This window comes from Centruroides sculpturatus, unplaced genomic scaffold (assembly GCF_000671375.1).
Source record: "Centruroides sculpturatus isolate CEXI.00-Female unplaced genomic scaffold, Cexi_2.0 scaffold139, whole genome shotgun sequence".
Taxonomy (NCBI): Eukaryota; Metazoa; Arthropoda; class Arachnida; order Scorpiones; family Buthidae; genus Centruroides; species Centruroides sculpturatus.
The window spans coordinates 928,674-1,000,762 of record NW_019384370.1 but is presented as its reverse complement, the minus strand read 5'-3'; the positions used below and the strand labels follow the sequence as shown (position 1 = coordinate 1,000,762).

The window sequence follows — 72,089 nt, the reverse complement described above, 5'->3', positions numbered from 1 at the left end:
AAAAAAAATTTTTATTATAACCAAATTTATTAAATTATACTATATTTATGAACAAATCAAATCATTTTTTCTATTTCCTATTTTTTCAATTATTAAATTTTATTCACTCATTAATTTTTTATAAAATGGAAATTGGAAATTGATAATTAAAATGAAAGTAATTTTAACAGACTATTATTATGGAAAGGAGTAATTGATGTAAACTTTTATTGCACATTATAAGCAAGAAAGAGAATAAAAATTTCTTTATTAAAATTTATTAAATCAATCTGAAATATTAAAAAGCTTATTAATATTTTGAAAAAATTTTAAAATAATAAAAGTGCTAGAACAGGAGTGGACAATCTTTTTAAATATGCATGACAAAATCACTAAATCTATGGTACAAAATTTTCTCATTAGACCAACCAAAATCTTTGGGAGCATATTTGGCATATTTTAAGTATTGAGAGAAACTTTTCAAATACAGTGGGTGATCAGTTAACAAACACAATCTGTTCCAAGACTGTGTTCGCTACCTGAATTGTTCATTAACTGATTATTGATTTACCATAAATTTTTATGGAAATTTGATTAATTTGTTCTGGAGACCACAAAAATAAATACAAGTAAAAAGTTATATACTTTCTTACTATGTTTATTTATATGTAATAATAAAAAAACATATATACACAGTCTTGCATTTTTATCAGTCATGTTTTTTTTTCCATTTGTGGGACCTTAAAGAATCTGCCCAATGTCAATTGCTTTTCTCTCTTCTTCAGGATTTTTCTTCAACTTCTTCTTTATCTGCACTAGCAGACTAATTATGAATTACCACATGTTTAATGCCAGATCTCCTTCTAAACTTTGCAAACCATCCAGTGGTAGCCTTGAATTCTATCTCCTCATGTGAGTTTGTTTCTTAAGTTCTTCAAAAATTTCTCTAGCTTTCTCTTGAATGATAGTCACACTAGTTACATTTCTTTTCATTTCCCTTTCTTGTATCCAAATTAAAAGCAATCTCTCCATTTTTCATGGATGGCACATCTTTGTTTCTCATATGTGATTTTCATTACTCCTTTAGTTACTTGAATCTTCTTGATTATATCTTTCTTACCTAAGATTGTGCCTACTGTAGACCTGTTCAAGTCATACTGCCTAGCCACAACAAACATCTTCTGCCCACTCTCTACCTTGGATATTATCTCTTGCTTGGTTTCTATGTGAGCAGAGTTCTTGACACTACTCCTTTTAGGCTCCATAATATTATCAATTTTTTTTTAAATAAAAAGTTCAGAAAATCACTCACAAAAATTCAGAGAACAGAAATCAACTAGTGCATAAAAGAATTATGTAAATGTGAGGTCTGAATGAAATTCGAAATTTTGGTGTTAAAACATTAACAAATATCCGATAGGACAGTTAAACTATCACCTTTCAAAAATAAAAATTGACAATTTAACAAGTGCCCGACAATCTCACAAAGACTATAAAAAATTATCTGTCAGAAAGATAAACAGAAAGGTAGAATTACAAGGGAGAGTTTTAAGTTCAAAGGAATACTATCTGATTAGTATCGGGTTGCACATCGATGTCTATGTGTTCCACACTCCGAAAAGTTTTGAACTGTCACCTGGAGAAAAGGGAAAACCAATTGGTATTAGTTTTTTTACGTCACTTCTTTTTGTGTTTGTTCTGTGATGAGTTCATTATCCAAACATAAAAATCTTTTGCGAAAGTGTTCATTGTTCACAATCCAAACTGTAGTCAATCACCCACTGTAGTCAAAAATCCATATAGATACACCCTATAAAAACCTGATAAATTCTTAACAAAACACAAAATATATATATATATATGGTGATGATAATGAATCACTTCATGTTTGGCTGCCTGGCAAATGATTCAATAATTGAATAGGATAAAACCTGTTTTGGAAATAAGATGTTTGTTTCATTTTCTTATTACTTATTACTACTATAATAGTTGATAGAGTTTATTTCTTTATTGCACTTTTTATTTAGTATTACTCTACTCAATAAAATTGTATTCTATAAGTAATAAGTTAAAATATTCAATTCAGTGAAGATATTGGAAATTTATTTAGAAGGTGAGCTCTTGATTGCATTGTAGAAAAAGTTGTTAACCAAGGGCCAAAAATTGTCCACCTCAGCTCTGGGGTAAATTGATTTAGAATAATCTTATAAAATAATGAAAATAAACATTTAAAGAAACAATTGCATATCAACTAAGTAAAAAATTACACTATTAATTAATAAAGTTTCTTAAAAATTAAATTCAAAATTTTGCACTCATAAAAAGTAATTTCAAAAATTTTATATGAAAAACTTTCATTTTATTAAAAATTATATACATGGTGGTCATTTATAATGTCAATTGAAAATATCTCCTAAAATATACAATAAATTGAAAATGTATCTTATACGAAAGTTTATTATTTTGGAGGAGCTTTTTGAACCACATAAAAACTAAACTACTACTTCCCCCTTGCAGATGGGGCAAAGGCTCTAACTTTCAATTTTCAAATGGGAAAACCTAATTTTTTTTTGCATTTTCGGATTCTTTATTAAAAAGTAATAGCATTTTATTCTAAACAATTTTTTCAATTAATGTTAATTTATTAGTATTTTTAGTATTTTTGAAAAATAAGACTTCCCTATAAAGAAGGGATGATAAAAATAAAAAGGTTTATTGAAAGATTAAAAAAAGATTATCATTTATTACTTTCTATCTGTCAAATGCAATACCATTTGCTACAGAATGATAAATGTTAATCTCTTCATCTTTTTTTTTATTTTTGTCACCTAAATTCTCATAGGCATATTTAATTGAGTCAGGAAGCATAAATATTGTCACTTTACTCCACTGTATCTTCAAAATGAAGTCATGGACCCCAATTTGACACATTCATGATAAAAAGTGGTAGGAATAGCTATGAGATGATATGAATGGACTTGTTAATAGAACGTTTGAAATCAATTCATTTATAGATCTATTTAAATCATTTCATTTTAAATACAGGAAACCGACAAAGGAACCAACAGGAAATTCTAATGGTGCTCTATTAGTTTCTACTGAGATGTAAAAACCAATTGGTTTCAATTGTTAAACCAATAATAATTGATATGTTTACTAGGGCACAAAGAAGATTAGAGAAGATAAGACAAAGTGTCCAAAGATGACCAGATGACAAACTCATCAATAAAATATTCAACTGAAAACCAAAACATAAAAGGTTCTTAAATGATCTAGAAAATACTATAAAGACACTTTAAAGAAGATGAATTCCTAGTCACAACAAATGAACAGCCTAATTCAGAATGGTCCAACTGACAACTTATGAGCCATATCTAACTTGGTCTTGGTAGACAATTAATCTGCATCATTGTTATTTAGTTAACTGCAGCATTTTCATTACCATGTGATGCTTCAATAAATATGCATAGTACTAAATACTCTCATTAAAATGTTGGCTAGCTTTTGTTATTTAATTAAGAATTCAAAATGTCTTATTTTCCATATACAGTAATACCTCGACTTACGCGAACCTGGAGTTATGCGATTTTCAAATCTCATCGATTCGTCTTTTGTTTGAGCGCCACACAACTCTTGATTACTCACTCCACCCACACTATTGTTCAGCTTACAAGTTCAGACATGTCTTGCAGAATCAACACATAGCTATAATTTATTTTGTGTTATTTATTTCTGTGTTTGTTATATCTACAGACTTGAAGACTCTATGTGGTAATTTCTTGTAACCGTGAACGAATCAAAAGACGAGATAAGATTAACCAGAACATTTATTAGCTTACATACATCCGACTTTGATTTTACACAAATTGTGAAATTATACCCCGACTCATGCAAATTCGACTTACGCGGTTATCGCTTGGTCCCACCTATCGCGTAAGTTCGGGGTATTACTATATTCATTAAAAAATTACTTCTCTGGCCTTGACAAGTATAGTTTGAATGAAAAAGTCAAACCACTCTAGTCTAATACATAAGAAAAGGAAGAAAGGAAGGAAAATTAAAAATGAAAAATTCAAATATATAATTTTTATTAATTAAACTGTAATTAACAATAGAGAATAATAAATAATCAAACTTACTTCATCATCTTCAATTTGAGTTCCTACATCAACACCAATTTTGGCAGGAACAAACAATGGTGTGGTAGGTCTCTCTAAAAAGACATCAGTCTGACATTCTACATCCCTTTCTTTAACCACTTTTTGCAGTTCTTCTAAGTACACTCCAGTCTGAATTGGAATATGAAGTCTCCCTTCTACAGGTGGTGGAGTTTGAACATCAAATTCATATAAATAATCAAGATTTTTCTGTTTTCTTGCAGCAATTGGAGTGAACTATAGTTTAAGAAATATATTTTATTGTTAATAAAAAGTATAAAAACTAAAATGTAATACTTACTTCTGATATTCGTGTTAAAGTTCGAGTATTTCCTCTTAACAGATGTCTGTCATAACGAATTCTTGGGTTATCAGAAACACTATCAAAGCTACTATGAAAACAAAAAATATTATAGTGAGAATAATTACAGACATAGCTATATTTTTACAGACTTCTCCAATTAAATTAATTTTGTTAATTTATTGAAAGAATGCAAGAAACCATGAAAGATAAAATCTTATTTATTTGGGTCTGTTTGGAAATGCTTACTGATCAAATCAGCTGGTTATAGCAGTGAATGACATCATTGATAGTTGATCAGCTGCCTCTAACTTCACTCATCAAGAGTGGTGAGTCACAACTGGTAAATCATTGGAAACTTTATAGGTGATGTTTTTGAATGAGACTCAATCTCAGCAGTTGTTGAATGTCTGAGAATGTCTGAGCAGAACCTTTTAGAGTATATTTTAGGGTTTAACTAATTAGAAATTTAATCAATTTGATAATACACACATAATAGTGTGAGGTACATTTGGATTCAATGGAATTTCCAGTCTAGCATTTATTTCTGAACATCAGACTTCAGAAAATTATCAAGACACTTTAGAATGACATCTCTTTCCTATAGCAGAAATGATAGGTGGTCCAAATTGGACATTTCAACAGGACAATGCTCCCATTCATTGAGTTCTGTAATACACCACTCATTGTTCAAATTCAACCAAAAAATGACTTCAGAATCAAAATGTAAATGTTATGAAATGGCCTGTAAGAAGTCCTGACCTAAACCCAATAGAAAACTTATGGAAAATCATGACAAGACAGGTGTATGCAGGTGGTCATCAGTTTTCCAACATTACAGAACTTAAATGTGCAATTGAGGATTCATGGTATAACTTGAAACCAGAATTGTTACAAACTCTTTGAATTCAATGCCAAATCATGGATGTGTGTATGATGTTATTAAAAATAATGGAAGCACAATTAGCTGTAAAAAGTTTTTTTTTATATAATTTTTGAAATTTACCTAAACTTTTGTTCAGCAAAATTTCTATTTTTGTAAGAATCTTAATAATTATTAAATTGTTAAATTTATCTTTTTAATGATGTTTAATGTGATGTATTGTGATCTCATTTCACTTATTAAATCAATCGAAAGTTATTTTAAAAGTTATTCAAGAAAAATCATTTTACCTAAACTTTTGGGACAGACTTTATATATTTTTTTAAATATATTTTAATCAATCTCCCATGACATACAAGTAAGAAACTAATATAATAATTTAAACACTTAGAATATTCAGCTTGTTAAGTTAACAAAAGGATAACTAACTTAAACTAATTTGAAAAATATCAAATACATCTGAAAAAGTCAAAATTCCAAAAGATTTCAGATGGATGCAGAAACAGATATGGGAATAAATTCTCTATATTTTAGGAAAAAAGGAAGGGAAATACAAGTTACAAAGACAAATTTATTTATATGTACAGCAAAAGAATTTCCTGACAAAAGTCTTACTTTGACAAATCTGAAATTCTGTGAAAACTTACTTTGTAGTCACCTGTCCAACAGAGAAAATCATTTCTTCTTACAGAGAGCATCTCAATAATAGTATACCAACAATACATAATATCTGTATTAGTTATAATGTTACTTGCTACTTAACTTGGTTAGAACAATTGTATGTTCTAATTTCTTCAAAGGCTATCCATAAAAAATTTTTGCTGCTTTGATGCCATATTGTTAAAAAGCACAAGTCATTGGGAACATTGATGAGATTAACAAAATATAAAAACAAATAATTGAAAAAAAAAACATTAAATTAAACAATCATTTGTCTTCATTTGAAATTTATATACATACTAAGGTTTACTAAATGTAATTTTAGACAAACACCTACTTAAACAATTCTTGAAATACTGTATTGCATTGAAAGTAACTAAAGTCCTATATTTCATTAAAGTCTAATTTATTTAATTGTTCCTTACATTTAAAAACAAAAAGAAATGTTAATTTGGAAGAGAGAATTCTGAAACAAGAAGAAACGAAATAAAAAGAAAAAGGGAAACAGGTGTGAATTGGTTGAAGAGAGGAACTTGTCAGAGGAAGAGAGGAATTGAGTGAGAACTGAAAGAGAAGATCTAGATAAAAAAGGACTGTAGAATTCCCTTATATTTTGCTTGATGGAAGCTAAGGGAAATTACTGAGTATTTGATTACACTGGAAGATTACCCACAAATACAAGTAAGAAACAAACTCAAAACCCTTTTGCTTGAGTGAAAGCCATTCTTTTACCTTTTATAACTTTCTTCTTTTTCTTTTTTTTTTTATATCCATTATTCTCTGACTTAAGTGATTAGTTTTAGTGCTTTTTATTTGTTTGTAATATTTATGATACTATAAAAAAAATTTATAAGTGATTTAGAAGTGACTGTATGAAAATTTGTTAACTTGTTTGTAGAATGATTGTACAAAGAATAATACTCTTTAATAATAATACTTAAAATAATACTCTTTTTTCTTAAAATTAAACTTGTAAAAAATATTTTGGCACTTTTCTGTTAATGGGACGTCAGTTTTAATCGTAATCCAATGCATAATGTCATTGTCTTATTGGCATAATGGAAAAATATGAGTAATAAAAGTCAAGTAGATTTAACAAAACACAAAATAATTAAAACTTGAATAAAATCATAAAGAGGGATTAAAATGAAATCAAAAGAAATTAAAACTTGTTAAATTCCTAATCTGCTTTGCATCTTTTTGTGTCTTTTTTTGCAATGTTTGGCATCATGTATACATTTCTATTAAAGTTTATTTCTGTTGAAATATACTTTGACATAAAATAGCCATTTCTTTACACAGTACTGGCGTCCCAATAACAGAAAAGTACCAATGTTTTTTTCTTAATGTTCTGTAATTATATCTTACTGTATATCATCAATCTCATTAGAAAAGAACTTACACTGTATATAAAAAAGTTTGTTATAAACTATTGTTTAAGCAAACATAACTATATTGTTGAATTTTGTAAAAGTAAAAATTTATAAATAATATTTAATAACAATTTCATAAATTGTTGTAAAGCTAAAAATTTCTAATGCTTTAATTTTGTTAAATTCTGTCAGTCAGTCTCTAGTTTTTGATCAGATCTATTATATTATACATTTATTATAAGTACATATTCTTTATCCTTATATACATTCTTTTATGCACATATTTTATATGAGTACATTAACTTTACTTAATATGTCATTTTCCTAAGCAAAGCCAGGTAGCTCTGCTGTAAATACATAAAAACTAGAATTACTAGAAAATTAGCATGCTTAAATGTTTATATTTAATGTATGTATATTAAATGTATGCATAATGCATTATGCATACATTTATATATAATATTTTATCTCTCCGTAAGTTTCACTTAATTTCAATGAGAGAAATATTTTAAAAAAACTATTACTACTATATATTTTTGAAATAAAATTTTAAAAATGTAATTATTTTAATTACCATAATTCAAAATAAAATAAAAGTTGAAATATGAAAACAATATGTGTAATGCAATATAAAAATATTCTGTTATGTATAAATTTTTTGATGTCTTTTAAAATCTATAAATTAATTTAATAACAATACTTCCTGCATCCTTGGCACCATTTTATTACCAATACTAAAATGCTTACTTCAGGAAGCTAAATCTTTAATTGAATAATAAAGGTTTTTGTCCTGTTCCAGGTCAATTTCAGCTTGAAACATTGTAACTTAATTTTAAAGAGCAACAATATCTGTAGTTATTTTCTGTGAATTGTAAGTTGAAGTTGTCCTGGCAATCAAGGACAAAAATGTTTATTATTATTCAATTAAAGATTTGGTTTCTTGAAGCAAGCATTTTAGTATTGATAATTAGTTTAATATTTTATTTTTTTTTAAATTTTTGATATGGAAAATAATATTTACAGAAAGAGTTTAATCTTTTCAAGAGTATCTTAATAGTCTATACTTTAATGCAAATATATATATATATATTTTTTTTACCTTCAATAAATATATATATTTTTTAAGCATCAGATTAAGACATTTCTTTGGATTTTTCATCCAACTAGCATTAGCTTTTTGAGTTTCAAAATATGTTAAGATACGTTATTGATTAGATTTGAGCATTAATTCAAGTAAGTGCTTGTGGTGTAGTGGTTATCACATCCGCCTGACACGCGGAAGGTTCTAGGTTCGATCCCTGGCAGGCACAGCATAACCCCGCGTTTCTTTATGCATCGCTCGAGAAGCGCTTTACAGCGAACACATTGAAACTGGTTTCTAATTGACTATCACTGCTCGTGACGTCATTTCGCTGCATAAAGAAACGCGGGGGAACTTTTAGACTAATGTCAGAAGAGCGTGAAAAAGCACCGACGCTATTTTTTACACGTGAAATTTCACGGAGAGAAATGTGGACAGACGAGCGTTATTTTTCACGGAGCGCGTTGGTAATGTTCCATTTCAGACGCGTGTATATGTCAACATGGATCTCACAGATTGAGATGTGATGTTTTTTATTATGTGCAGAAATATTTAAAAATTAAAACAATTTCTGTTTTTATAAAGTTCANCCACTGAAGAGGCTAAAATAGCGAAATATATATGGATAACATAATAAAGTAAGAAATAGTGAAAATAATTCTCTGGTTTTCTCTGTTTTTTTAAACTCTATCGAAGTCGGAATTAAAGAGTGAACGTCACTTGTGGTTCTTAGGAGTTTTTTTAAACGAAAAAATTTTTAGAATTTATTAATTTTAATATTTGTCTACACCGATCCCATTGTTTTATTATTTATTTAATGTACAGTACAATCCTACATCATCAAAGACTGACCCTCCCTCAGGAGCATCAAGAGGGCCAGGCTGTAGCTGTGCCGGAAAGGAGAATTTTACATGGGCCCCAATAAATAAATTATTTGAAAATTTATTTAGAATTTTTCTATAGATATATTACTTTTTAACAAAATAAAGAACAATAGTTATCATTAAGCATTTTATATTACAATATCACATAAAGAACAAATTGTGGGATGATGTCCAGGTTCCCGTGAATCCCAGGCCCAGGGATTTTTAATTCCAACACCCCTCTCCTCCCAGCAGCGGGGCAAGACCTAAATTTGATGTGGGCAAGGTACATTTCGCGAGGCCTTCTGGTAGTGCAAGAAGACAGATTTTATAAAATAAAAAGCAGTCAAAACTGTCAAATTTTTATTCCTAAAAATGAAAACTATATTCTTTAACTAACATTAAAGAAAAATTAAAAAGAAAAAAAATTAATTAAAGAAACAGAAATTTCCTGCTTTTAGCCTTACCAAACTCCTTAATAATTGTATCATAATTTAGCTTAGATGCTATATATGCTTCAATAGATAAAACTGCAAAAGCTGAAAGTCTTTCTTGACCCATTGTATTTCTTAAATAATTTTTTATTAGTTTTAATTTTGAAAAGCTCCTTTCAGCGTAGGCAGTACTTACCGATATTGTTAACAAAATTCAAACGGCAATGTAAATATTTGGGTAAATTTCTTTCAAGTTATTTTCTATTATGTATTGGAGCAGCTGTTTCACAATTTTAATGAAGTTAGGTAAATTTGGAATCATTGTTTGTAACTCTTCATATAATTCGTAAGGTTGGAAGTCACTGCTCTCACCTACTCACAGGACTGAGTGTAAATCTTGACGGTTTTTTTAATATTTGCTCTTTTGGAATATTTTTTAACTTTTGGAATATTTTTTAACTTGCTTAGATCATAGAGAAAACCAAAATTTTCAAAATGTTGATTTAAAGACAAATCTCGAATCCATATTGCTTATTATAGACTCAATTGTGGTGTTAAAAAAATCTGTTTCATACCTGCTTTTGGGAGACTGTATAGATTGATCACTGCTTTCATCATCGAACATCCTTTTCTTTTTGGCTATCTTTTCATTTTTAAAGTCTTTTGGCAGTTCATAACTGCTATTCTCAATAAATTGACGAGCGTCAGACAAGCATTTTTCGAATCCAGTTTGTCGATATTCTTTGATTTAGTCACAAAATGTATGCAAATGTTCAAGAGTAATGCTTAAATGGACTTGTACAGATTGCCATAATTTGCTTATGATATTAACACGTGATAATATCTCATACCACACATGTAATGATATGATAAATTCTAAGCCAAGCATTTCGTTTAAACGAAATGCTCAGTTTAGAATTTTCAGTTTAGAATCACAATCACTAATTGTGATTTGGTTTTAAATGAATGCGTGTCTGGTTGTTCCGCTTGATTTTTTAAGCTTTCGATGCATTCAACATCATCATCTAATTGCAATAATAAGGCCTTCACTGTCTCGATTCTACCTTCCCACCTTGTGTCTGATAAAGGCTTCATAGTAAGCTTTAATTTGCCTTTGATTTCTTCCCAATGTTTGCTGGAACTTGAAAATAGCAAATAAATTTTCTAAATAAAACCAAAAAATGTTTTTGCTGCCACAGAAGAATTGGCTGCGTCTACCGACAGCAGATTCCAGTTATGACAACCGCAAAGTGTAAAAAATGCCCTGGGATTAATATTTAATATTCGAGTTTTAACTCCACTATTTACGGGATACTTTACTGAGATACTTCGATTGATTTTCTAGCAGTTGAGAATCGTGAAAATAACGTAAACAAACACAATGGGAAATCCCCAGCTCTGGCTGACAAGGATTCCCAGCTATAGCAACACAACTCCAGCAAATGTTCCTAGACTAAATAAAAACAAATTTGGTATGTCAATATATTTATTGTTTTATGACGAGTAAAATTTTTTCGTTGCGTTCACGGCTTTTATGTAATGCATAAACCTTCAAAGCGTGAGGCCGTAGGCAGTGGCCCACGTTGCCCACGCCTTATGCCGCCTCTGCCTCCCCCCGTCATTAATTAATTAACAATTGCCAGGTATAGACGAATCTCCCTTCCCATAAATTGCTGGAATAGTATTAAATTTTAATACAAATTAAATGGTGGGGCAAATAGTTAAAAATATGAATTAAATAACATTGCATAACCGAACAGCAGTTTTTAAATAGGCCTGTGTGGTGATGAAGTAAGATAAACGAAGGTACACCACATTATATTAATTAATTAAACTAAAGCAAAACTCAGTTTTTGGGGGGTGTTAAAATACGATTTAAACTTTAATGTTCAGGTAAATAAATGATATTTTAACATTTAGTATCTTCAGGAACAACATAGACGAACTAGAGCACGCGAAACGGAACACATAATACAGAAACATCGTTTATGGAACCGTCCGAGCACGTGTAAAGTTTAACGGGTGGGGGGGGGAATTAGAAGCGCCCTCAAACACTATACAAGTAACTAACGGACAGTCCCGATTCTGCATAATAATGAATTTTATTTATAGAAAAAAAATAGGAAATAAAACAATAGAAAAATAGATAATTAGAATTAAAACTTACTTTTCAAAATTTTTTAAATTAAAATCAACGCTGTACGTTCGATTTAAATATTCCGTAACACGAATAACATAACATTTACCTAATATTTTCTTTTAAAATTAAAATCTTTTTTCGTCTTATATTAAATTTTCGAATAGATTTCACAAATTTTATCTTTAGCTTTTAATGTTATTCTTCTCGGTCGTCATAGCAACGTTTACAAAACCGTTACTATGACGACAGCGAATTGTTTGTAGAAAACATCGAATGGGTGGACTAGAGAAACCTTACGGCTTTTAATTACAAAACTTTATTTAAAGTAAGTAATAAGGGATTTTTAATATTATTTTTTTATATTCGTTTTTTCCAATAAAATTCAAATATATTTATTAATAGAATTCCATAGCAGTGTCATGCTATGATATAGAAGCGATGTCGGATCTATATAACGGCTAATAGGGCTTTAGTCCAGGGTTCTCGACTTTTAGGGATCCCTAAAACACAACGCAAAGTGTGTAATTGTTAAATAAGGGATAAAACATAGAAATGTAAAATAATACCAATGTAGAAATTTTTTTGTTAAAATTAAAAATTAATGGCCACTTCCAGCATATAATTTAAGTTTCTTATACCTACAGATCGTCTCATATATCTTCTCCAGGCAATGCGCGATACTCTGTTGAGGATCTGGAAGTTTTATAAAGTTTGAGAGATCTTTTTTGGTAATGCACGGTGACTTTGTCACAGATTCGTCAATCTGTTCCCTTCACTAAGTAAATATACTTGTCCCTGCTACTGCAGTTTTGCAACCTGGTTAAAAAGACTCAAGATTCAGTTTGTTTGTGGCAACGCGATCTGCCGAGGGAGGATGCCTTCCGGAAGTGTTTTCTAAGGGAAACTGGCATTACAAATGTGAAAAAACCGAAAAACTGCACGTGGCCAGATTGTTGGCGAGACGCGAATCCACGACCAACCACTTGTTCAATGGTTTTGTCCACTCGGCCAGGGGTGTCGTTTCCACTATAGAAGGTATGGAAGACTCCATACCTCACATTTCTACAGGTATAGAATTCCATACCTCAGAATGTTGAAAAATTTATTTATAATTTAATGCAAGGCAAGCATATGCACTTGCTCTCTGTATGAAAACAAATTTTTTCCTTGGATGTTGACCAATCGAACTCTTTTTTTTTTCTAACTTTTCTAATTTTTCTAACTCTAAGCAATGCATCATCATTTTGTGAAAGCAGGACCTTGCTTTCACAAAATTCCATACCTCAACTTTTAAAACTTTTAAAGAACCGACACCCATGCACTCGGCCACTGGTGGTTTCTCAAGAGTAGTACTTTATGCTTTTACTTAGCTTTCACTTAATGCTTGTAACAGTTAATAACGGTGAATAAAATATTGCTTTCTTGTATAAAATTTATTCCCTAAATATATTAAAGAAAGGGACCCGAAAAACTTTAAGCCAAGGTTCTCAGAAAGTTAGATCCGTCCTTGACTGGAAGGACAATCTCGTTGCTCGCATATTGTAGTTATCTCTTTGAAACGAATTATTAAAATGAATTTATTCTTACAAAATACTATCGTTTTATAAAACTGTTATTCAAGAAAAGCAAATCTCAGGAGAAAAAATTGCTTTCTAAATATAGCATTTCATTCAGTCGCAACAGAAAATTTATATAAGTTATAGAACCTGGAGTTGTAAAGGAGCTGATGTAAAATCGGGAATCTACTTTCTTTTTGAGAAATACAAAATTAAAATATACTGAAAAAAAAATATCAAAGATGCTAGAGAAATCTAAGATTCAGCTTTCAATAATTTTTTTTACAAGTATTAGTACATGATTTCATTCTATAAGATTTCAACAGGAAGAAATAGATGGCCTGGAAATAAGAAATATGGGAACTCGGGATCGAATGCGGATCAGCAATTTCCAGTAATTTCACGTGGGTTCTGAAATTGTTCCGGATATGTCAAGTCTCGTCCGTCACAAGTAGGCTGCCCCCATTGTGGTTCTGGCCGAATCCATGATAAATATGATTTAAAAGGTTCTCTTAGTGCTCACAGGACAGAAAGAATAAACGAAAATAAAATGAAGATTTTAATGGAGTACATTTCGATCTTAATTCAATAAAATCAAAATATATTGCTAATTATTGTATGATATTTGTGAAATTATTTAAAATAATTGTATGATTTTAAATAATTTTAGAGTTTTTGTTATCTGATAATATTAAGGGATACTAAGACTGATCGACTTAGGCCACTATTCTGTGGCGTCATCTGTTATCAGATTTTTTTAAAAAACTATATTATTAACTACTGTATTATAAAATGGCAAAATGCTTTATTTTCAGGGCAGGGTTGAGTTTTATAAAGGAAATTATAAATGCTAATGATGAGTAAAATCGTCATTAAGTCCGACCCTACTCGAGATATGACACACGACCCCTCTTTATCTCCCCACTCCGTCGACCTTTAACCCCTTATATACAAGCTACCATTCCAAATTTCATTTCTTACGCATTACCCCATCTTGAGATATTAAGCGAAATACGCGCCAATATACACATCTACGAAATTTTTCCTGTTTTTATACTTTTTGGGTTCAGGAGCTCTAGAAACGTGGAGATTGCAAAAAATTCGGAGGGTGATTCATAAAATTTTGATTCATTTTAGAAATAAGCAACTTAAAATATTATTTTTTAGCTTTAAATTGCAGTTTTAAGAAAGTTATTTAATAAATGGGAACATGCGTTTCTGATCTCTTACAAGTTAGTCAGAAACAAAATGGCGGATTATTATGCTGGAGTAGTTCTAGTTTCGTAAACCAGATGGCGTCGTAATCTTCACAACAGAACTTAATTAATTACGTTGATTGGTAGATATTTTATAATGGTGCTTTGAAATTTATAAAATAATTAGTTAATTTGCATTATATAAATTATATCAATGCAGTTTTAGACTTTGAGGTATTTTAATTAATACTAATGTTATTCATTTTTAATTTAGTAAAACTTGAAGGAAATGAAGATACATGTCAAAAATGGAGATGACAGTCAGTTTCTTTATGAAACTGTGACTGATGCTGAAACAAGTTTGATACTAAGTGATATTGTTGCTATCTACAATGGAAGATTAAAAGTTGGAAGGATTGCTGGAGGTATGTTTTGTATCAATAAATACCTATATGAAGTAGTATCAGTACTGTTAGAGTGGAAAACCACTTTATTTTACAAAACTATAGAATATAATAATACAATAAAACAATAAATTTAGTCCACTTCAAGCAACTGGAACATCAATGTAATGGTCAAGAAATGATACCTAACAATTGCTCCTGATTTTAATTTAAAAGTTGTGTAATTAATTTCTTAATTTAGCATTTCTTAATTTGTTAATTTGCAGTCCTGGAGATGAGTAAGGGTGTCATTTTCATCATTCGCTTCTCCTTGAGGTATCTGTTTTGTTTCCTTCATCTTCAGATTTGGTGATGCTCATTTCTATTATCTGTTTCCACCTCCTGCAATATTCCAATGTTTGTTGTTGTTATTTCCTTGTGGATAATAAGATTTGATCATTCATACATGGACTGGTTTTGCATTATTCTGGTCTTTTGTATTTTCCATTGGATAACAGACTATTTTGATAGAACACATGATGTGGAATGTGCAAAATATAAGGTCTCCCAGGTGAATTTTGTATCTAAGTGATTTGCATAAAAATGTTGCTTACTTTGCTTTTTTGATGTTAATGACATCAAACCTACTTTATTTTTACAAAGCTACAGAATATATAGTAAACTAGTTAATACAATAAAACAATAAAATTGACTGGTTTCAAGTAATTAGGTCAATGTCAATTTAGCAGACAAGAAATACTATTGAGAGATATTCATGGCTCCGGTTTACCCCATCACATGTTTATGATGACCGTTTATTTTCTGAGAGATTGGTTAAATCTATCAAGTCAGGATTCATGACACCACTTAGTCAATTACACGAACTAAGACATCTTTTATAAGAAATTTCCTTCAATCAAATTGTTTAAAATAAGCCCTCCACATTTCCAATGCATAATGAAAGTTGGACAGTTCTGCAGATAGAGTGTGAAAAATCCCATGTTAAGCTATCATCTTTGAAAGAACTATCTTATCTTTCTCCAACTAAACAGGAAGTTCCTTTTTCAACTTCATACAACTTTTACAAAACAAATAAAATTCTATCAATTAATTAGAACAAAATCTTGTTATATAATTTAACAAATTAAATTATTAACCCTGGATTCTCCCACTATTTAACAGTACTAATTATATATACAGTATTTGATTCAATAAAGCAGTGTTTTACATTTATTCAGTTTTGAAATAGTTAATTTTTAGTTTATTTTCATGAAATTTGAGATTATTGATCTTAAAATTCTTGATAAATTAAATAAATTGTGTATAAGAAGGTGTTTTACCCAACTGGTTGGCAATTTTGGCTAAGAAAGAGAGTGTGGTCATCATCCCTACAGTAATACCATAATCTGCCATTGACTTTATGTTAGTGAGAAACAGACCATAAAAACAGGTTGAAGAGATTGATGCATATGGGCTATAAGCTGTATTTTTACAGATGTTACATCTACAATTTCTTTATGTAAAAAAAAAAAGGGGGAAGCATTTGGCTAACAACATATTATATATACAGTGAATAGGGTTAAACTGTTTAAAAGAAGGGATTCTTTTGAACTGCTTAGACACATTCTCTGTAATTATAGCCCTGGTGGTAATTTAAAAAACTTTTTAAGTTGTAAGTAAACAGTATAAGTTTGATCATTTGGGATATTCTGTTTCTATTCTTTCTTATAGACCAGGGGTGGCCAACCTTTTGCATACCATGCGCCAATTTTTTGACAGACGAGTTCAAATGCGCCATATAACTCGAACACTTTTTATACAGTCTTACGTTCAATGTTAGGGGTTGATAAATAGAGATAAGAATAAATCTGCTTCGCTTAGGAAAGAAAAGGGAATAACTTAATCATGCAGTTGAATTAATTAATTTATGACAGTTTATTGAAACACCAATTTACAATAGTCAACAATGATCTCCTATACGAGAGGGTGATTGCTTCATGAAGGTGCTATTGCTGCCAGAGTCTCGTTTGGTGAAGATTACTCTGCACCACAATTATTGGCACTGAGAACGAGATCAGCTTGGAATAACTTTAATCACAATAAATGTTTTTGGCCATTTACACACCTGTAAACTGATCGGAAATAAAGATCGCAAGACTCAAAATACATGCATACATTGTAATTTACTATGTGGAGAATACTCATTTTATCTGCAAAATAGACTGTAACGAATTGTGCAACAAATGAACTTGCCAAGACAGACTATAAAAAATTTATTTTTCTATATAATATTCTTAATCGCAAAAAAGCCAAATCTGGCAATTTTGCTCAGAACTAACTGAAGCGCCACTTGTAATCGTCCAATGTGCCACGTTTGGCGCATGCGCCACATTTTGGCTACCCCTGTTATAGACTATAAAACTACAACTGCCATATAACATTAGACTCAGCAGTATCTCAGTACTCAAACTGTTCTGAACTGGAACAATTCAGTATTTGAGCTCAAGATTTGGAAAAATCGCTCAGTACTCGACTGAACAATTGTGACATACTAGAACAAATTATTCATTAATAACATATTTTTATTTTGTCATTCATAGAAAATTATGATAAAAATAAAAAAATGAAGATGTTGCTGATATTTCTGATCAAGATCAACAAAAAAGTTCAGATGACAATGATACATTGTAAAAAGAAAATGCTTTGTTTAACTAAAATTAATATCAACAATGCTTTTAATTGTGCTTGTTACTTAATTATTGATTGAAAATAAAGTATTGATTGCTTTAATAAACATATTTCTCTTAGTAACGAAAAAGAGTAGTTTACTTTTGTTAACTTCTGTAACCTAACCATATATTTTGCATTAGTCCTTTGTTTCACATTGCATGTATTTGCATAACATGACACTTTTTCAGAACATATGCACCATGTTATACAAGGGATACCTTTATTTAATTTTCCACATCTAACAACTGGGTTTTTTCATTTCTGAATGATATCTTCTTAATTTTAATAAGTCCCCACCAATGTCTGAGTGGATAACACCACTGAACACTGGTAGTTGGTTGTGGGTTTGTGCATCACCAGTGAGCTGCCATGTGGAGTTTTCTTCATGTTAGTAACAGCTAAATAGGGACTAATTTCCCATAAAAGTCCTCCTGGGAGGCATCCTTCTTGGCAGATCACCTATGTGTTGCATTGCTATAACTAAATAAACCAAACTAATTCTAATAATTTTTCTATAAACTTGCTATTTATGAGGACATAGACTTCCTATGTAGTTAACAGGTATTCTGATAATGTTCTTAAAATGGATTTTACCACATACATTTTTGAAATTTATGTTTAATAATACTGGATATAATAATTACTGTGATGGTACTTTATAAACCTGGGAAAAGTGAGTATAAAAGGCATATTTAATTGAATTTTTGTTCAACTTTTTAAAATTAATTTAAAATTTCATTTATTTTTACACCTAAAAATATGCTTTCTATCTTTTGTAAAATCAAAAATGAATTGAACTAATTATGAATAAGAAAAGTAAGATTTCTTTATAATTTCCTTTAGAAGATCTTAATAATTAATATTTGATTTTTCAGAAATAGAAGAATTATCTAAACATGGAATATTTCTGCCACCAAATATGCAGGGATTGACAGAAGAACAAATTGAAGAATTAAAACTTAAAGATGAATGGGGTGAAAAATGTATTCCTAGTGGTGGCTTTATTGAAAACAAAGATCCTATAGGAAGAAGAAATGGAAAAGGTTGTAATTTATAATTTTTTAGGACTATTGCTTCTTGTCCTTACTTTCATTATTCTAAAAAACGTTTATTATTTTCTGTAATAAACAATAAAAATTTTAGATATTTTACAAATTGTAGACATGTATCCTAAAAATTGCAAAAATTTCAATAGCCTTTTTGTTAATTTTGACTAATTGCACATGTGCATGAGACAACATACATTCTTTCTAGAATGCTCTTGATACCATTTATTTAAAAGGTTATGTAAATAACATTCCATTATAAAAATGAAAGGATTAAATGAATTTGATTGAAGAAATGCAATTGGCAGATTTTATACTGAAAATTGCAAAAACAGAAAACTTTATACAGTTCTTATAATATCTTATAGCATTTCTCTGCAATGGAAGTTCCATGGCATACAGTGTATAGCATTATTTCAAGAGTAGAGCAAAGAAAATCTTCAGAACAAAGAAATGGTTAGAAAAGGAGGAAAATGACTGAAAAGAAGAGGAACCAATTGGAGAAAGATGCTTTGGGAAAAATTGGACAAATGCTTAGAAAATTGGGAAGAAAGTTCAAAATTTTATGTAGACATGTTTGCTGATTCTGAAGGAACATCAAGTGATTCTTAAGAAGTGAAAATCTGCTCCAAAGTGCACAATGAATAAACTTACTACTCAAAAAAAAAAAAAAAAACTCTTCTGCAGAAGGCACATGATGATGTCTCAAAGGTGTCAAATAATCTTGATGTGGTTAATATATTCCAATAAATAATCTGGCAGATTGTTTGGTAATACAAGTGAACTGGGTACTAGTGCTATAATTCTATATTTTTATATAAAATCAAAGATAAATCTTATAGTATGAAAAAATTTTACAGAATTTTTGTAATTAACTAATTCTAGAATCTTATATATGCTATCATGCCAAATTAGATTGTTGATGATATCAAAAGAAAAAAGATGCATAAAGTTTCTGAGCAGATAAACAGAATAGAATACAAAAAAGCAGAAAAAATTTCTATCAGAGTAAACATAAAGAAAACAGAAAAATTAAATAGTAATTAATTTATTTACTTAAACTTTTGTAAATCTCTGATAAAACTGTAAAACTGATATTAGTGATGATATTGGATTATAAAATGGAAGGAGACAAATGTGTACAGTACATGCTGATTATTTTCCAGAAAAATTATTTAGTTTAATAGTTTAATTTTATAAACAGTTTTATTATTTTCTTATTGTTTCTATAAATGACAAGAAATTATTAACTTGTGATAAATTCTGTCAAAATATTTTTAATTTTCTCTTGATATAGAGAAATACTTCAAGTAAAAAATATTATTCTTTCATATATACATACATACAGTTTTTATTTTATTTTTTAAAATTAGCTCCAAATGACAAAATGGCAGAAGTTTTAAATAAAACTGCTAGTGAAGCAAAAGCTAAAATTTCACGAGTAAGTATAAGATAATTTGTAATTTTTTATATTGTAATTATTTGTCTAAAGAACTATTTTTAAGAATCAAAAATAATAGTAAGCAGAATCCACTTATTGCAATCATGGATATTTTTTTTATTTAGTCATATAATCATCATGCTAATCTGAATTAGCATGTCAAACATACAAATTAAAATACACTTATAAAATTTTGGTTATTGCAATCAGAAATTAAGTTGTCATCATTATCTTTTTGCACTGTCAGTCTCATGTCATATATTAGATGCCTTCATTATCAGTTATCATTATCAATCTTAACCAGTGTTTTAAATGTTAAATTTTTATCAATTTAATTGCTATTTGCTTATTGTACAGTGCTTTTTAAATTTCTATCATTTCTTTAATTGTTAAAGACATTACTGCAAAAAATAACAGGCTAAGAACACTGGATGAATCACTGCTATTTAATAATAATAATGTATTTATTCTAATAAACAGTGCAATGTCTATGACTTTTTCATCTTGCAGTTGTGCTGTTTATTAGTGTGCACTTACTATTAGAAGACTATTATTAATACTATTTCTGTTCTTTGGGAATTGGGTGTGACTATTATTCAAGGAAGAGTATCAATTAATGGAATAAAACTAGTATTTTTTCACTTTGTTGTTAAAACAATGTAACACACAACACACATGCACTATTTCAACATACAGTAAAAGTGACAATGCTGAACAGAATGTACAAGTTTTTATTTTACAATAAGCCTTATTTTTCTCCTAAAGACAGTGTATTTACTATTAGAATAAATACAGTAATTACAATTAATAAGTATTCAATTTATACACTTTTTAATTGTTTCAATATCTTCTTAATGCCAGAATCAATAAGACCAAAATTTCCACTACTTGTCTTATTTCCTTACCCCACTTAATATGATCAGTCATGCATCAAATGTTTTATTTTTAAGAATTAGATTTTGTAGAAATCATAAGACTGAATTAAAAGATTAATTAAAAGCTATGAAACTTGACATAAGTTTGATAAATAAAAACATCCCCACTACTTATTAATGTTATAAATAATTGTTTATTTGAAATAGACAACTGTAATTTAAATTGTCTATTTAAAAGTTCTATGATATATATAATTTATAGAAAATAGAATTCTGTATTTTTTTGAAATGTAGTAAACTGAAGATAACAAAAGCCAAAAGCATTTTTATAAATAATTCTTGATAACCTTAACAAGCAGTGTAGAATGATTTATTTATACAAAAAGTAATATTTATAGATAAATTATTATGTTAGTATGTAATATCAAGAGAAACATTTATCAATATTAATTACAATTCAATACTATTCAATATTAAATACAATTCAAACTATATATATAGCATATCTATTTTTCAGAAACTTGTGCAATCAGATATATCTTTAAACCAAATAGTTATAAAAGATGCATTGGATATATTACGTGGAGCAGTGATGATAGTTTATCCAATGGGTTTACCACCATATGAACCAATACATTTAGAATTAGAAAATCAAGAAGATTTGTCAGGAACACAGGTAAGCTATATGTAACTTTCACATTTTTATAAGATAGCTGCATTGTGATAGTCTTATTTTTTCATTTTTAAAAAAACTTCTTCATTAAGAAAGATTTGAAAAACAAAAAAAAAATGTTTAAAAGAATATGCTTTTATTTGAAAATCTTATTTATGGCCAAAATTTAGAATTATTAGTCTTTTTTTTGTAGCTAGTAGTAATAGATAATGAAAACAGAAAAATAATAACATTTAAAACATGTTTATTTGCCAAACTATAATTCTAAAATTTTCATGATGTTAATGTGGTATTCCTAAACTTTGCCACAGCCTACAAAAAATAATTACATAGGGCATATAATTTTTTTTCTTTTGCCAAATTAAACTTTTCACTACTGTTTGTTATTATTATAAGCTGACACTTTTCTACAAAAATTTATTATTACAGTTTTAAAATGTGATTTAGATTTATAAGAAGAAAATCTATAAAATCCATATTTTATGGATTATTGACTATTAAAATTCTAATTTAGGATATTTATATCTAGGCATCAAATGAAGTAATAGAAGAAAATTTAGCTCAACTTTGGTGGGCTGGTAAAGAAATCCAACGAGGAAAGAAGCTAAAAGATTACGTAGGAACTAATGAAAAAACTAAAATCGTTGCCAAATTACAAAAAGTATTTTTACATATATGTTTGTTTTTAATTGATTAAACTGCTATATATTTTATTATAATAAATGTGTTGTTATAATACCTAATAGAAAGGACAAGGCCCCCCTTCTAGAGAACCTATTTTAACAGAAGATGAAAAAAAACAGTTAATGATACAAGCTTATAGAAGACAAGAAGAATTGAAGGTATAATTATTACTTTTAATTGTGACATACAAATGAAATTATCTTTTCTTGTTTACTAATTTTAAACTTAGTGAAACTTATTACAGTAGGACCTCAGTAATCCAAACTATTATCCAAAATTCTGATTAATCTACCAGTCAGTTCTTCAATGATTTTAACAAAATGGTCAAAAGTAAATCTGTATTTCTCTCTTAACAAAAATGCATGGCTTTTGGCAAAAATGCATGGAAAAAATTCTTACCTTGCACTGCCCAGAATATGCAGTGTGTACAAACCTTCAAATTAAATAAAAAATGTATTATTAGAATAGAAAATGATGTTTTTTCCTTCCAATACAATCATACACTTATTCATGGAAAGAGATTGAAAATTGTCATATCCACAAACCTAGTTTGTCAGTTCTCAAAAAACTGACTGTTGTCAGTCATCCTTATGTAATACAATGGGCACATTCAACTACAATATATTGAGAAACTCCATATTAACATAAAAATTCTGTTGAGAAAAAATTTTGGATAATCAAGAACAATCAACCTGAACAGATTAAGGTACTAATTAGCTAGATTAATGAGATACTATTGTATTAATATTTAAAACTAAAGAATTTTAATGAATTATAATTAATCAAATTTACACATTTTCTGCCACATTATGTAGTTACTATAATATTTGAGGTTTGAAATTATTTTGAGAAGCTTATTTATCACTGCTTTTTAAATTTGTAAAGAAAAGCTACCAATAATTCAGAATTCTAAGGCATAATACTTGCAAACTTTATACAAAATCTTGAGTACATACTCTTCAATTTATACAAAATCTTGAGTACATACTCTTCAATTTACTAGAAGTAAATTTGATACTCACAAAACAGTTTGAATAGTATTACCAACAGTGTAACAAACTATTTTTAACAAAAATAATTTTCTTTATGATATTTCTTTCAGCAAATCTTGCAAAACCAACAGAAATATGAGTCCCTGTTCCAATTCTATTTAGTAACCTAACTGGTTTATATACATATATAAATTAATTAGAGAATTCTAAAACAATTTTTGTATATTCTTATTTATCAACATTTCTTGATTGTAAAAAGTATATATAATTTTAATTTTTATTCTCTGATGTGTTTTTAAATTCATATAATAATTTTATTTAATAAACAATTCTTAGCTTGCTAAAGTATTTTATCTTTTGCTAGTGTACTGATTAATGACATAAAGAAAATTGGTATTATGGATTGTATGAATTTCATATATTCTGTAATAAACAAAATAGTTATTAAATAAAATATATATTGTATTTAATGTATAACAAAATATACAGTATATTATTGGTTATTAAAAATAAAATTTATTTTCAAAGTAAACAAAATAAATTTTTAATAAAATTTTTATTTTTGCTTACTGTTTATTTGTGGTTAGATGCATAATAATTAGTACTATATAACGATAAACACTATATTTGTGTGCAAGTAAATAAAAATGAATTAGTTAAAGCAGGATATAATTTCATTCATTTCATAGAAAACACATTTAAATATTGTAAAAATTATCAAATTATCCTTAAAAATAGATAGAGAATTAATTAAATGATTAATAGTAAAAATGATTTGGTTATTTTATTATTTAAAATAAAGTTCTTAAATCAGCAAATTTATTTTAAAACAGTTGTCAAAAATGTTACATAGTTGTTTTTTAAATAAATCTGCAGGCTTAAAAGAATTTCAGTATTGTCCTGTAGCCAAATATTTGTTTATGTTTATTTTATTACTGTTTATTTTCAATTGCATAACACTAGTCAATGTAGAAAATACAGTGGTACCTCAGGTTACGAACGCCCCAGCATACGAAATTTTCAGGATACAACACGAAATTCGAACATATTTTTGCTCCACGATACGAACAAAAACTCACCATATGACGTTACATTAGTTCGCATTTTTCATTTGTTTTTCTTACTACAGTTATTTTTTTTAATGTATTACTTGGCTTTAATTTGAGTATGTTTTTCACGTTGGAACGAATTACTGTATTTGGTTTTACATGTAATCGTATGGGAAAAGATGATTCACCTTACGACATTTTCATGATACGATCTCAGTTTCGGAACAGATTAATTTCGTATCCTGAGGTACCACTGTATGTTGTTTCTATAAAACAAGAAATTACTAAATTGAAGTTATTAAATAAAGTTTATTTGAAGAAATACTTGTGGCCAAAGTTTCTTTATCATAAACAAAATAGTTATTAAATAAAATATATATTGTATTTAATATATATCATGTGTGTTAATTGAACTTTAATTGATATTAGAGTCTTTTATGATTTTATTTTTTTCATTAATTAATATTTGTGTTCTAGAATTTTAGCAAGATCAGAATTGATTTTAAATATTAAAATTATGTAAAATTAATATAAAATTAAAATTAAAATATCCTATAATAGTTAAATGCTCATGAAAATTGTTGCAAATGATTGATGTATTTGCACTAGTATGGAAAAAGAAATAAGAGTACTAATATTATTTGTTTCATTAGAAAAAATGCTTATGAGAATTTATTAATTATTTTTTAATATTTAATTAATAGTAAATTATGGAATGTTCTAAAATTATATAAAATTTTATATCATTGACCTGGAAGCTCTTTGTTCTGTCTCCACTTTTGTAAGTTTTGGTTAATTGAGCTTTAAAGTTTAAGAGAAGTATTATAAGAGTAGATATAGAACAAATTATAGCTCTAGCAGTGTCATTAGTGGAGATATGAGTTAAAATAGATTTGAGGGAAGATGGAGGTAGGAAAGTAAAATAACATATTATTCAAATTTCAAAATATGCAAAAATGGAAAAGAACAGACTGGTTCCAAGCCAGCAATAGGTAGTAAAATTATTTTTTTTAAATTATTACTTCTTCCCAAAATTTATGGAATATCATCATCAAATCTACATTTTACAATTTTTCCTGATGTGAATTTGTGTTTCATATAGAATTTTTGATTTTATTTTTTGTTGTTGTTGTTGTTACATTCTTGTGGAATTCTCCCTAATATTATTTTCTATTTCATTCTAGAAATATGTCCACTTTGTATCAATTATCAGTCTTCAACTTTTTCTAAATATTTTATTAATTTTTAATTTTTTTGACTTCATTATTTGCTCTTTTTGTGATACGCTAACACAAAGATGGGCAAATAAAATGTCTAAGGTAGAGACCAGATTATGTTTAATCCTTCACAATTTATAGGATTATTAAAATGACATATATAACGAAAGAATTGCAATTGCTATGAACAGTTTTGTGTTATTTATTGTAATGTTTATACTTACATGTACTGTACCTATGATTGATTTTATTAATAAGAAAAACAAAGCACAAATTTAAGATATTCCACTTATTATAAATATTTTGAAACAACCATGGACCAGATTATATATACACTGCTGGCCAATAAAATTGCTACATCACGAAGGCAGCAAGTGAGAAATGTGAAATTTACGTGAAAGGAACATGTTGGGATATGCAAATTATTAGCATTTCAACACATGCTCACAAAGCAGGTAGGAGCAAGGCCATCTATAGTCCATATAAAAGTTCATAAAATGAGTTTCTCATGCAGAAATCTTATTCACACGTTGGTTGCTTGTGTAAAAGTTTTGTTATGCCTTGTGTAAAGTGGAATGTCTACCAGCATGTGTCAAAGTTTGATCATAGTAGAATGGTAGCCTGCCGGGACTGCAGTTTATCATTCTGCACTATTGCTGCTTTCATTGGTCATGATCCCATGACTGTCACAAGAATATGGAATTGATGGGTCGAGGAGGGCCATACAGAATGCCACATGGGATCTCACTGATTCCCCCAGTCACTTACACCCGAAAGGACAAACATCTTGTCCACATGGCCTTTATATAACTGCATCATTATGTGGGTCCAGCACCTGGTGTGATGGTATAAGGTGCCATTGGGTGCACATCATGGTCACTCCTTGTTCACATAGCCGATAATTTGGACAGCCACTGTTATATTTCTGATGTGTTAAGGAACTTTGCTGTGCTCTATCTTCGAGGCCTCTGCCAGGCTACTTTTCAACAGGACAATACACGACCTCATGTTGCTCATTCTGTCTTGACCTTCCTGAATACAGAGGGTGTTTGATTGTTGCCATGGCCAGCACATTCTGCAGATCTGTCACCAATTGAAAATGTCTGGTCAATGGTTGTCGAGAAACTGGCACATCACTCTCCAGTCAGTATGATAGATGAACTCTGGGATAGAGTTAAAGTCGGATTATAGCTGTTATTGCTGCCAGGAGCAGCTGCTCTGGGTACTGATTTCTGCATACTCTGTACCACAAAATTACCTGTCAATTTAATCATGTCTTCCTCCCATTACACTGTATGTGTACAATAAATATGATTCTGCTATTTGCTTTCTTTCCTGGTGAAGCATTTTTAATGGCCAGCAGTGTATGGTCCAAAGTTGCCTGCCTGTATAGGTTGTTTAATCCTGTTTTAGATGATCATAACGCACTTATTTCTGTGCACAATTTTTTTCTTTTGGCTTGTTATTGCTTAATATTAGAGCCATATAACTTTTTCATGATAAAATTCTGCTTGTAACAAATTTTAGTTGATATTTCTATTATTTTATGTTTACAAATAATTTTTTTTTTTTTTGTTGAATAATTTTTTCAAATCTTAATATCACAACATATAAAAAGAGTATAATTATTAAGTCTTTTATAATTACTTTCAAAGTGTAAATATCGTGTGTTCATTAATTCTTAATTTTTATGCTACTTTTTGTAATTTTTTTACATTATAAATGCTTGTCTCTCTAATTTTCAGTTGATACCGTACAAATTGCGAAGTATTTCCTTAAAGCGGGATTTGATTAATACACAAAATTGACTGTGGCAATCCCTTTATATAAGTGGCATATAAATTTTAATTAATATGGCTTTACTAGCTGTCTTTACTTAACATAGATACCATATATTTGATATATGCAGTAGCATATATGGATTAATTGTGTTAAGGGATACCTGTAATATTTTTCATTGATTTATAATCAATTTTGTTGTATTTTCTGTTCAGTCTTTTTCCCCCGCTACAAAAATAAAGTTAGATATATAGTGTAATTCAGTAAAAATTCTTTTACAATAAGAAAATTACTGATGAGAGATCACCAATTTTTGTTGGATATAATCAGTTTTCTTATGATGTTTGCTCTTAAATATATAAATTTAAGGTTTTATTGTTAATAATGAAAATATTTGAAAGTTTAAATTAACTTTTTAATATATTTTTTCTTGTTTTCTATATTAGAAACTTGAAGAAGCTGATGATGATAGCTATTTAAATTCAGAATGGGCAAATAATAATTCCTTAAAGAAATCTTTTCAAGGATTAAAAAACATCAAATGGAGACCATGAACAAGAGGTTAAAGAATGAATTGTGTAATGCCATTATTGTATTAACAGTATTGTTCTTTGTTTAAATTAAATTTATTAAATTTATTCTGTTAATAAAAATACATATTATTAAAATATAATCACTTATTTGTTTTTATTTATTTATCTTAATTACAATTGGAAAAGTCTGAGTAAGACAAAAGATTTCCACCCCCATATGACAATAAAATAAGCAACAAATAAAAAAGGCTAAAAATACATTAAAACACACCAAAAAAAACAAAGTAAAAAGAAAAAATTAAAAGTTATAAAGAATTCTTTTGCAAATATTTTGAAAATGAGTAAAATTTTTATAAAGTATATTTTTGAGGCTTGTCATTTTTCATCATAGAAATGCGATAAAAAAATGATTTTTGAGAAATGGACAATTTAAAAAAAGGAGTAAAAATACATGAAGGATTAGAAAGATGCTGAGGAGTTTTCAGGAATGTGTTAAATATTTAAAATATAAAAGCCAATCAAAATATTTTATTCGTTCTGTAAAAGAAGGTAGCCCCAAATCTGGACCTAGCCACATTCAGATGATTCGTAAAAGGCCAATGACATAGTCTATTTAAAATAAAATATATTTTGTCTAGTTCTTTAGAAAATTTTTTAAAAGGAAAGGGTCTGCCATGACCCAGATCAATAAACCATAGTCTTAACAGGAACTTAAAAAAAAAAAAAAAAAAAGATAGAACATAATACCTGTTTTGATGAAATGGATCGGCAAAATTTCCAAAGGATCCTACAATATATGGTGAGCAATTTTACTACTTCGGTAATATAGTAAAATCACTCACCATACACCATAATGTTTTTAGTTTTCATCTTTCACTGCAAAACTTTTCATAGTTGACATTATTGAAGAATACTTTGAAAATAAAATAATGAAAAAATTTTTTTAAATGTCACAAATATACAAAAAACTTTGTTTTCACTTTCTGTTGTCTCAATTTTTAAATTTTTACTTAATTGTATTATATTGTGATTTTGGTAAAATTACCAGAGGATGCTGTTTCCAATTTTCATTTTATTGTGGAGGCAGAGCCTTCAATAAAATCTCATCTCCATATATGAAAATTGTTTTAAGAATGTCACTGGTGTATTGAAATGATGGAAAAGGAAAACAAAAACAAAGTTTTTTTATATATTTGTGACATTTTTAAAATATTTTTTAAACTGTAAATACTATCAGCCTGTAAAGTTTTTAAATTTTTACTTAATGAAAAAAATGTAGAATCATATAAAACTAAGTAATTTAGTAAAATAAATGTCTTTATATATAAAGTGAATTTGAAATTAAAGTATGAATTGATATTACACTTTCACATCTGATTACAATAATAAATAAAAATTCATATAATGATGTCTCTTTACATGCTGTAATATATGTTAAATATATATAATTTTAACAATAAAAGAAAAACACATTAAAATCAATTATTATTACGCACTAATTTGAAACACAATTTCTACCTTGTTTTATTTTTTAAATTTTAAACAGTAAAGCTAATGATTAGAAAACTGCTCAAATCAATGTGATTTACTGAATTTTACAGTATTAGAAGAACTTTGTTTTATTAGGAATGTTACATTTAATATCAAAAATAATTACAATGCAGTCTCGCTAATCCAAAATGTTGTATGGGATACTTCAGATTAGCAGGGTTGTACATAAATAAAAGGAAATCAAAAGGACTACAGAAAAATATACAGTTGAGTCTGCATAAGTCATCATAGGTCCATCAGTTAAGTAGTCAGTTTTCTGTGCTCCAGGCCAACTTACATAGACATTAACATTAAAAAACTCTGGTTTACTCAACACTATTTAACTCGTTACCACTGGATAAATTGACATACTTTTTTCTGTCCCACACTCATTTAGATGTCTGATAAATCAACTCCCCTCCTGAAAGAAATGTGTGTAATGTCACAGTTTAATCCAATTTTGCATTTTTTCACCTTTCATTCATACATTATTTGCAGCATGTGTTTCACATTTCTTTTAAAAATGAGTATCCGAAACCTAACGACGCTTACACTGAAGGAAAAATATGAACTTGTATCCAAATTTGAATGTAATAAAACTTTGCAAGCCAAATTTGCAAAACAAGAAAACTTTCCAAGAACAACATTGGTGGGAATTCTGAAAAAAAAAGGGAAAATTATGATTGAATAAATACTCCATTTATACTAATAATACTTATATTGACCTCTCAAATAATCAATGTCCATGGTGCAAAAGCTAAAGACTCTTCAATGGAAGATCTACTTTTAAAATTATCTAAAAAATTTGCGATTCCCTCAAAATTACTCAAATTCTACAAACAGAATCTTCACATAACAATAAAAAACAACTTAAACAATATGAATAAATTTGAACTTTATAAAATATATAATTACTTTACCAAGAGTATTAAAATATTGGAAAACTAAACTAGTTAAGTAAATTCAAAATAATGATCAACTAGAACATCGTTGCATAACTGTAAAAATGAGAATAATTACTCCTTATATTATAAAATGTTAAATATAATATGTAGACTATTGTAAACAAATATTTATTGTGGCTATTCTATTAACAAATGTAATAATATGTAGTGTACTAATAGAAATCTGTATTCCCTCAAGAAACAGGAAAAAATTCCTTATAATAATAAATTGTATGTTTAAAATAATTACAGATCCAATATTTTTGATGTTTCCATAAATGCTTAAAAAGAATGGTTAATGTCACACATAGGGTTCTGGGAATGCATTCTATTTGGGAATAATTAAAAAAGTTAAATTTAAATTTATTTAAATAAATTTAAGATATCGTAAAATAAAATAAAATAAATTTAAGATATCGTTATTTTATTAAATAACACAATATCTTAAATTTATTTAAGATATTTATTTTCAATTGATGTCTGACGAATGAAATTATGCCATTTCAAACCATCTGAGTATTACAATAAACATGACAATGGTAGGCTGAAATAACCAAACTCTATATGGTTTTCATTTTGCTATTTGTTATATCATAATACTGTATTTGATTTATATAACTACAAACATTATTTATCAACTAAATAAAGATGAGAAAACCTGCCAAGTGTCTTAATTTATAACACTTTATTGTGTTAGAAGCATAAACAAATTGTACAGCACGGTTTCATATCATCAAAATACAAACATTATCTTACATAAGAGTTTATCACACTGAATGACCAAGCCAACACATTTTAAAAATTCTTTAAATTGTATACAGTAGAGAAAGAAAATTTTAAAAATGTGTTAGATTGGTCACTCGGTTTGATAAATCCTTACATAAGATAACCTTTATAGTTATATAAATCAAATACCATAATATAACGGTTAAAGTATGAAATAATCTAAAAATCGTAATGTTTATACTTATTTTTTGCTCGGGCAATGCTGGGCTTACCTGCTAGTAATAGAATATTTCTCTCTCCGTTCTTGCTTTTTGGTCGATCTTCACCAAATGTTTTTTGCTTATTCTCTGGGACTCTAAGGAAAATATAGAATATTGTTAAACCTGGACACCCCATCCCCTTAATAACTCTTAAACCTTTTGCCCAATCTGTACTAAATTTTTTATACTTATTCTCTAGAACTCCAAGGAAAATATAGACTTCCATAAAATCTGAGCACCCACTCTCTTCCCGATTGATTTCCTCAATGCTTCACAATAAATGTAACAATGGTAGGCTAAAATTACCAAACTTGTAATATAGTTTTCATTTTAATGTTTATCCTTCCTTTTTTGTCTGGGAAATGCCACACATATCCACTAGTAATTTATAAAATAAGAGAGTCACTTTTAAAATGTTAAAGAATTCCAAATGTTATACTTCAAATAAATATTGATTACTGTTAATTCATATCCTATTTAAATTTTTCTACTTTTAAAAAATATAATAATAATGCTTTATCTTGTTAATATTTATCAAATGAAGTAAGGCTAACCTTTATGAATAAGAGAAACAACTTATTTATTTTTACACAGTGCACTTTCACTAATTCAAAGTTTGCTTACTTTAAACTAAATTTGTTCTTTTCCACTAAATGTACTGGCCGAAAAGAAAGAAATTATATATAGTTTTCTAAAAAGGGACAAATTTGCAAAATTATATACTATACAATCTTAATTTAGATATATGTATCTAATACATACAGTATAAAAATTTTGAATATACAGTGAAGTCTGCATAAGTCAACACTCCAAGGGAAAGTGGAAATGTGTAGAGTTATCCGATATGATGACTAAAACAAAGTTGAAAAAAACCACAAAACTACAATTAGGAAAATACAGTAGTGCTGTATAAAGTACATGCAATGTATCTCTCCGACCAGCCATCACTGGCACTAAAGTTGGTGTCTATTCCAAGTACGCATTGCTTTTTGTTTCAGTATCAGTCCTGATGAGAGATCACCAATTTTTGTTGGAAATAATCAGTTTTCTTATGATGTTTGCTCTTAAATATATAAATTTAAGGTTTTATTGTTAATAATGAAAATATTTGAAAGTTTAAATTAACTTTTTAATATATTTTTTCTTGTTTTCTATATTAGAAACTTGAAGAAGCTGATGATGATAGCTATTTAAATTCAGAATGGGCAAATAATAATTCCTTAAAGAAATCTTTTCAAGGATTAAAAAACATCAAATGGAGACCATGAACAAGAGGTTNCTCAGAAATACTGAGAGATGCTAAATATTTTTGTTATACCTTAGTACATGCAAGATGGAGTATCTCTTGCTATCAGATGCTGCATAGTTTCTGAAAGAACATTTCAGCATTAAAGTTTATATTAAAAAGTTAATTTATTTTCTCTTGTTTTCTATATTAGAAACTTGAAGAAGTTGATGATAGCTATTTAAATTCAGAATGGGCAAATAATAATTCCTTAAAGAGGTCTTTTCAAGGATTAAAGACCATCTGTATACAAATGAAGGTCACTTCTCATGTCATCTTTAAAACAAATGGAAAACTAACTTATGCTGTTTAAAATCTTATTCATGAAAATTTAATACTCAAAAATTGATAACTATCTATTTATGATTGTCCATTTTCTTACAGAACCTTGTTTATACAAACAATATAGTTCTCATTGTATAAATATTTAAACAACACAATTTTGCAATTTTGATATCTTTCATATACTATATTTCTTTCCTCTGCTACATGCTCATATGATAACTTAAATGATAAACAAACAAACTAATATTGAAGTTTATATAATTTGAAGCAAATAAAAAGACCGCTTGCTAGATTCATTTTTTTAAATATATTAGTTTGGAAATAGTAAAACTGTTAAAATGTTATTAAAATTTTATAATTAAATAAATAAGAATTGCTGACTTCTAAATTTAAAAACTTTTATTACTTTTCAAATTAATAATGACAACATAAACACAAAATAATTTAAAAGGGTTTAAATTTTCTTTTAGATTTCATTAATTCAATCCTTCTTTTGTCTTCTTCAAATTTTTTTCGTAATTCTTCAATATGTTTCATCTTAGATTCACGAATTTGAAATGTATAAAAATTAAGCAAGTTTTTCTTGGAACGCTTTTTCCGTTCTTTTGCAGTTATTTTCTTCTCATTAACTTCAGTCCTTCTTATCACTGGTTTTTTACTATGTTTTGACACAGTTATCCAACCTTCTTCATCAGCAACACCTTCCATTTCTATTGCTTCTTGCTTTTCTTTTTCAACTTTTTCATCGTATTGTTGCATATAGACATCAATTTCTTTCTGTAATTCTTCAATGTTTGGAATATTATTATTATATTCTGTACACCATTTCTCGATGCCAACTTTCAAACGTCGATCTGATGGGAGACAACAGGGAGAACTTTCTTCTAAGACATGACACTTTTTTAAAGCAGAACTCTTTTTAAACACGATATAAGCAATACAAAATCCTTCAATCGGTTTATCCTTCGGAAAATATTTTGAATCCGGCTTTTCTTCATTGCCGAGAGTCGGTTTTTGATGAATGATAATTCTCTCTATGGAACCGCATTTCGAAAAAATGGATTTTAGACTTTGATGGCCACAGTATGGCGGGACATTAACGACAAATAAAGTTCGATCTGTTGGTTTAGATTCTAATTGCTCTCTCACACGATGCTGTTTGTAAAATAAATAATGAATAGCTACACTCGTTTCATTCACTTTTAAGGGAATCACACTAAATTCACATGTTTTACTCGTGGCAGCCGCCATCTTGTTACAAGTTTTAAGTTGCCAACTCCAAAATTTAATTAATGTTTATTGAATAAAACCATTACGATATTATTTCTAGAATATTTTATTATTTTTAAAAATAATTTAGGATCGATTATTTTACTATTATATTAATTTTGGAAATTTTATAATTTTATTTCTCGTGTCTCTATTTATCTGACATTTGGCTTGTGAATGAGCGATATCCACAGCCGTCGGATATGATAAAATGACTAGATAGTTAACAAAAATGTCAAAATTAATGAGCGCGTTGCCTAATAAATCGGATTTAAAACAACATTATAAGTAATCCTATGACATTGCCCATTTTATTTGAAACGAATGTTTTCTAAACTCCTCGCTCAATGAGCACGAAGAGGACCCCTTTTTTTTCTTTCTTTTGCAAGCCTATTATGGGTTCAGTCAGGCCACAATAGGATGACTGGGTGGTAAAAATCTGGGTCTGATATATTGAAAACAGACAACCCCCGACTCCCCAAAAATTCCTGAGGTTTTTCGACCCGTCGGAATCCTCGCGTTTTTTTATGCAGCGCTCGAGAAGCGCTTTACAGCGAACACACTGAAACTGGTTTCTAATTGGCCAATACTGCTTGTGATGTCATTTCGCTACACTCTCGCTGCATAAAAAAACGCGGGGAATTTGATCCCGGGTCCCCCAGAGCTAGTGTTGCCACCTTTTTAAAATCGGTCATCGGTGACCCGGACGGCAGGTGAGGTTTGTTCGAACAGAAGTTCCTAACGCAATCGTAATGTTATTTTACAATGCGAAGAATAATGTGCAGTGTATGCCGGTTCTAAATCAGTTACAGTTAGGGACTAGGGAGACTTGTGTACGAGTAACGTAAGTAACCTAGATCACTTAGCTCTATTGGAGATGTGTATGAATACGAATCGTACAAGCGTAAAAGAAAAAAGAAGGTTGTGCGCGATATTCCCGGACAAAATTAATAGTTCACCCGGACAGTGAGTCGATTCCTGGACTGTCGGGTGAAAACCGGACGGATGGTAACACTACCCAGAGCAGTAGGCTGCCACCGTAATCGCTTGGCCTTCCGGTCGTCATTTAAAATGGGTTATCCGACTGTTATTGGTTTGCTTGTCCAACTGTGTTAAAACCGCTTTCTCGGACAATGCGCTGAATGTTCATCATAATAAATTCTATGAAATGAAATTTTATTATTTTTTGACTCTGTCCTACAAGAACTTAGGAGCTATTTAATCACACTTGTTATGGGTTCAGCTAAGCCCACAATGGGAACAGCTAGATTCCACACGTGTTGTTAAACAGTCAATAAATAATGTTACAGATTCCAGTAGTGTCATGGCTGTTGGGTGCATCCTATGGCACAGTGTGGAATGTAATGAGAAAGTTGGTGCATTTTTATCCATATAAGTCACAACCAACAGTTGCTTGCCACCAATAGCAAAACCCAACCAACCTTTGCATTTACCTTCCTTCCAAAAATGGAAATGCAGTGTTATAGCAATAGATTATACTCTGGAGTGATGAGGTACATTTTCACCTTACTGGAACAGAGAACACCCATAACTTTTGCATTTCAGTCATGGAAAACTCATATTTTCCAACAGATTCCACTGCATTTGCCTAAAGTCCAGTATGGATTCATAGCTATATTTATCCATGAATCATTGTTTTTAGAAGAAACTAGTCCTAACAGGCATGTGACAGCTCAGAAATACTGAGAGATGCTAAATATTTTTGTTATACCTTAGTACATGCAAGATGGAGTATCTCTTGCTATCAGATGCTGCATAGTTTCTGAAAGAACATTTCAGCAATAACAGAGTGATTAATTGTGCATTTCCTATTGAATGGCCACCTCATTCTCCAGATCTTAATCCATCTGATTTTTGGTTATGGGGACATTTAAAAATCCATGTGTTGTGTATTGAGGGTATGTTGCAAATTTAGAAGCCTTGAAAGACAGTATCACTGCAAGTGAGAAGCATCACACAGAATCAATTACAGTCAGTCATTCACCCGTCCGGTTTTCACCCGGACAGTCCAGGAATCAACTCACTGTCTGGGTGAACTATTAATTTTGTCTGGGAATATCGTGCGCAACCTTTCAACTTTTTTTTTTACTTATAACTTATACAATTTGTATTCGTACACATCTCCAATATCCAATAGAGCTAAGTCATCTGTAGTTGTTTTTTCTTAATTTAGTTACTTACCTTACTCGTACCCAAGTCTCCTTAGTCCCTAACTGTAACTGATTTAGAATAGGCATGCACTGCATGTTATTCTTCGCATTGCAAAATGACATTGTGCATGCGTCAGGAACTCCTGTTCGAACAAACCTCACCTGTCGTTCGGGTCAGCAATTTTGAAAAGGTGGCAACACTAGAACACACTGTTCATTATATTCAGGTTTTACACTTTTAGAACAAGAACCACATTGAGCAGTATTTCCATTATTGATAAGTCTCTGTATAACAGTGGTTGCCATCCAGTGGTCCATGGACCACTGATGGTCCGCAAGAAAATTGTGGTGGTCCATGGAGAAATTTGGACATATGATCAACTCAAGGTTACACGAAATATTACTAAAGAAATGCAAAATGCTTGGTTGCTTTTTCCCTCATTTGGGGGTAATTTTATTCAAATCTAAAACCAAACACAAAATGATGGTTATCAATAAGTGATAATGCCAATAAATTAATAAATAATGTTGTGAGTATAATTGTCATGCTTCATGGAAAAGAGCCAAGAATCCATAAACTTATTTCAAATAAGCAGCAACAAACTTCACACTAATTTGTTATAATTAAACAAGTGAATTTCATATTAATAAAGTGAAACAGAACTTTTGTGATCATTATTCTATACATGTTTGTATTGTTCAAAAAAAATTTCATAACAGTGGTCAGCAGATTCAAAATTGTGAGTTTATTGATCCATGATGTCAGAAAGGTTGGTTACCACTGCTATATAGCATGTACAGTATGTCTTGTTCAAATAAAAATGTGTTGTTGCTTGCAGCATTAACAGTGCCAGAGGCCCAAATGTCACCATATTAGATTTGAACTGCTAAATATTTCTCCAGATAGGTTTGAATAGAGATACTTTAATTATGGTCACCTAATATAAATTTCAAAAGTACAAATTTAGTAATGGAAGTCATGATCATTATTTAATACTTTACAATCAATTATTGTAAAGTATTAAATAATGATCATGACTTCAATGTTTACATTGAAGTCATGATCATTACAATCAATATTTTTACATTAATTAAATACAAAATCAGAAATTATGATTTTCATCTTCAAACAATGAATTTTAAATTAGTGAAAAATATGTAAAACCACCATGATTATATTCATACATTTTATTATAACAAAATAAAAATATATATATATTTTTTCTATAATTTACATATCATTATATAACAACACAGAGCATTGCTAGTATTCTATATACAATCTTAAATAATGAATTGACTGGATTCAGTATTAATTGACATAAGTGACACTTATTTAATATAAAATACTATACAAAAATTTAATGCTTCAAATTTTCAAGCAATAAACTATAAAACTTTATTTTAACTTTAACAAACTACTTTTATTTATATAATTAAAAAATTTTTTTTTATATGATGCTTATAACAAAAGCAGACATGAACAAAATCAGCCAATGCATCTCTTAAAAATTACAGATTTGAATGTAAATTATTATTAATTTGTCACATTATTTTTAAAAAGATGATATAAGTAATTATTAAAAATATAAGTGAAAAATTGTAAATATCAAAACTATATATAAACAATTACAAAAATCTTAAAAAATACTTTAAGTCATGTTTGTATTACTTGTGGAACTATGTGGAAATTCGTAACATTTCTTGTAAATTTTATATTTTATGCATATATGCAGTAATAATCAATAAAGTACTAAAATTAATTTATATGTACTTGGTAATATCTATGTTGTAATTTTAATTATGATATAATAATAATAAATTGAATCAATGGTGCACCCAGAGTGGGCTAAGGGGCCCTGGCCCCTCCAAAGAAAAAAGAACATTAGAAAATTTTCCAAAAATCTTAATGATAGTACTTATTGTCTAAGCGGTAAAATAGTTTTCTTATACTGCATTTAAAATTGCATTCCATGCTCCAAAGGAAAATGTAAATTAAAACTTTATACAGTATTATATGCCTATATTTACTAGATTGAAAAATATGAATAAATTCCTTTTATTTTGCCTCATTGCCTGAGTACTTTTAATGCTAATCTTTCTATATTTTGCTTTCAACTGTTATGGTAACCCTAACTTTAATTAGATAATAGAGTGAAAATGAGCATAGGAAGATACCAAGGAAGAAACTGATCATCATTATATTAACAATATTTTTTGGAGAAAATAAAAGACAAATCAGAAATTGTTTCATAATAAAAGAAATGGGTATTGTTTCACTAAAACTAATAAGCTATATAAAATTTATTATGAAATATAAGCATATACACAGCAATTTAAACAATTATATTATTTTAAAAAATTTTGTCACTTTTCACGAGAATGAACTTTATAAATAAATCAGATTTATATTTAAAGAATTCATAAAACTATATAATTTGTATAGTTATATTTGATATAAATGCTTGTTTCCAATGTTTTGATCAATTGGGTTTTTTCACTGGTCCACATAATGTTCACTAATGAAAATACTTGTTCAGTGGGACCATTAGATTTAGGGTTGAATTTTGATTATGAAAAGCAAATTCAACAATTTTAAAAATGGTTTTAAAAGATACTGCAAAATATTTAAAAATTCAACCCAGGCAGGAATTATTGTTTTTTCGACATTATTAATCTTTCAATGGTGACATAACTACATGAAAATCTGTCAGATAGCTAGCTGTCATTTATATTTAAGTTCCAGTGATTGGAAATGTTTTTTTTCAATCTTCACAAACAAAACATTTTTCTCAATCTTCCAGCCCACAGCAGGGTTCTTGTAATAGAACTCATTCAAATACTGTCATTTCTATGTAGTATGGATGTTGTATAACACGTACAACTACTTTCATTTCCATAAAGTTGTCCCAGCCAGCTATTTAAATAACCAATGCAGTTTTGGTAACATTTATAAATTGCATAAAATAAAGTGGATAAATTAAATATTAGTTCCATGTGCAGGTTTAAATACTCAAGTTACATTTCAGCTCACAAAATAAAGGACAAAATGCATTTTCTAAAAAATAAAAAAATCTAACAGTCAAAGCAGTGAAATGTACATATGGTCACTGTAATCATCATAGATTTCTGATACTTGATTTTTAGTATACATGTATAATTAATGCAATTTAATTCTTGTAATTAATATTCATAAAATTAACACAGTATATGGAGAATTATAATTTCATGTAAATTGTAAGCTTGGACAAATTGTTCAAGTTTCCATAATCCCCTCCCCTTGTCAGACATCTAACAAAACTCAACCCCACTTAAAACCTTTATCACTTTATGAATGATAGATAGCATAAGTAGAAATGAAACATACAAGAAATTTTGAAATAAATATAATAAAATGAATAAAGTGTATAAAATTTAATGAAATGAATGGACGTCCACTGAAGCTCACCCCTTCCCCCTCCAGTGTGGATGTCATTTATGGACAGCCCCCTTGAAAAAAATGGCATTTCTTTCTTTCAAAATCAGTTTAGCAGAACTTCAGATAGCACCCGGAGGTAGTAATACTGTACATAAAACATTCCAAGTTGGTATGACTGACAAGTGAGACAAGTATCTGGCACAGACACTTGTATTACTTGTCAGTCATGGCAATTGGAATGCTTGATGTACAAAAATGGTGGATATGGATGATGTAATAAGTTGATGCATTTCTGACTATTGTCAGAAATGCATCAACTTATTACATCAGCACTGACAGTAGTCAGTGCTCAGAACTGACCATGTACTCTGTAATGCACTCTGTTTAATGTTAAAATGTCCAACACGTGTTTCTCTTTTGCTATTTCAACCAATACTGTATTATTTTGTCTTGTATTTGAATTTGTGTTTGTATTTTTATATGCTATACTTTAGTTATGTACTTAATTCTCCATGCAATTACATGTAATTATTAATCACTCTATTGTATTAATTGCCTCTATGGCATGTGCTTTTAATTGTTATTGTCACTATTATGGTTGTTATTATTATTATTTTAATTCTTTATCTCATGTCATGCTGTACTGTACTGTACATCTAACATAATTTGTAATTGTCTTTTATCTTGGTTATGCTATGCGGTACCAAGAATGTACACATGTATGTTACAATAAATATTGAATTGAATTGATGCATTTTTGTCTCCATTTAAGTTGTAGCTGTCAGAAAAAGGCACTTCAAAAACAGAATACATTAAACAGGGATCCCGAAAGTAGTCAATATTGAGCCAAGGGTCACTAAGACATTTCGGTCCAAAATTAGTCAGGGGATGATTGAAAATGGTTCATTAAAAATTATTAAAACATGCAATAGGTAAATTTGCATGCTGTAAGTAGATATTTTCTATGAAAATAGTGTATGGATCAGTCTTGTATCCAGGAATAAATCATTGGTGACAAGAGAGGCAAACTGATCAAATTGTGACCAATATTTTTTCAGACAATACTAGGTTAATTAGCTACAGTTTAAATGTAAAAAATAAACAACAGTAGCCCAAATTTGTGATGAAAGCAAAAGCATATACAGTTGAACCTGTCTTTATTTTTTCCCCATATTTTCAGCTTAAATTCAATATATTTTCCATGTTTATCTCAAATAATTTTTTCCCAAAACCTCTATCTCAAATTACAGACTGAAGTGTCAATTACAAATTCAAAGCTTGGTGACAGTTTGATAGCATAAATTGCAGTCAAAAAAACATCTCTTGCAATACCTTAACATAGTTGCAATTAATACCCCATTTTTTTTTTTATTGGCTATAAGTTTGGTTTGTGTCTTTTCAATTGAAGAAATTCAGACATCAGAAACTCTTTCTGTTAAGATATGTCAAAAATCTTTTATTAATACCTAGTATAGATATGTACTGTACTTGCTATTATAATAAAATACTGCACTTCCAATCAAACCTATTACTGTGCAGGAACCTCTGTATCTCAAATTTTTTTTTTCTTGTTCCCATGAGTTTCAAGATACACAAGTTCAACTGTATTATATATACATCATATGGACACTGTTGACTAAGCTGAGGGATCTTAGCCATCTAAGTTAGTTCTCTTAGCTATGGGTCTGGTGTGGATAAATACTGGCTCACCAGATTTAATTATTATTAATTGTATTAGCAAAAACAGAAGAGGGGATCAATAAAAGTTCAAGGAATCCTTGAAGGGGATTGACAGTCAAATAAGTTTGGGGACCCATGTTAAAGACACAGATAAGAAAATACTAATAGATTAAAGGAAAAGACATTTGAAACTATGGCCTGAATAAATTAAAAATTTACACAAACAGGTTAGGAACATACTGAATATCATGGTCATCATCCTCTTGGATGGAGATACTTGGAGAAAAATGCATAATTATTTTACATAAGATATTATAATTATATTTAAGTAGAATCTTACTTTCAATACAATTTTAAAATATGAAAAACTAATTAAATTTTAAACATTAGGATATTTACATTAACTATATAGAATATATTTTGTTTTGTCCAATGACAATGAAGAAAAGATTCTAATTAAGCAGAGTTATGAAACACCAAAATAGCAAAATCAAAAATACTTAAACATTTTCATCCATATATAAAATAGACATCAGGTTCCATTAAAAGACTATAGAATTAGAACATTAAGATGAAAACTGGAACAGACTATTTTAATTTAAAAAACAAATATGAAGTGCAAAATGTTTTAATCTAAAAAATGAATATAAAGCACAATAACATACGCATGTGACTATTAGAATGTTACATCCACCGCCAATTAGAAATGTTGAATAATGTCTCCTAACCAGCATGTTTGAGTCTGATTTTAATTAAATTTCAATAAATATTTTACTGTTAAAACTGTACAATTATATACAATTTCATGTTTATTTGAGAACTAAACAGTGAAGCAACTCAAAATACACAAATCTCATATTTGTGGATGTACAACAAAATTTAGTCACAGTTCTTCATATTAGCAATGCATTAGGTTCACAAATCATAATTTTCAGAATCATTTAAAACTGAAATTATTTGAGTTTTCTACATTGACAATGCTAGGGTCATAGGGAGTTCCTTTAAAAGGTGATCCTTCTTTATCCCATGCTTCCTTCAGAATATCATGAACTTTTTGTTGATTTGATGTTGGCTTCCCTAACAGCTTTTGCTGTTGATTATACATTAGTTCATCAATTTTTGCTTGAGCTTCCTGATCTAATTCTTCAAATGGCTGACTATTGTCAATTTTCTGTATATCAATTTTAGGTTCACCTTCTAATAAAGCCTCCCACCACGTTTCTTGAACTTTTTCCAGATTAATAAAAATGTGTTCACTTTTGAATAAAGTCCACATCGATTTTTCAACATTGATTTTAAATGTTAATGTCCCATCTACAACAGTTTCCCAATTATTATTTTTGTAAATACATACTTTTAAACTATTTGGTTTGATGTCTACTTTTACTTGCTTTCCAGATTTGATTGTATCAGGTACATTAATTTTAACGTCTACTTCCTTTAAATTTTGAGACCAAGAATAATTCTCTCTCATTGCACCATTGTAACATTCTGAGAAATTTTGAAAGTTTTCTTGAGACTGTTCTTTAATTGACTGTGATAAATCTGAAGTTTTGATTTTTTGGATATCTTCTTGGATATTTAAATCCTTTGCTTTTTGCTCTATTTCTGGATTCACTTGTGTTTTTACTTCAGTTTTATGAAATTCTTGAAAATTATCGTTTTCTTTAATCTTTTTCTGATATAATTCTTCATTCTTCAGAGCTAACTGATGATATTTTTCGAACGCAGCTAACACCAACTTCTTGGGAATACCAGGAGGAAAACCAAGTTTTTCGGAACTATTATGTTGGATTTTGTAGAAATCAGTCCTTCTGAATAAAAATCCAAATATCACATCTAAAAATTTCATAATTTCGCCTTCGCAGTGAAGAATTCCCATTAATGCGTCTTCGTATTTTAAATGATCCGAATTCATCATCTAATATTCTATAAAACAACTTATTTCGATGAATGAATAATAACATAAAACTCAGTAGTAACTTTGCAAGTACGACAGGCAATTGTATTTTAATTATACGCAATTGAAGTTTTAATTCACAAAAATCTTCATTTACACCTAGGAATTGTTTACTTTACAATAGAAAATTTGCTTTTACGCCCTCTGCTGGGAAATTTTAAACTTTTGATATTTAATCGTGTTGCCACTTCTTTTTTATTAAAAATCTGAATGAATTTTTAAAATATATATACTAATTTACTGTATTTTCTAATTTAAATTTATTCTTGAAAAATTAAATTAAAATACTTGATAATTATTTTATTTTACGTTTAGTTTTCATTACAGATCACAATTCATTGTGATCTATAATGAAAACCGAAATATTGTTTTATTTAAATTGACACTGATACCGATACCAAAACTGTAAATAACGAAAAATTTTGACACCACTATCACAGTTTCTGATGACGAAACGATTACTTGACGTCGCCCGATATCACGACTTTCCATAGCGAAATAATTATGAATGTAAAACGTAGTCATTGAATGAAGGTTTCATACTTTCTTGCATTTCGTGTACATCTAAAATAAAACGGTAATAATTTGAAAACGATCGTTCTACGCATGCTGACGGCAGTTTCTGTACCTGTAATGTTTACAGATATGTTTTTGGAGATATCACTGGTTTTTTTCATTTCGTATTGTAAACAGTTACATTAGTTCATTCGTCTACAATGAATTTACCCGTTGAAGGCCATAAGATGAAAAACGTCGCATATGGATTCTCCATACTGCAGAAATAAATAGGAAGATGAATTTGAAAATAATTCTGTAAATATACAGTATTTCAAATTATTATTCAGAGCAAGTGGTAAGGGTTTAAATTTTCCAATAACACCTTTAAATCTGTGGAAAATACTCTACATTAGATGAATTAAATATTTTCAACAAATTCATCTATATAGCGCATTTGTGAGGTTCTGGAAGTTAAGGCAAATCAGACCCCTCTCCCTAGACACCAGTATGTGTGGCCGGATGGCCGAGCGGTCAAGGTGGCAGCCTACCGCTTCGACTGAAATAATTAAATCCTAAATATGCGGCCGGATGGCCGAGCGGTCAAGGTGGCAGCCTACCGCTCTGGGAAACCTGGGTTTGAATCCGAACGGGTCGAAAAATCCCCAGGAATCTTTCGGGGAGTGGTCCGTTCGGATATGTCGGGCCCCGTCCCTCGCCACCCGGCAGCTCCATTGTGGGCCTGGCCCACAGGGCGGAAAGAGTTAAAAAAAAAAAGACCCCAGTATGTGAGGACTGAGGGTAGTTAATTATTTTCCACCACTTATTCGGCGCAGATCTTGTGGATCTGTCACGAGCCATAAGATGGCTTTAAAAGATGTTTTAGATCAACATCGTAAAATCCCGATCTACAGTCATGATTCCCGACACCAGCCTAAAATTTTAGCGTTAGGCACGTAGTTAAGTACTTAGATCATTCTTTCGAGTGGGAGAGACTGTGGACAAGCGGTAAGACTTCGGTGTGTAATCGAGTTCATCAAAGAAACCATTCCTTTACAGTACAAACGAATTTTAATAAAAATAAAATAAAAGTATAATTATAGTCGAGCCAAAGACTATATTTCTCTATCTATCTCGCGAGTGAATGAGAGAGTTTACATATATTTAGGATATACTATCTCGAGTTGAGTAGCTTGAGTTGTCTCTTATTCGCGTTGAGGCGTTGATCGGCGGTAGGTTGAAGTTGAGGTTTGTTGAAGCCGAAGGTTGTCGATCTTGATGGCGCACAGGTTAAAATCTTTGCTTTATGCGGATGAAAATCTCTAGGAGAACTCCTCGATCGGAGCAAGCTCCATTTTATCCTCGAATTCCAACCAATGGCAGATCTCGATTTCGGACCGTAACTGGATGTACTGGAGAACTGTCGATGGAGTGGACAACCAGATGGTGGTCGAATTTGGAAGTTAAGGGTTATAAGAAGGGAAGTTAATTTCCCTTTTGTCATAAAAATGACAAGGCGTTTCCTTTAGCGAATACAACATGTGCAAGAAATTTACTTCTCAGACTTGTTTATTAATAATTTTGAAAGAAAAAATATTATTTTTTCATGTGGTAAATATTATATCGTCATTTTCTCCATCGGAAGATGAAGGAAATGACGGAAGGACCTTGTTTAATGAGAAATTTCCGATCCAAAACAACACAAAATTTAGATTGATGTATTTAGCTTCATTGTTTAATTTAATCAGTTTAATTGTATAACTCCAATTCTGATTCTCACACATTTATCCATGATCGGATCAAATTGTATCGGGTTTTATGCCAAATGCTAAGGACACAACGAAAGTTATTGATGTACACAGCACTCGATACTATTTGATCAATGAACATTGCTGTGTGATTGCTAGAATTTGTATGCGATGGATAGCAGATCTGACAAGAAAATAATTGCAGGATGTTACATTTAATTTGGTAGTAACATCGAATAATAAGTACAATTTTGTAGAATATGGGCAGAACACGTTATATGCAAATCCTCTAGTTTCTATAGAGACTGTTTATAAATTACGTCCACGTTTTTCTTGAAATTTCCCTCCCTCCCTTGTCCCAGTTTGTCCAAGTTTCCGTAACCTTCTCCCCTTCGGATATCCAACAAAATTGTTCATCATCAGTTAAGGAATTCGGAAGAATGGCTGGAGCATCCGAGGAAGGGTTTAGCGATGGCAGACGGCGAGCAAACGATGACAGGTGGCTGGTCAAAACGAACTTAAGTTGGATCGATGCAGATAGACTGATCCTTTTATCCAAAACTTTATCTTCAGGTCTCTGATCCCATTGATATGCCCTTCGGAACGTGCTCTCGTCCTTGACGGCTGCCCGACAAATGTAAACTAAATTTTAACTAAACAAATGAAATCAAATTTTATTAATAATTTTAAAAAAGGACACGCAAAGATTGATTTTTTAAAACAATTGATCATGACCAAGGAAGAGGGTCGTATGAAATGGATTATGCTCTGCTCTATTTTTTATGCTTCTGAAGATAACGCTTTTATTTTACAATTGAATTATTATGGAAAACACATAACTTACTAGGAAGGTTGCAATCTTATAAGAGGAATTTGGACGTAATAATTTCATCGTTTCTATTTATGGTATATATAGTTGATAAAGTTATAAAAGTTTTAAGGGTGATTGAGTTTTGTTGGATGTCCAAAGCAGGCCTTAATTCTAAGATTTTTTCTTACTGCACAAATATCAGTTTTGTTTGGCCAAGCCAATAAATCCTAGCGTTAATAAGCTGTTCTAAAAGACATAAATGGAAAAAAATGACATTTACACAGTGTAAAGTAAAACCCGTGTAAACCGAAATCACACAGTATTGAATATTTTTTCTGGTTTGTCAGGTTTCCGTTTTGAACAGTTCTTTTTTAAATAGAAAATCGTTCCGTTTAGAGAACTTTTTCCATTTAGGCTGGTTTCCTGTTTCTTTCAGGTTCCGTTTTGGACAGTTTTACCCTACACTGTGTAATTTAGATAAATATTTTAACTTTAACATGATCAGAAAAAAGAAATACTTATAAAACGCGTAATCGGTCAATTAATTACTGTACAATTATGGGATTTCCAGTGCACAATTAAAAATTTCTAGTACACATTTTGTGTCTAGTTGCAAGCTAGAAATAAGCGCTGGTCCGAAGAGGGGTACAGAAAATTGGACAAACTGGGAGATGAGGGAGTAAAAATTTCAAGAAAAATGCAGTAGTAGTTTATGGACGCCCCAAAACTACGTGATTTAATTTCTACCAGTTTCGCTTTAATATTCAATTTGCTTTATTAGTGTTTTTTGTTTAACTTACTTTGTATTATGTTCTCAAAGCTTGCAACTCGAATTTCATTCACTTTTAATTAAGATAAAAGACTGGAAACTTCGAAGACATACCTAAGTCCGATGACAATGCTTTTTAATGATGTTTTAGGAGGTGGCCCACCTCGAAATCCAATAAACATAACCAATTGTAGAGCTTAATAATGATATATGTGTGTAAATAGACTGTAGTGATGTAATGGTGGGGGTGGTGAGTCAACCCCACTATCTCCCACCTCCGTTCTCGAAAAATATGACCAATAAAGCATTCTTTTTTTAATATTTAAAAATATATTAAAATTATCAGCATCAGCTTTTTTAAGTCTATTTTATTCGTTGAGCCTTATTGTTCGAACTTTTAAATTAAAATTCTTTACGGTTTGAATTTCCGAACAGGTCACGAATGTTTAAAATGTACTGTATATCTATATATATAAAATTGCTTGTCCTGACTGACTGACTGGCTCACTGATTCATCATCGCCCAGAGCAAACCGCTGGAACTAAAGAGCAGAAATTTGGTACACAGTTAGGGTTCGTCATGAAAACGCACACTAAGAAGGGATTTTTCTAAATTCCCCCGCGGGGGGGAGAGGGAGAGGATTAAGGCTTATCCGGAAGAACGGCTTCTACTGTACTATTTTAGATGCGATTTTTTGTTTTTTATCTGCGTTTTAGTAGGGTACGCCATGGCAATGCACACTAAGAAGGGATTTTTCTAAATTCCTCCGCGGGGGAAGAGGGAGAGGATTAAGGCTTAACCGGAAGAACGGCTTCTACTGTACTATTTTAGATGCGATTTTTTGTTTTTATCTGCGTTTTAGTAGTGAATGCCATGGCAATGCACACTAAGAAGAGATTTTTAGAAAGTCCCCCGCGGGGGGTGAGGAAGAGCATTAAGTCTTAACCGGAAAAACGGCTTCCACTGTACTATTTTAGATGCGATTTTTTTGTTTTTATCTGTGTTGTAGTAGGGTATGCCATGAGAATGCATACTAAGAAGGGATTTTTTGAAATTTCCCCGCGGGGGGTGAGGGAGAGCATTAAGGCTTAACCGGAAGAACGGCTTCTACTGTACTATTTTAGATGCGATTTTTTGTTTTCAACTACGTTTAGTCTTCATTGAGTACTTAGGTGTATTAAATTGATAACATTTCAGACATTGTTATAAATATTTTTATCTATTTCGATTTTAAAAATGTTCGAACCGTTTTAAATTCGAATTTGTTATTGCATATTGGTTCGATTATAGAACGATTGTAAACGTTCCAGAAAATTGATCAAATTGAAAATAGTTCGTTTGATTCTCGGCAATTCTCTTCAGCGGTAGGTGTTATATAGACCTAACAATTACTATGGTTATTGAAATATTGAATGTAAATGGGGTTTGCTTGCAAAACCTCCGCGGACGAAGTCGCGGGTAACAGCTAGTCGAATAAAAAAGAAATTGCTTAATATCTTATCGTAGTCATATTTTAACAAAAAAAAAAAGAATTGTATCTCAAGGACTAGATAAGTTTGATCGAGTTTAACATATCTGATCGGTTCGATTCTAGAAGTATTAAGCATTTTAAAAAATGTCATACGAATTTAAAGGTAAAAGAGCTTTAGTTACCGGCGGTACAAGGGGTAAGTCTCAATCGACATACTAATTATTAAAAAAGTAATATTTAATTTAGCTCAATAATTACTATGAAATAAAGTCTACAAACTAAAGTTTATTACTAGATTGGAAATATAAAAAAGTTCTTAACTCGCTTCTAACTGATCATAGGTCTAAATGTTTACGCCCACTAATTGTCAAGTGGATGAAAACCACTGAACGTGGTCTTTATAATAATGTTATCACCATGATATACAATGAAAAAAAAATGTCATACAGTGTAATTAAATGTCAAGAAAATTCTGCTGTTGCTTTATTTTAACGCTAAAATATTTTAAAAAATTAATGTTAATTTAAAATATATTTAACATTAAGAAGGAATTTTTGTGCCACAAGCCAACGTTTAATTAATGAAAAGTAGACAAATTTTGTATTAGTATTTTAACACAAATTTTTAGCAAAGTTTCTTCGAATATTCTGAAATAGGCACTAGATCCTGATGAAGTTCGAATAAACGAACGAGTGTAAAATGTTAGCGGTTCTTTTAGATTCTAATTTTAGTTTAGATTCTACGGACCATAAGTTATGTAGGCCTAATTTTTTAAAATCTATATGGGTGTTACCAACATTTGGGACATACTATGCCATTTATAACAATAAATCTAAAAGCATGTTTTGAATACATATGGAAGTATAATTAATTAAAAGTGAATCGTCATTGAACAAAGTTTTACTCTTTATTAATTTAATTCTGCCTGCGGACCACGGGTGGAGAAACACTGCGCTAGAATAATGGGTTGTATCAGCGCTATAACAGGTCTGCAGTTATATAATTGTTCGTGGTATGACGTAGGAATGGGGAACTTTCATCACACACTAATGCTTGTTAGCAAAGAATCACATCGCAGTTGTACTGTTTTCAGTTTAATTAATAATTAACAGAATAACGAAAAAAGTTTGATATTATTCTTAAATTTATAAGCAAGAAGCAATAATAAATTTAAGAATAGTATCAAACCTTTTCAAGGAACTTAAAAAATATTATTAAAAGCGAACAATAAGAATAATAACGCCTCGATAAGAATGACGTCGATAATTATCAATGCACTTTTACGATTACCGATGTCTTTGCAAATATTTTTACTCCGAATAAAAATTGTCCATGTTAAATATTTGTACGTTAACATGACGAAACTAGTATCAGAATACTGTGTTATCATTCATGACACTGGCTTTTTGAAAACATTTTCATAATTATATGTTACATATCAGTTCTTTATCTATTATAATATACCCTGAATACAGTAAATAAAACAATTATATGAGGTAGCATTTCTATTTTGTAATTTAATCTTTACAGATTAGCTGATTGTCTATATACAGTGTACTGTACCTAGCATTTTAAAGCCCGGGCCAAACAAATAATTTAATCTTTACAGATTAAATTACAAAATAAACAGCATATTGATATAAATTTTTATTCGGTGCAACAATATATTTAATCATTTAATCAAGAATATGGTTGAATATTCAATATTTTTGCAACGTTCACAACTATTTGCAAAGTTCGCGAATTTTCCGGACAGACCTTGTATACAGAATAAAACTTAAGACAAATAAGACTATATTGCGATTAAGATTTTATAAGATTAAAAAAATAAAATAAATAAATGATTTAATATATTATTTAAAATTATAATATGCTGTTTTTATTATATTATTATAGTTAAACTAATTTTACCGTATAGAAATTTATATTAGAATATTATAATAAATACAGATTATTTTAAAATATTAATAATTATTTTCAGGAATTGGAAAGGAAATAGTAAAGCAATTAACAAAATGCGGTGCACAAGTATACGCTTTGGGTAAAGTTAAAAAGAATTTGGATGTTTTGAAAGTTGAAGTCAGTAAAATTTTGTTTTATATACGATATACCAGTATAATCTTACTAAATTTTAGTATTTTCGCATAAATTTATATCTATACTAATAATATAAAGAGGTAATGTTTGTATGTATGTATGTATATATGTAAGTTTGTTTGCAGCAGGTAATCTCCGAAACTACTCATCCGATTTCAAAAATTCTTTCACCAATATTTAGAATGGAACTTCAGGGTGGACACAGGCTGTATATTATTCCGTTAAACATTCATATAAATTAAATTAAAAGATATAATCTAGGTTAAGGCTTTTATGACGCTACGAGTACGACGCCCTAAGTTTGATTTTCTGTGAGGCATTATGTTTTTCTGTGAAAATAAACTAAAGCAGATCATCTTCTATCTATTTATATAAATAAAAATGTAATGTTCGTTAGTTCCTACCGATTCCTTTGAAATTTTGACACAACGCTGCATTCGAATACGCACGTGTTTTTATATAATATACATGTCGAAATTCAACCCCACTGAAGGGAGATTGTTAGGATTAAGGCTTACGGTAAAGAACTCTGCTTCTATTTATACTATTTTAGATGCGGGTTTTTGCGTTTTTGGTTGCGTTTTAATAGGGTACGTCAACAGAATGTACACTAAGAAGAAATTTTTCGATATTCTCCCCGCGGGGGAGAGAGACAGGATTAAGGCTTACCGTGAAGAACTTGGCTTCTATTATACTATTTTAGATGCGGGTTTTTGCGTTTTTGATTGCGTTTTAATAGGGTACGTCAACAGAATGTACACTAAGAAGAAATTTTTCGAAAAATTTCTCCCCACGGGGGAAGTGTTATAAATTTATAATAGATACATTTTGAGCCACAACAACGCGTGGCGGTGTCTGCTAGTATATTATATATATATAAATGTATTATGAATGAAACTTTTTTCACCACTTGCTGCAGTTGTTTTGTATGAATAGAGTTTTTTAGCTGTTTCTCCTGGTTGTTTCAGTTATGTTATTCTGTTTCCTACAAGGTTACTAGCTTAGGTTCTGTATTAATTTTATCATTAGATTTAAGCCTTCACTCTAAGCCTTAATTCTTCATCTTCTTTTCTTCGATGGTGTTTATATGGAGATTTTAGCTCAATGTAGGCTCTTTCTCCGAGTAGACTTGTGTATATGTATGATCGCTAGGCGACCGATTAGCCGGCTGTATCGAACAACCATACGTACGCGCGGGAAATAAATGCCTTCCGGGAGGACTTTTTATGGGGAACTGGCCTCCTATTCAGTCGTTATAGGCAAGGAGAAAACCCGGAAAACTCCAAGCAGCCAGCCTGTCCGACCGTGGCGCGAACCCACGACGAACCTCCCAGTCTTTAGGGTCTGGTCACCACTACGATGAGCGGCAACGGAGACCACTCGCCCACTGGTGGGGGCTAAGCCTTAATTATTACTCTGTCTAGCTTTTATGTAGCTGCATTACTTATTGGTGTAAGCTACAACTCAGGTTGTCTTTTAGATGCACGGCCTCACAGCCTGAAAACTGCACGCCAACATTAAACGTAGAGGGAATAGTAACCTTACGTACGCCTTTCAGAGGGATCCTTCCTTTCTCTTCTTTCTACCTCCTCATTTTCCTTCTCTCCTTCTCCTCTTTCCCCTCCCCCTTCTTCCTCCGGCTAAACACTTAGTGTATGGCCGTTGTCTTTTTTTATATATTATTTGTATGAGTAGAGTAAACATCATCTCCTCCATAATCTAACGACTACGTCATTGTAAATAACAGAAGGAGTATTATTTTATTGTTTTATATTACCTTTATTGTAAAGGCTAGATTTAGTTAGCGTAAGTGGTCAAGAAGTCGCATTTGCTATACTTCTATAAAAAAAAAAGTGCAAGTGCCGAGAAAAAGCTTTATTTATAACTGATGTTTATATAAAAATTAATCCCCATAAACTTTATCCACGTATTATCCGTACTATTATATTTTGGCATCCGAGGAAAGCATTGACCTTTTATTAATGGACAACCAGAAGTTTGATGGTGACAAATCTGGGATTTAAGGAGGGTGCCAAATAACCCTGCAACTTCCGGATTTTATGCGTCTTCGTTATTTCCTTACTGTAATACAGTCTTGCATTATAATGGTACATGAAAAAAACTGTTTTTTTTTTCTGGTCACTTTCGAGTACTTCTCTTGAGCGCTTGTAAAGTTTACAATACGTTTCTGAATTGATCATTTCTTCCTTTAAGCTCATCTGTTATAATGCTAATGCTAAAAATTCAAACGCGGATCATTTCATACTACGAAATGAGGAAGATGAGTTCATGTTTAAGCTTAATTGTTACGAAATGATAGATTCAAAGAACTGAGACTTCTCAATACCGATTAGACTAGAATGTGACCAACATTATTTAGTAGACATTAGGGCAGATGCAGAAAAAAGGATGCAGCTGTCCCCTTTTTTCTGTGGGTTTTTTTCCGAGTAAAGCCTGGTACCTCAGGTAGTAAAAAGTTTTGTAATGTATATTGTTTACTTTCTGCATCACCCTTAAAAGATTTTTGGATCCGTTATTATAACTCGTGGCTAATAAATAGTGATCACGTTTCTATCCTCATACTTCGCGGAATGCTGCGGTAGAAGCCCTCATTTATCAATCAACATTCATAATTCTTTTTAATAATTAATTTAAACATTAAAATAGTGTGGTTTAGATTACGGAATGATCTCAGATTTGTACTATAACCGCTTACAATTGAGAACTTGTGGACAATCATTGCATTTCAGCCAAACTAGGTATTTGGCTGAAATGCATATTGTGAAAAAGAAATATATTATTGAATAAAACATCTTTCTAAATGCAATAATTGTCCACAAGGTCTCAATTGTATGTGGTTATAGTACAAATTTGAGATCATTCGGTAATCTCAACCACACTATTTTAATGTTTATGTTAATTATAAAAAAAACCACCCTTTGTTTCACAGTAATTGTTATTGGTAACTATCACTCAAATATAATTCTTTAAAAAGTACTTTTTCATAATTAACTATATTTACCATACACTTATGTCACTTGTTTAAAAATTAAATTGTATTGCTTTCTCACCTAAGTACATAAATTTTACTACTCAGAACATTTGAATTTGATACGTTATTTTCTCGGTTGTTGGCGTCGAAAAACTAGTTTATTAAGAATGTTTATCTATTTTATTCTAAGAATAATTTCTTTTTGACCTCCACTATTAACATGGAATAACTTAGCTGATTTTACTTACATTTGTTGTTTTTGAAATAAATTCTAATTTTAAAGAAATTATTCTTAAATATTCATTGTATATATTGTTTGTTACTTACTGAAATTTTGAGGTATACATTGGCGTTTTCTCTATTTAAAACAGATCCCTTCTGTTGAAATTATATGCGTGGATCTTTCTGATTGGAAGAAAACTGAAGAGGTTGTAAGCAAAATTGGGACTATTGATTTTCTTGTAAATAATGCTGGAATTGTAGACACGATTCCATTTGGAGAAATAACTGAAGAAAGTTTTGATAAGTATGAATATAATTACTTTATATATTATTATGTACAGTACATTATAATAAATTGCTTTATATTAAAAATATAAATACAAACACATATTTTATGCATCGGGTTTTCCTTCAAGGAAAGGTTTACCAATAGCCGAGTGGATACAACCACTGAATACCGTTAGTTAGTCGCGGATTTAAGCCTCACCAATGCTAGCTGAATGGAGTTTTCAGTTTTCTTCACATGTCTAACACCTAAATAGGGAACCGCATAGAAAGTCTCCCGAGAGGCAATCGCATTGGTAGAGCGCCCAAGTGTTGCGTTATCTTTTTCTATCAATCCAATCCTTTACAGAAAGAAATCACAGTCAAATAATAAAAAATAAGTTATTTCAAAATAATTTTTATTGACATCATGAATTATCTTAATTGAGATAGTATTTTTATCGATATATATTTATTTCACGAGGACTTTGAGATACATTTTGAGTCTCTTCAACATCTGTCCTATCTGAATTGCCTAAATTATTTTCTTTTTTCGTTTAAAATTATATATAGTCTACTATTTACTCAGTTGTTTTTAATGCTATATTTTACAAATCATACGTTCGTACGTCTATCATTAGATTGATCTAAATGCAGTACAGTCGACCCCCTCTAACACGGTAGATACGTTCCGGTTTTTATGAAATCCATTTTCTATGAGTCCTTAAATACATGAGCCAATCACAGCCCTGCACGTATGCAGTTTACAGACTACGGCTGTTTGAAAGGTTTTCTTCCATAAAATTAATCGATTCTAGACTAATTTGACTCAACATTTCCAAAATACGTATAATTTTTTGGGAATAATTCATATAAACTATGCTATAAACAAAAAATTGTAGGATTACTTACCGAGTGTGCACCGTTCGACGACGCCATTGCTGAAGTTTTCGTCGTTGAGCGGTGCATCGAATGGCGCTCGCGCGCTTCCTGATAAATTACTTTTCTGCAAAAACTTTGCTGAACTTTGGAGACATCATTAATATAAATATAATTTTTATGAACTTTAAATAAATGGTTTTTACTAAGTTCGCTGCTCGTTTAAACTCAACGGTTTGTGCAATATCCGCTATTGGTCTAGATTCGACCAATCCTGTCGCGACACGAACCGGTGATGACATTTTACCGAATTACACGAGTCTCTTTTAGCGTGTTTATATGAATACAGTCGCAATTTTTTCGCCGTCATATAGGAATCCGAACTATATGAACCCCTTTTATAGGGGGGTCTACTGTATATTTACTAGACTAATTTGCAAATGTAGAAATTGTTATGACTAAATTCAAAACATCCACTCAAAATTTTAATTTAAACATGGTCAACAAAAGCAAAATTAATTAATGTTTATTTACAATGCAAAAAATATTGCATTTGGCAAGATATAACAAATACTAAATTCGCGTTATATGTTGCATGTCAAACGCGGCCCTTGATCCGTGGATTGCTAATGACTGCTCTTATACGAACGCTCATTATACGGATTATAACTAATCCAAATTTATTCGAATACGATAATCCCATAAATAAACTTACCGTCTTTTGTGAGAGGCATCCCCCTCCACAGATCAACCATGTGTCGCATTGCCGTATTGGAATAAACTAATCGAACAGGAAGAATTTGTATTCTAAATTTTTCTAAATGCTTGATTTAGATTTAAGGATTTACAGTCCTTAAAGATTCCCATGCGCTCGGATTAGTTCTCAACTCGTGCGAACAGATGTTCGATTGTTTGGACAAGTTCGTAGAAACAGGTGCCACATACATTTGGTTGTTTCTTCAACTTTTTGCTTTGTTTTTCCTATATTTCCTTCATCTTGTCTAAAAAAACACGAATAAAGCTGGAAACAAACCCAAAATGGAAAGAAGTAGGATGACTAATACTGCTTTTAGTATCTTTTTAGAGCATTAGAACGAAACAAAAATAATTTGCATAAAGGTGAAGTTTTAAAATCTAATATTTTATATTATAAGATTTAAAATGTTTAGTATAATACTTTACGAATTTGAGAAAGTTTAACTTCAAAAAGACATCCTCATTATTATAAATACGTTGCAAAGAGCATTATATTGATAGTATCGCTTTAGTAAGGCTTTTAGTTACTGTATGAAGAACTTGATGTAAGTGGAGGATTCATCGTAAATTTTCGTATTAAAAATAAAAAAGGAAAAAACAAATGTTAGAATCGCAATTTCAATTGTACTCATTTACATGTTCTTCAAAAAGAATGTAGATTCGCCTTTATATAGTAGAATTGGATATGATCCAACCGTTTTCTTTTTCCGAACTCGGTGAAGAATGTAAATAATAGAGAGTTCAGATGTACTGTATTTATTGAATTTTGAGATTAAGCTATTAAAAAAAATCAATTATTTTTAAAAGATACAATATAACTTATCTAATAATCATAAATTTAACCATATATTACATAAAAACATAATATTATATACAATTGTTTGTTTTGCAGTTTATATTCTGTTAATGTGAAGCCAATTATTAACATATCACAGGTGAGAATAATATTTAAATTCGTTTATTACCGGTATAACTTAATGGTATCCTGACAGCGGATGCAATCCGCCATCAGGCCACCACCACTCTTCGTTACCCGACTTCCTTCATTGTAAACCTTGCCTAACTCACGATGAATATGATTAAAAGACCGCTTCAGCGCACAAAGGGCGGAACGAGCGAAAAAATATTTTTAAATTTAGGATAAATCGTACAATGCCGACCATGAAGCTATAACAACTGGAGCGGCAGCTCTCTGTTGTCACTAGCGGCATCTTAAAGTCGGAAGTGGCTCCACTGTAGACCAAACCGCCATATTGTGAGTGGAAGAAAGCTCGTTTTGCTTTTGAAATTAACGTTGGAAAAGAGAAGGTAAAATAAAGAACAATATAAACTTGCTATATTTTCGAGTATAGCACTCGGTTTATTTATCTGCCATTCTAACCAGGACTCTCCTAGGAGTATTTTTTTGATGATCTATCTGATTTTTCAACCCGAACGTTTCTATATTATGCGGACGTTGAGTTACGCATTATTAAAAATCAAAAGATTTTTTCATCTGATGTGGTTCAGTTTCTGCACTGTGTGCAGGCTTTCCTGGAAGTTCGTTTCTGTTGAAAACTGCTGCACACGACGCAGCGGTATTGCGTCTTGTCTGGTAGCTTTCTTTGGTCTACTGCTCCTCGAGGATCTGGGGGGGCATACAGCTTCCCTCTGTTTATTCCTCCACTCCTTCCTCCATTCACCAGCCAGGCTCTCTATTACAGCCATGTCAAAATTTAAATGAGACATAGGGCTAGTACACATTAGGCGTTGGGCGTTGCGTTAAACGCACGTTAGCAGCGTACACACCGCGCGTTTAGCTCGACGTTCGACAACGACGTGGCTCAGTTTGGAAATGGACTTTGATAAAAGTAATTGCTTGTGTGTGGCTCCTCTATCGTCGCTGTAAAAGACGATAGCAGAGGCAAAAAGAATTTTGGGTGCACCCAATATTACGAGATAGACTGACGCATGGAATGTTTGTGACGTATCCAAAACTAAGACAATATGAACCCGAGTTTTTTAGTTATTTTAGAATGTCTATAAAATCATTTGACGATGACTGGTCTCTTTTAGATTTCATCAATAAATAGATTAGTATCGAAATGATCGTTCTCCATTTCGGCCAACGTACGTTCACTCTACCCGAAAGCACGCGATCAAATGTACAACAAAATACCAGCACATGTATCTCAAAGCGCGCGGCTGACGCCCGCGAAACGCGCGTTCTAACCAAAATCTATCAACGCGCGTTTGACGCGCGCTTGGCCATAAGCGTGCCTTTGAGTGTGTATATCTATGTGGAACTCTTGGTTCTTTAAAACGCGCGTTTCAAAACGCCTAATGTGTACACAGCAATAATTTTGACTCGGACTCAGGAATTCTTCATGTAAGAATAGGCGATTAACAACATTCTGGCCTTGATGTTGAACGCTACTTTCTTCCAATATTTTACAGTTCTACTTTCATCCAAATGCGCACACATCATCATGTCGGATACATCAGCTCCCCCATAAATTTGTTATAGGATGTAACTATTTGTGGCTATAATGTCACAAATAGTTACATCCTATAACAAAATTAATTTTCGACATCGGGTGTCCTGCATGGCATCTTGAGCATACAAAAAAGTTATAGATCAGAATAATTCATTAACGAATTTACACTCGTTCCAAAAAGAAAAATTAATTACTAATTAATGAAACCACTATTAAAATCCGAACGATCTTCCTCACTTTGCGTTCTTTCAGCTGAAATAAAATAGAAAAAAGAAATGTAGGATCGGCGGCAGGTAGCCTCTTATCAGCAATTAATAAAATAATAGTAAAAATGCACGAAAAAAATTTTTCCGAGAAAAATGGATAATTTTTTTTTTTAATTTTTTGCATTGCAAAAATTCCAAGATGGATTCGGCAATTTTTCTACGACAGAGGTGCACGTTTCGAACGTATTAAAGTGAGGAAAAAATTTTACACCCAACTTGTTTCAGTATGAGGACAATACACTAGTAAGATTGCCTCGGCGTTTTTCTGCCCTGTATTTAATGATCATCAATAGGAGGTTCTTGCTTCAGGACACACACACATATGCGCTATCCTGAGACTTTCTGCAACTTTTTGCATCGCCACCATTCGCTTCCGTACGAACCTTCGTGCAAAGTATTGGTTCCGTGCTCAATGACATCACTGGGAGTACACCGAAAGTGGATTATACATCTCTGCACTTGGCATGTGGACACTTTTGATCTGTTTTTTTCGTTGCTTATTGGCTAGAATGGACAGTATTGCGTGAAAACTTTATCACAACTTTGACTTCTTTATTTGGGTACCGTGCAGAATTCCAGATGTTTGGAAGTATATCAGTGGAATGAACAATTAAGGCCACGGACCTCGACATATTGCATTTCTACGTCACGCAATTATTTACGCCGATCGGCGTATTAAACGAGGCCTTGATGAGAACTGCACATGTGGTCTCTCCCACTTTTGACTTGAACGATGACTCCGCTGCTGGAAGACTGTAAGAGCCGCCTCTAACTAGCTCTTTGCGAGAGCAAAACGCTACCAAACGTGCGCTAGCACAACCGATGATGTCAAAGGCTCCGCCCCTTTCTTCTTGCCCGCGCGGTTTTTCCTTTGCTAGCGCAGCGATACGAGAGTACGCTCGCTGTTCACAGAATTCAACAGCTAGAACAGTCACGTTAGCAAGAGAGAGCGGGAAGACGGGTGAATACATTAACATATCACATGTCGATAAAGAAATAATAGAATTTATCGATGTACTGTTTCAAAGTTCGAAAACTGATTGATTACAAGTATAAGATATAATATAATCTTGTTCTATAGCCAATCCACGTCATGTGGATTACGTTACGCGAGAAAATGTGTAGTTTGCTGCTGCTTGTTGCTCGCGTAGCTTACCTAGCAAAAATGGCTCATAGCCTCATGGGAAGAAAGGCGGGCTTGGGAGCGCGACCGAGCGTATGCTAGCTCAAACATCCTGTAGTTTGCGGCGGCTCTAAAGGAGAATTATTCGAAGAAAAATCGCTAAGACTAGTCGATTTCCGACTTTTCTTTCCTGAGAATCAGAAGATACAACTCTACGTCGTTAGCACCTGTCACGTGGCCTGCCTTGTACCACAATCGACGAACAGGCCAGAATTGAAGTTTGGCTATATGCTGTTTAAATGGAGAATTCTGTTTTCTACATTTTCCTGTATATTATGTTTATATTCTTAAAAATTTTCTCGAATTATAACACACTAGCAGATAAGCCCGGCGTTGCCCGGGCAAAAATTAAGTATAAACATTGAGATTATTAGATTATTTCGTACTTCTAACCATTCTATTATATATTCAGTCACTGTATCACTTTGACTACTCACACTTCACTGTTTGTTTTTATTCACTCACTGCACTACTTTCGAATTTTCACTTCTTTTTCGGTTTTTCCCTTCGTCACTGATAAGAAACTGACGTTCGAACCCACGACGGATCTTGCTTTATATACCCCCACCAATGGGTAATTCCACCCATACAAAAAAGGCTTAGAATGGTCCACAATATTACAGAACATTCCTTTAGCATAGCGAATTTTTTGAATGTAATTGAATTTAATTAATTTAATCTAAACAATGTACTATTTGATAGTTTACTATTTATTCTTTTTTATATATAAGTATTTTTATATCACATTTATCGTAAATTATTATCATTTGAAGTTTAATTTCATGTTTTTAAATATAGAGATAATGTTAACTAAAGTAAATTTCATTATCGCAAGAGAATTGTTTTTTGTGTGCTTGAGGTGCTTGTTGAAATTGAATTTTTTATTTAATTTATTACAAACAAATGAAAATTTTCTGGAAATTACATTACAGAAATTTTTTATTGTATTCTTTAATATTGTTATAAAAAGAATATAGTATTAAATTGGCAATGAAATAAGAAACTGAAAAGTATTTGTAAGAACTTTTGAATATTTGAAGTTATTAATTTTTAGGTTGTTGTAAAGAAGTTAAAACAGGAGAAGAAACCAGGTGCTATTGTTAATATATCAAGTGTGTCATCATTGATTCATTTGGGAAGCATTATCTACAGTTCAGGGAAAGCTGAGATAGACAAAATTACAAAGTCAATGGCTGTCGAATTAGGGCCTCATAAGGTGAAAATAAAATTTATGTTTTATATTATATAATTTCCGATTATAAATATTCTGCTTTTTTCTTCTAGATTCGAATAAATAGTGTTAATCCTGGTGTTGTATATACAGAGATGTCAAAGAGCTATTTAGATGATCCTAAAACATCATCTATGTTGAAATCATTCGTTCCATTACAAGAATTTTGCAGTAAGTAAAATTATTTGGAAAATTCTTCACGAGAATTAATTTAAATTGTATTAAAACATAAAATTCTGAAACTCGAATTCGTTAATTTTCTACGATTTTAAAAGTTCATAAAAAATTAGCGAATTTGATTTTCAAAAATCTGAACCGCGTGTTAATAGAAGAATTAAATGTGATTCTAACGCAAAAAAAAAAAAACCTGTTTGGTTCTATCTGTTTCCCTTTTCGAGAATTTTTGGAAAATGATTTTCCTACGTAAAAAACATTACATTTTTAGCATTATCTTCTGAAGATCGCGTGCATAATAAAAAAAAGGACACAATCAACCTTAATGAATATATGTGTTACAGTCAAAACCCGTTTTTAGTTAGAACGCGTTTTAACTAGTTGAAACTAGTTTATACTAAATGTCTTTGTTAAAACCCGTTTTGTCTAGTTGAAACTAGTTTATACTGAATGTTTTTGTTACAACCCGTTTTGTCTAGCTAAAACTAGTTTTAACTCAAATTCATTTTTGACTAGCAGTAAAATCTAGTTTTAACTAGACAAAACGGGTTTTGTCTAGTTAATTTACTGCTGTACATGTTTTGATTTTAGATAAAACTAGTTTTAACTTTTAACATTAGTTAAAACTAATTTTAGCTACATAAATATGTTTGGGGGAAATAAATAAAGTTATGTATAGTGATTCGGCGGAAGATGCCTAACATTTTGCTTATGAAGGAAATTACAGCGCTAATTTGGGTTTAGGAGCCCTCTAATGAAAATATCATATTCTGGAGTATGTTTTTCAAATAAAACTTTGGAGTTTATTTTAAAAAATTGTATACTGTGTTTGCAATGACGACTTTTTCACTGTCTGGCATTTTAGGCATCTCACCCCAAGTATCCGGGTGAGATGCCAAATGCCATTAGGGTAAGATAACAAATATAATTGCATAAAATTAATTTTTGAATTTCTTAACCAAATTTAATTTATTGCATATGTAGTACAAAGTACTTCATAGTAAGTATAACAGCACAGTATAAGTATTGTTAAGTTTCCGCCCGTTCTAACGTGTTCTATAGCTAGCTGAAAGCTTTTTTCAGTCCAAAAACTTTTTTGAGAAGTCCTTATATAATTTCTATGCATATCCTGCAATAAAACGAGAAAACAAAAGTTTATTAAAAATAGGCATATTGGAAATCAATTAACAAAAAATAGGCACGTTACCCCAAGAAAAATGTGGCATATTTTCCATTTGTTGGGGTAAGATGCCTAGTAGAGTCACATGCTCCAGCATGTCCGATCGGGATCGGCGGTAGCTGACAATGGAAACTTTAGAACCTTAACTACATCACACATTAATTGTTTTTAGCAATTTTTAATAAATTCCATTTTAACTTTTAGTTTAAAATTATTCTAGAAACATTTCACAACAAAAACTTCGTTCTTATCTAGCTTTTATTCTTCTCGGATGTAGAAAATGAAGTAACGGTAGCCAACTACAGCTTTCCGCACTCAATATTGGCCCAACGATTCATCATACAAATACATGACAATATGTGACGTCACCGTTTGAAAATATCAAAAATTAGGCATCTTCCCCCGCTTACCATCTTACCCCGAATCACTCTATGCGTTGCAGTCAAACCAGTTTTTAGTTAGGATGCGTTTTAACTAGTTAAAACTAGTTTATACTGGATGTCTTTGTTAAAACCCGTTTTGTCTAGTTAAAACTAGAATTTACTGCTAGTCAAAAATGAATTTGAGTTAAAACTAGTTTTAACTAGACAAAACGGGTTTTAACAAAGACATTCAGTATAAACTAGTTTCAACTAGACAAAACGGGTTTTAACAAAGACATTTAGTATAAACTAGTTTCAACTAGACAAAACGGGTTTTAACAAAGACATTCAGTATAAACTAGTTTCAACTAGTTAAAACGCGTTCTAACTAAAAACGGGTTTTGACTGTAACATATATAAATTTTAACGTAGGTACGTAGTCTTCTCGGGTACTGGTGACTGTTTTTTCACACACACACACAAACAAACAAGATCAATAAGTTGACTTTGAGGTGCTGTTTCATGTAGAGAAATTTTTCATTCTGTATTTGCTTTAAAAATTTATTATTTTATTTTATTTTACTCAAAATTAAAATCGTCTATTCTTTCACTGATACTCGGTATGTTTATCGTGTCTTAAATTTATCGAAATAAAATAAACTATTATTTTTTCAGATACCGAAGACATAGCATACGTTGTGTTGTTTCTATTAAGCGATAAAGCAAGGATGATTAATGGAATAACTCTTCCTATTGATGGAGGCCAATCTGCTAGATAAAGATGTACAGCTTTTATAAACAAACAATTAAAATTCAATTGTATCGATACTAATATAAATTGTAAATTTTTCGTTTGTATCTTAAGCGTTAATTAAACGACTTTTTGCATTGTTTTAACACTGGTAAATGTAAAAAGTACTTACGCTTATCTATTTAGATAGTATAATAAAATTAAGAATCACTTTTTTTGAACTTCACTATTTTAATGTTTTAGAATCTGTAATAAAAAAAGTATGTATTAGTAAAATAAACGCATGATCTCACTGATCGTATTTTAATTGAATAAAATAGTCGACTTCCACGGATTCCTGTTTGTAGTTAATGAATTAAACGAAAAGAATTAAGAAATTGCTTCGTCTGAACGAAATTTCTTAATTTGCAATCCACTGTGTTTTTTTCTTAAACTCTCTTAACTCTGAGTTCATTTGACACCGTAAGTTGTATCATATTTTCGGGTAATTTCCGCCACGGAAATGTTTACTCATTCCTCTATTCTTTAAAGGCCTTAGCAGTTTTTGTCCTTCTTATAGTACTCTTACAACGAAAAATTTCAAATTTCCGGAAACAATTAATATTGTTGAATTAAGTAAAGTATCCTCTGTACTACAGTGATCTTTGCTTTCACTCGACATTTTAATACACACTCCGAGTTAAATTCTATTTAGAACGCGAAAATCTATTTGAACAAATAGAACTAGAAAAGTGTACACCAGCATTATACGTATTGTTTACATGCCAACCTAGCTAGACCGCAACCATTCTAGCGAGAGCTGCGATAATCTCGCTAGAGCAGTTTGACTAACGCCCACACTATGTACAGTACAGAGCTCTAGCGAGAGCAAATCAGCTGAAGATTATAGTGTACACAGTATATAGCTTAATAATGCATTAAACTGTACATATCCATCCCCAAAATTACGTAATGCATATCATAGATCGACCCCATTAATTGTACAGTACTAAGGAATAATACACTACACAGAGTACTGTATACAACGTTATTTTATCAATTAAGTACAAAGCAGTGACATAAACAATACGGTTTTCTATGCAACCTCTTCGGAACACGAAAATGAGTCATTCTGTTACTGACGGATTGAAATGCTAGCATTACGTAACATTTTTATAAATACCTCCACCCCCTTGTAAGGCGTTGTAACGATTATCTGCATATCCACCCACTCATATCTGCGTTACGTAATTTATGGACAGGCCTAGGTTTATAAAACAAAGAATAATTAAAAACTGTGTTGATTGGCTATGCACGAGACGGATACTTGGGAAAAAAAATTATATAATACAATAGGTGAGAGATAATAATGGCGGTATTTTTGGTTTGCTGAAGTGCAGAGTTAAGCATGTATGATTGGCAGAATATAGATAACAATACTGTACAATAGATGAAACTGGTTCTGATTGGCTGTGTGACATTTTTCTATGCTTATTACTTTATATAAGTTATAAATAGATAGATATGTGAAGTAAATATCTATCTATAGGCCTTTATAGTTAGTCGATTAATACATCAGCTTTCAATTAAATACAGACGAATGTATGTAAATAGTGTATACGTAATATATATGTGAAATTAGCAAATTGTGCAGATACGAGTGTAAATCCTCTTGGCCAGTTTGATATTCATGCAAAGTTGTAAGCATTTTAACTTTTTGGATAAGTTGAATATAAGGGTTAAAATGTTGAATTTGTCATATTTAATTTAATTTTAAGCAAATAACGAGCAATTATTTATTGTGACATCGTCACAATGACGGGCTGCAATTTTTAATCATATTTTGAATTGATTTAATTTAAAATATATCTTATATTAAATTAGTAATGTTGTGTCTTGTTCCTGTACATCATACCTTTCTACTATCAATGGAGTCGTGCTAATCATCTATTAACTGCTTTCAGGGGAAGTTTTGAATTGAAACAATGTCACTTTCGGTTTGCATTGGAAATTAATATATAGTTAATTCGGGCCTTCTGCCCCTAAGGTTTCCATATGTTTTCTCGTCTTTTATCTATCTAACTCCATTTTCTAGAGCAAAGAAAGACAGGCGGACGGAAGGACGACGACAGTGGAAATTTATACTTGTACGTGCTTGTTGGAGGGCCGAGCAGTCCTTTTGGTTAGTGGTCTGGTTAGGGCATACCACTGGGCGCTGTGTTTGCGAGCTCTCTCTCTCGTCTCACTCGTCCGTACACCTCCTCATACCTTGTAGTGTTGTCAGAACGTCTTATGTTGCGGGCTATTCGGCGAGATGATCATCCTGCTTCTCTCAACCCAACGATTCTTCTCCTCTCAAACTCGGTCAGTTGTTCATATGGTCTTCGATTGCGACGTAAAGGCATGTCTAGTGATACAGCGTCCCTCTGCAACAGGTAAACTACAGACAGGATGCCTTTGCGCGCTTTTTTATAGGCCAAGAGACGCACTTATTCCGCAAAAAAATCATCACACCATAACTCTAATCATTTCTGTATCTGCTTGAGTCTTATCCGCGTGCCAAGTTTCTCAACGATACAACTCCTTTGTGCCCTAATTCTTATGACAATGAATGTATGTAATGGGGTAAATAATTTTGGACAAACCTGTATATTTATAATTTATAAAGCAATTAAAACCAAACATTAGTAACTGCTTTGTAAATGGAATAAACGGAAAATAAATTTAAAATATATATCGAATCAAGTAATATAAATAAAGAATTGTATAAAATAGAATAGCTACTTTGAAATATTTAACATCAAATAAAATAGAATCTTAAACTATTATTTATAGAAATCTTTTTAATCTTATCATCTAAACATGATCACGTGAGGAAGTTTGATAAGAAAGAAAAAAGTAAACCAATAGAAACCTGGCTAAAAATCAAACACTACTTAGCAACTTTATTTCTCATTCTAAACGAAGAAACATGTACGATTTCAGCAATAAAAGAGCTTTAGTTACAGGTGGATCAAGGGGTAAGTCGAATATTTATTTTCATATAAATTAAACATTTATGGATAAACTTAACTAAATTCAATTTTATTTTTTGAATATTTAAAAATTATATTTATTGCCTGGGCGAGCAGTAAGCGAGAGCAGGTTGCTGGGATGACTTTTGCGGTTTCGTGTCTGCGTTTTGAAAAACATTTCCCATGTCAGATTTTGATGATTTTGGTGTCAAAATTCTAAGTAGAACCCTGGCGTGTGTCTAAATTATTTTTGAAAAATATAATTAACTTTCAGATAAGATATAATAAAAAAACGCTTAATAACAAAGAGGTATTTTCACACTATTTTCACATTTTTGGGTGTTTTTTTGGAATATAAAGACAGACAGTTGCTTCAGCGTTTTTTGCAGCGTTTTTGCAGCGTTTGGTGAATTTCGGTTGAACTATGGAAAAGTTATCCGAGTTCAAAGAACATTAAGCGTTTTTTGATTATATCTTATCTGACAGTTAATTATATTTTCCACGAAATAATATTTTCTTATTACAGTTTTATTTTTTATCTGTACTTTTCATCATGTTCTTTTTATCAACAGTAAATCACTTATAATCCTTTATTTGTGACATATTACTGCTCAAACTGCTCACCCAAGCTAACTACATCGATAAACATCGTTTCGAGTTTCTCTATGTAACTTAACTAGTTATTTAAAGTCCATATGTTTATAAACAAGTAGTTAGATGTGATAACTCAATATTATAATCTACTTTTTCTCTTCCATTTGTATTGTGGAAAAAATAAATTGATAACGGTAACTGCATTTATGACTAGTTTCTGTAACTCGTTAATCTAATCAACCAGAAATATTAACAATGTAAAAGATGACGTCAAGGATTTAGATAGTTACGTAAAAAAAAAATAGGTTGATATGTCTGAAACAACATATCAACCTATTTTAATTAAAACGACAAGGATAATAATTGTAACTATTTGTTTTTAAATAGTACCTAATTAAAATATATCTGCAAATTATTGTTCGAATCAGTTCTTCTGTTTTAACGTGATAATAATATTGTGAGAAGCCAAGGGCATAGAACTAAGTTCACGCCGCTTACTGGCCTATTCCGTGAGAATAGTCTCTGTGTTTCGGATCTTGTGATCTGATCCTAATCAGGATTTTGACCGGGAGGGCTTTTTAATATTAAATAGGATATAGACGGCGAAGTCTCTATCCAATGTCAGGATTCCTGGACACCAGTTAATCTACTTTGCGTAACGCGGATAAACACGCGTGAAATTTATGCCGTCGATCTGATTCAGTGATTCAACAAGAGACATCTCTTAACAACATATATATATAATTATTCTATAAATAATTAATTTAGCTTAGCAACAGATCCTGCTAGCATTAAAGTTATTTAAAACAAATAGCTAAGAAATAAAAATTAGTGCTACTACATTAAAACAAATAAATCTTTATTACAGGAAATTATTGAAAGTGGGATATTTCCTCTTGCTTTTAGTTTGTTTTGATGCAATTCCAGCATTCTTCATTCACATAAAAATGCAGTCTGATTATAATATACAAATGAATAACTTTAATTGTAAGTGCACGTCTTTGACCATCAGCAGAATATCTAACTTGCAAATTCACTAGTTATGTGATCAACTAGGACAGAGTTCGCTTAACCAAATAGCTTAGTTCAGAAACAAATAAAATAGCTTCATAAGTAAGCTATGAAATGAAATTACAGTTTCTTATGAATATTTATTATTCCTTAATATTTATTTACCTGTAAATGTCTTGCTTCTCTTCGCTCCTTCAATGCTTAATGAGCTCTCTTTTCGTTTGCATGGCGAAGTTGTCTTTTTGGAAGCTTTTTCGTGGAGTAGTTTGGAAGATTCGGAAATATAGTAAAATATTATCTTTCATAAATTGCCAACAGCCTTTTTAATCTCTACAGTATGTCCATTTTTAAGTGTTTATAAGTTTTTTCAACGAAGTGTTCGTGGAAAAGCAAATCACAAATACAGTACGTAGTTGCCTGTTTTCCCTGGGAATCACTCTACTCATGCAGGAATACCTCTCTCGCTCGCGCTAAAAAACGACGTTTTTCTTGGCTTGACTTAGGGGAGACCGGGGCAAGATCGGCATGTTAAGCTTTACTTAAATTTTGTGTAATAAATAATAATGTAAACTGAAAAAAAAGCTTTGCATATTGTCTATTGGAATGTTACCTTACTATAGAACTGGTTAAAATCAGTTTGGAAATAAANCAAAGTTTTGGATCGTTGAGATCCGATCTTAAATTATTCATAGGAGGGTTGTTAAATATTAAAGAGGATATAGATGGCGAAGTCTTTATCCAATGTCAGGATTCCTGTGACACCAGTTAATCAAATTTGGATACACGGATTAACATGCGTGAGGGGTCTGATTCAGAGATTGAGGAGACATTATATAAACTAATAATAAAAGGAATTTAGTAAACATATATATAAGTAAACTATACAAAAATGGAGTTACAAATGAATGAGACACAATGAATTCAACTTAAAATATATATGTCGAGAGAGAGAGCTCACAATTTCATATTAAAACATACAACCTGTTAGTTGTCCTTCCTTTCCTCTGTATGCGACGTATTTACTTCTCTCCGGGAGTTCTCTGCTTTCTGTTCAGGGAGAGATCAACTTAACGGAGAATATTTATGTCCATGGAAGTAAGCCTTCTGTATACTGTATTTGCTCATAGCATAGGGCGTTGGCCTTTAGGAGCAATTGAATGGAGTCTGGTCACTCTCGGATCTGACGACGAACTCCTAAGGGTGATGTGGAGCCAATATGGGAGACGTCTCTCCTCTATGAGATTTTCTGACGAACTCCCTAACTAAGGACGATGGCCTTATGGAGACAATTTGGAGACTTCTTTCTACTATGAGATCTCCTGACGAACTCCACGAATTCGGTTGAACATCCCATATATCTTCTGATTTACGACCATTTATCAGTCGAGGCATTATCCACGTGGACGGATGGGAAGGGGAAGAAATGAGGGGTAAACAGTTCCCATCGAAGCGAGATTTTTAGCAGATAAGGGAAAAACAGAGGATGCTCATGCTTCCGTCAAAGGAAGTGACTCTCCTAGCTTTTCCCACGCTAAAAAACGTTATTTTTCCATCCCAAACGAAAGAATATTTTAGGCTAAAAATTTAACATTATTTTTAAATTATTAATTTAGATCCGGGGCTATTCGGATCTCACAATATTGATGAGTACACGGTATGGAAACAACGCCATAGCAGGAGTATAGTTGTAAATTAAAAGTTTCAGGACGCAAATTGAGTTTGAATCGCCATCGTTTATGGAATTTTCTATGGGCAAAGAGAAACTTTGTGGTGTAGCTGCAAAACTGCTTAGATGCGCCAAAAATGACTTACAGTAGGGCCTATACATTCGCAATGAGCGCAAAAAAAACCTGCCTGCGCAAGAAGTAATTTTCTGTTTTTAGTCGAGGTACACATGGTCTAAAGTCCAACTTAGATGCTCACAAAGTATTGATACAAGGTCTTCCCATTGTTTTAAAAAGTATGTCCTGGCACGACTACACTTTTGCACCATAAATCTCCTGATGCAATTTGTCCGTCATGTTGAGCTTAAAAAGCGACGAGTTGTGTAGCTTTCGTCTGCATTAATGAATTAATTATAGATTGCAACTACAGATTGCAACTATAGATTTCAGTTAAATGAATGTTTCGTGTTATTTAACCTTTTTCTGTTTTTAAAGAAAACAAAGTATACTTATAGAGTTTCAGTGGAAATAAAATATCGGCTACCTAGTAAAAATATCATCTTATCATTATTATGCCACCCGAGCAAGACATGCATTTGACGCCCCTTGTCCCTCTACATAAAATGAAAAAAATTTTGCATTGAAATGCCATACCAATTAGACGTGACATATCTTGCTCCCTCAATTAATATTCAACTCGCGCCGCGTAATAAAAAATAAAAATAAGAAGTATGTAAAAAGTAATACTCCTGAAAATTTTATATAAATTTATGAAAATTTGCAATGCCCATTTTGCCCATACGGTAGTGCCTGCTCTGTCAATGATATCAATGATATCATTTCTTTCGTTGGTCATATTTTTCGATTTTGGGGTGTGGCATGATGTGGCACTATACACATCACTACAATGCATTTACAAATGATTAAATTCTAAATTTGGTTATGGTCATCGGGTTTCGAGATGAGGATGGGTCCATCTTTTAAACATGATTAAAATGCATTGTTATCGGGCTTAGAAGGCTTAAACTTTGACGACACGTCTTTCTTAATTAGAAGCGGATGCATTTTGAGTTGTAAGAGTTGAGGACTTGATAAAAGCAAAACGCGTTTAATTAAACAAAAGCAATTAAAAAGCTCTTCCACATGCAACATTGCGATTTCAATAGATATTTTTCCTTTCCGCGTGTATCTGTGTATCTGCCTTAAGAATTATTTAAGGTTGGTTTACGAGTATTAGCTTTTATTCTTTTTCAACTGTATATATAACAGCTATCTTCTATATTTTCAACTTATTAAAAATAAAACAATCATTAGATAACTCAATAGATAACTCTTCGAAAAAACATTTCAATAAGAAATTACGAGTATTGAAAATATTAATTTTATTTATATATCGATAGTTTGTGAGAAATTTTTTGTAAATTAAGGGGGTTTAGCTTTAATTTTCATAATTTTCAAGACACTTTGAAAATAATTGACTATTTATTTCGCAACATGAGTTGGTGTAATGTTTTGTCTGCGCGAATTGCCATGTGCAAACTAAGCACGTGATTTTAAGGTTTATGACAATGTAGACAATGGATTCTAATGGTATAAGGTACACTAACTTAGAGAAAGAAGTTTTATTAAAATTAATTACGAAATAAAAAAATGTATTAAAAATTAAAGAACAAGTGCAATGACAAATGTAGAGATGGGAAATAACAATTATATAATAGCAAATTTATATAATAGTTATATAATAGAAAACTTTAAATATTGTTTTCTAATTAAGCAATTTTGTTTCAGGGATTGGAAAAGAAGTGGTGAAGCAATTAACCAATTGTGGTGCACAAGTGTTCGCTTTGAGTAAAACCCAAGAAAATTTGGACGCTTTAAAAGCCGAAGTGAGAAATTTTCTTCTTATTATTTAATTAGAATCTTTTGTAATATTTTCTCATTTGAGAGAATTAAAAAATTATTAAAATTATAAAAAAAATGTCAAACATTATTAAACTTAATATTTTTGAACTTTATTTACGAGGAAAATAAAATTTGCTTTCCGTCAAAGATTATCCCAGTTTGTTAAGCATACTCAAGTTAAAAAAATATAACGTTTTTTTTAATACATTAAATTATTTTTATTGACTTTAAGAAATATTTTAAA

General features: G+C 30.8%; 6 protein-coding genes and 1 non-coding gene across 10 annotated transcripts in view; 4 read left to right on the top strand and 3 right to left on the bottom strand.

The window, feature by feature from the left end:
• The window catches only part of LOC111614305 (radial spoke head protein 3 homolog), a gene marked incomplete at its 5' end in the record, with an annotated part of 8,741 nt that extends 4,163 nt beyond the window's left edge, over positions 1 to 4,578 (bottom strand). The window contains 2 exons of the mRNA XM_023355674.1: positions 4,119 to 4,373; positions 4,438 to 4,578. Coding sequence (XP_023211442.1) covers positions 4,119 to 4,373; positions 4,438 to 4,578 — 396 coding nt within the window. The remainder of the gene's footprint in view (positions 1 to 4,118; positions 4,374 to 4,437) is intronic.
• A 4,012-nt stretch (positions 4,579 to 8,590) lies between these two features.
• Positions 8,591 to 8,663, top strand: Trnav-gac. The gene has a single exon. It is a non-coding gene; the product is annotated as a tRNA-Val (tRNA).
• Positions 8,664 to 11,953: 3,290 nt separating this feature from the next.
• On the top strand, positions 11,954 to 32,761 carry LOC111614581 (UPF0769 protein C21orf59 homolog). 4 transcript variants are annotated; one of them, XR_002754957.1, is made up of 9 exons: positions 11,954 to 12,196; positions 14,898 to 15,048; positions 18,612 to 18,779; positions 20,156 to 20,223; positions 21,616 to 21,774; positions 22,301 to 22,432; positions 22,518 to 22,613; positions 27,939 to 28,159; positions 32,732 to 32,761. XR_002754957.1 is itself a non-coding variant. In XM_023355953.1 (7 exons), exons 1-7 carry the CDS (start codon positions 14,913 to 14,915, stop codon positions 28,044 to 28,046), a joined length of 867 nt encoding a protein of 288 aa, XP_023211721.1. In that variant the 3' UTR covers positions 28,047 to 28,165. The 4 variants fall into 4 exon arrangements, 1 of the variants encoding a protein (XP_023211721.1); XR_002754959.1 differs by lacking the exon at positions 11,954 to 12,196 and adding an exon at positions 14,663 to 14,766; XR_002754958.1 differs by lacking the exon at positions 11,954 to 12,196 and adding an exon at positions 14,679 to 14,783.
• Positions 32,762 to 33,488: 727 nt separating this feature from the next.
• Positions 33,489 to 34,306, bottom strand: LOC111614254 (ribosomal RNA-processing protein 7 homolog A-like). The gene has a single exon (XM_023355637.1). The coding sequence runs from the start codon at positions 34,304 to 34,306 to the stop codon at positions 33,500 to 33,502; it is 807 nt and encodes a 268-aa protein (XP_023211405.1). The 3' UTR covers positions 33,489 to 33,499.
• An 8,056-nt stretch (positions 34,307 to 42,362) lies between these two features.
• On the bottom strand, positions 42,363 to 43,705 carry LOC111614572 (nudC domain-containing protein 3-like). The gene has a single exon (XM_023355947.1). It carries the CDS (start codon positions 43,512 to 43,514, stop codon positions 42,531 to 42,533), a length of 984 nt encoding a protein of 327 aa, XP_023211715.1. The 5' UTR covers positions 43,515 to 43,705; the 3' UTR covers positions 42,363 to 42,530.
• Positions 43,706 to 48,938: 5,233 nt separating this feature from the next.
• LOC111614554 (L-xylulose reductase-like) lies at positions 48,939 to 63,910 on the top strand. The gene is made up of 7 exons (XM_023355929.1): positions 48,939 to 49,043; positions 50,829 to 50,926; positions 54,308 to 54,462; positions 56,950 to 56,992; positions 61,038 to 61,199; positions 61,268 to 61,385; positions 63,606 to 63,910. The coding sequence occupies exons 1-7, from the start codon at positions 48,992 to 48,994 to the stop codon at positions 63,707 to 63,709; spliced, it is 732 nt and encodes a 243-aa protein (XP_023211697.1). The 5' UTR covers positions 48,939 to 48,991; the 3' UTR covers positions 63,710 to 63,910.
• A 2,620-nt stretch (positions 63,911 to 66,530) lies between these two features.
• Positions 66,531 to 72,089, top strand: part of LOC111614564 (L-xylulose reductase-like) — a 19,207-nt gene continuing 13,648 nt past the window's right edge. Inside the window, exons 1-2 of the mRNA XM_023355938.1 lie at positions 66,531 to 66,680; positions 71,732 to 71,829. Of these exons, the coding sequence (XP_023211706.1) occupies positions 66,632 to 66,680; positions 71,732 to 71,829 (147 nt within the window). The 5' untranslated portion in view covers positions 66,531 to 66,631. The remainder of the gene's footprint in view (positions 66,681 to 71,731; positions 71,830 to 72,089) is intronic.

Bases quoted from the DNA above. Each gene is read 5' to 3' on its own strand.
- LOC111614581 (XM_023355953.1), top strand. From the start codon at position 14,913: ATGAAGATACATGTCAAAAATGGAGATGACAGTCAGTTTCTTTATGAA. The intron at 18,780-20,155 runs GTTGTAATTTAT...TTTTAAAATTAG, and splicing joins AGGAAGAAGAAATGGAAAAG to CTCCAAATGACAAAATGGCA. The intron at 20,224-21,615 runs GTAAGTATAAGA...TCTATTTTTCAG, and splicing joins CAAAAGCTAAAATTTCACGA to AAACTTGTGCAATCAGATAT.
- LOC111614254 (XM_023355637.1), bottom strand. From the start codon at position 34,306: ATGGCGGCTGCCACGAGTAAAACATGTGAATTTAGTGTGATTCCCTTA.
- LOC111614572 (XM_023355947.1), bottom strand. From the start codon at position 43,514: ATGATGAATTCGGATCATTTAAAATACGAAGACGCATTAATGGGAATT.
- LOC111614554 (XM_023355929.1), top strand. From the start codon at position 48,992: ATGTCATACGAATTTAAAGGTAAAAGAGCTTTAGTTACCGGCGGTACA. The intron at 54,463-56,949 runs GTATGAATATAA...TTTGTTTTGCAG, and splicing joins ACTGAAGAAAGTTTTGATAA to TTTATATTCTGTTAATGTGA. The intron at 61,386-63,605 runs GTAAGTAAAATT...TTATTTTTTCAG, and splicing joins TCCATTACAAGAATTTTGCA to ATACCGAAGACATAGCATAC.